Genomic DNA, 72,089 nt, shown 5'->3' on the forward strand with positions numbered 1-72,089 from the left:
AACACGCTAAATTGCTCCTTAATTGGAGAAAAAATGAATTGGGTATTCTAAAAAAAAATTTTTAAGAAAAAAAAACATTGATTTTACCGCAACTCAACTATTCTTTGTCCAATTCTGGGCACCACAGATTAGGAAGGATGTGAAAGCATTAGAAAGGATGCTGAAAAGGTTTATGAGAATGGTTCTGGGATTGGGAGACCTATTTACATGAACAGGTTGGAGCAGCTGGGTGTTGGGGCATTTGATAAGGTGCCACATCAAAGTTTACTTCACAAAGTAAGAGCTCAAGGTGTAGGCAGTAATATATCAGCATGGATAGAGGATTGGACAGTTAACAGGAAGCAGAGAGTAGGGATAAATGGGCCATTTTCAGTTTGCCAGTTGTAATGTCGAGCTCTGGGACTTGGGCCAATTTCAACTCGGACGTTTCCGTAAGGGGTGTTTAGGGGTCACCCAATTCTAAACGGCCACAGACGTGAGGGTCTTTTACCTGCTGCCCGATGCCTTGGTTTGGGGTTTGGTCTCTTCCTTCTTGCACTCTTGGCTGGCTCGACAAATTGTGGGACTCTTATTTTACTTTCCAATAAGAATCGGTAGTACGGTTGGTGGGAGGTGTCAAAAATACTTTATTTTTGTTAATTATTCACGTGAATACATTTAAATAAGAACGGAGTAAAAACTTAGAAACAAAATGTCAGTCAAGTGAACTCGCCAACATTGAGGACATTTAAAAGTTTATTGGATAAACATATGGATGATAATGGCATAGTGTAGGTTAGATGGCTTTTGTTTCGGTGCAACATCGTGGGCCGAAGGGCCTGTACTGCGCTGTATTGTTCTATGTTCTATGTTCAAGCACATGGCAAAAAGCATAAAGCACAAAAAGAAATCACTTTAAACACAAACAAACAGATAGATCAGTCAAGAATTCAGGAACAAAGACATCGACCACGAGGTCCTACTTCTAAGGCAATTCTTATCTCTGATTTAATCCCTCATTTACTTTCATTGGCTTCTAATTCTCAGCTGAAACCTCTGGTTTGTTCAAATGCATGTCTCTTACTTAGAGGATGATTTGTTAATCAAACATTGGACATTACTCAGGATTGGTTGGTGCCTATCAAAACTAGTTCAGTATCTGCATGCACAGTCTTAGGAAAATTATTGAATAAGTTTCTCACACTTTCCATGTTACACAGGTTTTTAAAAAAGTAATCTTTATTGTCACAAGTAGGCTTACATTAACACTGCAGTAAGGTTACTGTGAAAAGCCCCTAGTCGCCACATCCCTGCACCTGTTCGGGTACACAGAGGGAGAAATCAGAATGTCCTGGAGAAAACGCACGCAGACACAGGGAGAACGTGCAACTCCACACAGACAGTGACCCAAGCCGGGAATCGAACCTGGGACCCTGGCGCTACCGTGCCGCTTGACGAAGACCTTGCTAGAACTGATTAGTTGATTAGACAGAGAACAATACATTCTTAGTGTTGAAAACACTAGAATACAATGGTTGAGTAATTATATGAGACAATGACTGGATTCCCACAGTCAAGACACTTTTAATATTTTTACATATGCTTTCAACTAGCACCTCTGAATAAAACTATGAATAAAACTAGACTCTATCACTGTGAGATCTGGAAGTCCCTAGCTTCGGACAGGAATATAGGCAGTGGAATTTGATTTAGTTGCCTTGCTCTTGGAATAGGAATAGGAGAGCGTTTTGGCAGCTTTCACCATGACTGAGCAGCCCTCTTCAGGAGTGGATCCTCTCATGGGGAAAGGGCTCAAAACGATGCCCCAAGAATAGTCTGTTCCATCCCCAATCTGGCTGGAAAACTGGATCCAGCAGGCTCATCTACCTGTGACCAGAAAATCAAAGTTAATCTGAATTTCGGAGCATGGAATTTACAAACCATCAAGAATAATTAACAAAACAATCAACCAGAATGGAGAACATGCCCTTCGCCGATGTCCAACTAACTAAGGAAATGATGGATGAAATGAACAAGTATTTTGCTTCTGTATTCACAATAGAAGATACAAAAATCATTCCAGTAACAGCTGACAAAGTCAGCATGGATTTAGGAAAAGAAAATCGTGCTTGACAAATCTACTAGAATTCTTTGAAGATGTCACTAGTAGAGTTGACCAGGGAGAACCGGTGGATGTGGTTTATTTAGACTTTCCGAAGGCTTTCGATGAGGTCTCACATAGCAGATTAATATGTAAAGTTAAAGCACATGGGTAGTGGCTTGAGATGGAGAGAAAACTGGTTAGCAGAAAGGAAGCAAAAAGTTGGAATAAATGGGTCATAGGATCATAGAATCACAGAAGTTTACAGCATGGAAACAGGCCCTTCGGCCCAACCAGTCCATGCCGCCCAGTTTTTACCATTAAGCTAGTCCCAGTTGCCCGCACTTGGCCCATAACCCTCTATACCCATCTTACCCATGTAACTATCTAAATGCTTTTTAAAAGACACAATAGGTCTTTTTCTGATTGGCAGACAGTGACTGGTGGGTACCGCAGGGATCTGTGCTAGGACCCCCCAACTGTTCACATTATATATTAATGTTTGGACGAGGGAACTAAATGTATTATCTCCAAATTTGCAGATGATGCAAAGTTCGGTTGGAGGGTGAGCTATGAGGAGGATACAGAGATACTTCAGTGGGATTTGGACAGGCTGAGTGAGTGGGCAAATGATTGGCAGATGCAGTATAATGTGGATAAATATGAGGTTATCTGCTTCAGTAGCAAAAATAGGAAGGCAGATTATTATTTGAATCGGTATAAATTGAGAGCTGTGGATAATCAGTGAGACTTTAGTGTCCTCGTGATCAGTCACTGAAAGTAAGCACACAGATACAACAGGCAGTAAAGAAGGAAAATGGCATGTTTTCCTTCACAGCGAGAGGATTTGAGTATCAGGATAGAGATGTTTTACTGAAATTGTATAGGGCATTGGTGAGGCCACACCTGGAATATTGTGTGCAGATTTGATGTCCTTATCTGAGGAAACATGGGCGAAATTCTCCGGAAACAGCGCGATGTCCGCCGACTGGCGCCCAAAACGGCGCAAATCAGTCAGGTATCGCGCCGCCCCAAAGGTGCGGATTGCTCCGCATCTTTGGGGGCCGAGCCCCAACCTTAAGGGGCTAGGTCGGCGCCGGATGAATTTCCGCCCCGCCAGCTGGCGGAAAAGGCCTTTGGTGCCCCGCCAGCTGGCACGGAAATGACCTCTCCGGGCGGCGCATGCGCGGGAGCGTTAGCGGTCGCTGACGGCATTCCCACGCATGCGCATTGGAGGGAGTCTCTTCTGCCTCCGCCATGGTGGAGACCGTGGCGAAGGCGGAAGGAAAAGAGTGCCCCCATGGCACAGGCCCGCCCGCGGATCGGTGGGCCCCGATCGCGGGCCAGGCCACCGTGGGGGCACCCTCCGGGGCCAGATCGCCCCACGCCCCCCAGGACCCCGGAGCCCGCCCGCGCCGCCTTGTCCCGCCGGTAAGGTAGGTGGTTTAATCTACGCCGACGGGACAGGCATTTTAGCGGTGGGACTTCAGCCCATCCGGGCCGGAGAATCGCGCGGGGGGGCCCGCCAACCGGCGCGGCGCGATTCCCGCCCCCTGCCAAATATCCGGTGCCGGAGACTTCGGCAACCGGCGGGGGCGGGATTCACGCCAGCCCCCGGCGATTCTCCGACCCGACGGGGGGTCGGAGAATCTCGCTCCTGGTTCTTGCTACGGAGGGAGTGCAGGTTTACCAGGCTGATTCCTGGGATGGCGGGACTGTCATATGAGGAGAGACTAAGTCGGTTAGGATTACATTCATTGGAGTTTAGAAGAGTGAGAGGGGATTTCATAGAAACTTACACAATTCGAACAGGATTCGACAGGGTAGATTCAGAAAGAATGTTCCCCATGGTGGGAGAGTCCAGAACTAGGGGTCATAGTTTGAGGATGAGGGGTAAACCTTTTAGGACTGAGGTGAGGAGAAATTTCTTCACCCAGAGAGTGGTGAATCTGTGGAATTTGCGACAACAGAAAGTAGTTGAGGCCAAAACATTGTAGTTTCAAGGAGTTAGATATAGCTCTTGGGGTTCAAGGGATCAAGAGATATGGGGGGAAGGCAGGATCAGGATATTGAACTTGATGATCAGCCATGATCAAAATGAATGGCGGAACAGGCTCGAAGGTCCGAATGGCCTCCTCCTTCTATTTTTTATGTTTCTATGTAAATCAGGAGGTGGGATGGAACAGGAACTTGGTAAAATTACTTTTTAAAAATAAATTTAGAGTACCTAATTAATTTTTTCCAATTAAGAGGCAATTTAGCATGGCCAATCCACCTACCCTGCACATCTTTGGGTTGTGGGGGTGTGACACACGCAGACATGGGGAGAATATGCAAACTCCACACAGACAGTGACCTGGGACTGGAATCGAATCCGGGTCCTCAGTGCCATAGATTATCATAGATTATCATAGAATTTACAGTGCAGAAGGAGGCCATTCGGCCCATCGAGACTGCACCGGCTCTTGGAAAGAGCACCCTACCCAAGGTCAACACCTCCACCCTATCCCCATAACCCAGTAACCCCACCCAACACTAAGGGCAATTTTGGACACCAAGGGCAATTTAGCATGGCCAATCCACCTAACCTGCACATCTTTGGACTGTGGGAGGAAACCGGAGCACCCGGAGGAAACCCACGCACACACGGGGAGGATGTGCAGACTCCGCACAGACAGTGACCCAAGCCGGAATCGAACCTGGGACCCTGGAGCTGTGAAGCAATTGTGCTATCCACAATGCTACCGTGCTGCCCCGGCAGCATGAGGCAGCAGTGGTAACCATTGCGCCACCATGTCGCCTGGAACTTTGTAAAAATCACTAGGGAAGTGGTACTGGGTAAATTGATGGAACTCTGAGCCAACAAGTCTCTGGGTGCAGATGGACTCCATCCTTGGTTCTTAATAGAGATGGCTAATGAGGTAGTAGATGTGTTGCTGTTAATTTTCCAAAATTTGCTCGATTCTGGGAAAGTTCTATCAGACTAGAAAGTAGCAAATGTGACCCTTCTATTCAAGAAGGGAGGGAGGCAAAAAACAGGAAACTATAGACCAGTTAGCTTGACGTCTGTCATGAGGAAGATGTTCAGAGATATCATTAAGGAGGTTATAGCTGGGCACTTCAAAAAACTCAAGGTAATTGGGAAGTGTCAGCATGGATTTGTGAAAGGAAAATCATACTTAATTAATTTATTGGAGTTCGTTCATGGAGTAACATTAATTTATTGGAATTCTTTAATTGATAAAGGGGAGCCTGTAGATGTGCTGTACTGGGATTTCCAGAAGGTATTTGATAAGGTGGATATCATATGTTACTACAGAAAATAAAAGCTCATGGTGTAGGGGTAAAATATTAACATGGATAGAAAATTGGCTGGCTGGCAGAAAATGGAGAGTATGTATAAATGAATCTTTTTCTGATTGGCAGGGTGTGACGAATAGAAACCCGCAGGGGCCTGTGCTGGAGCCTCAACTTTTTACAATTTATATCATCAATGACTTAGGCGAGGGAAGCATCAGATCAGCCATGATCTTATTAAATGGCGGAGCAGGCTCGAGGGGTTGAATGGCCTACTCCTGCTCCTTATTTGTCCGTTTATAAGTGAAGGCATGCATCTAAATTTGCAGATGACACTTAAATAGGTCGGAAAGTATGTTATGAAAAGGACACAAGGATGTTACAGATCGATATAAATAGTTTGAGTGAATGGGTAAAAATCTGAAAGACAGGACGTAATATGCGAAAATGTGAAGTTGTTCACTTTGGCAGGAAGAATAAAAAAGCAGAGTGTTACTTAATCGGAGAACGACTACAGATTTCCAAGGCGCAGAGGGATCTAGATGTTCTCGTGCATGAGTCACATAATGTTAGTTTGAAGGGACAGCAAGTAATTAAGAAGGTTAATGGAATGCTATCCTTCATTCCGAGGGGAATTGAGCAGAAAAGTAAGAATGCTACACCTCAGTTATACAGGGCATTGGTGAGACCACATCTCGAATATTGTGTGCACCTTTGGTGGCCATATTTAAGGAAGGATGCAAATGCGGTTCAGAGGAGGTTTATTAGATTTCTACCTGGAATGAGCAGTTAACTTATGAGGAAAGGTTCAACGAACTAGGCTTGTTTCTGCTGGAGTTTAGAAGAATCTAGGGTGACTTGATTGAAGTATACAGATCCGGAATGGTATTGACAAGCTGGACGTAGAAAGGATGTTTCTTCTTGTGAATGAGTCCAGAACTGGGGGGCACTATTTTAAAATTGGGGGTGACCCTTTTCGGACAGGGATGAGGAGAATTCCTTTCTCTCTGAGGATTGTGCGCCTCTGGAACTCTCTCTCTCTCGAAGCTGGTGGAGGTGGGCTTATTGAATATTGTTAAGGCGGCAGCAGATAGATTCCTGTTAGGCAATGGAATCGAAAGTTATGAGGAGTAGTTGGGAATGTGGAATTCAAAACACAAACTATTAGCCATGATCTTATTGAATAGCAGAGCAGGTTTGTGGGCCAAATGGCCTACTTTAGTTGCTATTTCATATAGTTTGTATGTTCGTAAGGCAGTATGAGTCTTGAGTCCTTTAGAAATAGCATGTGGGCCCCTATTCCAGGATTCCCAACCCCATTCATGAGTTGTCTGATTTTCGGAAGTGCCTTTAAAGGGTGTGGACTGGTTCCTCTTAAAAGCCCAAATCCAGCACTCCAAACCTGGCTGATTCCATTGCTTGATAGGTATCTCCTACTCCTCTGCAATTTTCATGGGGTTGCGCCAGGCTTCTAAAGAATTATTGAACCCCCCTGTGGAGGATGAATCCTCAGCTGGAGGAGGGGAGAACATGACTCTATACCAGGCTCTGTCCTTCTACCTACCCCTATGGCTCCTCATGCCCCCATGCTAAGCTCTGCTCTTCCACCACCCCTGTGGCTCCTCATAGGCCCTATGCCAAACTCTGCACTTCAATCCATCTCTCCATGGCTCCCCCATGCTAAGCTTGGCTGAGAGTGCAGAAAATATTCCTCCTACTCCTTCAGGTACCATGCCCTTAAATGGTGTTGCCGACCATGCACTTCCATTGGACTGGTTCACGATTATGCTTGGCAAAGTACTGCAATGGATTGCCATTGTCTTCTGCAGTATGGCTGACTAGGAAAATCTCCTGCTGTTACCACCTGCCATCAGGCATATTGGAAGGCTTTACAATCTGATAATCAACTTGTTCAGCCATGTTATGAATGCACCTTCTTTGGCCATCAAGGCCTGGCGTGGGACCTGAACCAATAGGTTCGGACTCCAAGTTAGGAACTCCACCACTGTACCACAAGACCTCAGGTAGCTGTTACTCTTTTTAAAACATTGCTTGATTGACAAGCGTGTGCTCCGGATTCCTCCCACAGTCCAAAGATGTGCAGGTTAGCCATTGGCCATGCTAAAATTGCCCTTAGTGTCCAATAGATTGGATGGGGTTACTGGGTTATGAGGGTAGGATGGGGGTGTGGGCTTAGGTAGGGTGCTCTTTCCAAGGGCCGGTGCAGACTCGATGTGCCAAATGGCCACCTTCTGCACTGTAAATTCTATGATTCTATGAATTCAGGCACTCTGATCTCTGCTGTCAATTTCACAATGTTTGATTACATAATGTCGAGTGATTTCAAGGGTTTGTATTTTTTGTTATGACACTTTAAAATGTCTGTAGATTGACACTTTTATTAGCTTGTATTGAAATTAGTTTTTTTTTCAAGGTAGGATAAAAATATAGAAACATGGAAAATAGGAGCAGAATTAGGTCAATCAGCTGTGAATGGATTACTTTTTCAAAGTTTTTTTTTACACTTTCTAATGTCACTACAGGTTTCATTGCTTCTAGGCAGTTTATAATGGGTCAATGGCCATGGACGCGGCTTGGTTTGGGCGCATGAGAGGCGAGTGAAAAGGAAGAGATTGGTATGGGGAATAAGGGAGCATGGGGTGGATGGAATGGCAGACATTGGCATGAAGGACCATTGGGTGGGTGAATAGGCAGAGTTTGACACAGGGGGTATGAGGGGCTTTAGTGTTGGGTGGGTGCCAACATGAGTGTTTCAAGGATGAGGGGGTGTGAGAGGTGAGGGTTGGAGGATCTTTGTGTTTTTATTTTAACTGGGACAAAATCCCACAGCACTGAGGCAGATCTTTTGAACAGTCCAACTCGGTGAGCTGGCAGCCACCATGGCTATCACCGGGTAGGTGGATTGGCTCCAGCCTGCATGCTGTCCACTAAAAATGTGATGCTGCTAATATTAGGAGGTAATTCTGTACCTGTAAAGAAGAACTGCACAGGATTGCTCTGTATTCATCTGATAATTTTGAAAGTGCTGTAAGTTCAATATTCATCTGATAATTTTGAAAGTGCTGTAAGTTCAATATTCATCTGATAATTTTGAAAGTGCTGTAAGTTCAATATTCATCTGATAATTTTGAAAGTGCTGTAAGTTCAATATTCATCTGATAATTTTGAAAGTGCTGTAAGTTCAATATTCATCTGATAATTTTGAAAGTGCTGTAAGTTCAATATTCATCTGATAGTTTTGGAACGTGCTGTAAGTTCAATATTCATCAGAGTTAGGGAATGTTGCATAGGAAATACTGCCATTTGAGGGACTAAACCCATTCATGAAAACACTTTTCAGGACTGGCTTAGCATCTTGGATGAATTTCTTGTGTTGTTTGTTGTTTCATCAAACTAATTAAACTGTTTTCTTTTAAATATGCAGGTAATAGAAGTCCTTACTGCACGGTCTGTCCCCAACAAAGGCACCTGAGACTCAATCAGGCTTATAATGTTTTAGAAAGCAACAAACACGGGATCTGTGTTAGCACAGGTATAGTCCTGTAAAAGTAAAGAAATCATAGAATCATAGAATTTACAGTGCAGAAGGAGGCCATTCGGCCCATCGAGTCTGCACTGGCTCTTGGAAAGAGCACCCTACTCAAGCCCACACCCCCACCCTAGCCCCATAACCCAGTAACCCCACCCAACACTAAGGGCAATTTTGGACACTAAGGGCAATTTAGCATGGCCATCCACCTAACCTACACATCTTTGGACTGTGGGAGGAAACCAGAGCACCTGGAGGAAACCCACGCACATACGGGGAGAACGTGCTGACTCCGCACAGACAGTGACCCAAGCCGGGAATCGAACCTGGGAACCTGGAGCTGTGAAGCAATTGTGCTAACCACTATGCTACTGTGCTGCCCTATGGAGCATAGATTCACCATGAGATCACTTCTAATATTCACAACCACCTCTCCTGCTTCCAGGGTGCACAATAACTTCAAAATTTATTGCTAGAAAAATACACTGGATTCAATTGCACTAGTTTGTGTTGGCACTTGTCTGATTAGCCTTAACGAAAAGTAAAATGCCCGACTATTCCTAACTGTAGGTGAGCTGTATCGGAACGTTGCCAGTCTCAATGCTACTGTCATGGGGGCAGGGAGGATAGCAAGAAGATAAAGAAGAAATTGCATACTTCTCACGGAGGGACAAAATCCACCATTGAATTATCATGACAAACCCTTCCTTATCAAAGATGTCACATGCTTGGTACAGATAAAGAAGTAATCCAGGCTTGAAGTTACATGAGTCATGCACTTTGGCTTCAAGAATGGAAAAGCTCTGTACGCACTGTTAGCTGCCTGCTTGCCTCAGATGTTATCTCACCCTAAATTGAAAAGAACAGAAGCTTTTGTTTGAACACCTAATCCGTTAAAATAAAATTGATTTTGTTTTCAATTCTTCTCGCCGTTTCTTATCTCGAGGAAGATATACGGTGTACAGCACCGTAGCATTAACTCAGAACACTTCAAAAGTAATTAATTTGGTGTGTTTTATAAGTGTAAACATTGTGATGTGGAATATGGAATCATAGCCTGGTTACAGCACACAAGCAGACCATTTAATCCATGGTGTCCATGCCAGATCTCTGCAAGAGTAACTCACCTAGTCCCAACCCACCCCACCTCGCCCCATCCGCCCCATGGCCTGAATTTTCTTTTAGATCGTTACACAATTCTCTTTGAAGACCTTTTGTGAATCGGCATCCAACACGCTATCCAGGAGTGCATTGCACATCCTCATTACTCAAAAAAGGTTTTCCTTCATGTCATTGCTGCTTCTTTTGTCAATCAACTTAAGCCTGTGCCCTCTCGTTCTGGATCCTTCCGCCAAAGGAACTTTTTCTATCTACTCTTATCAGATGCCTCATAGTTTTGAATACCCCTTTCAAACATCCTCTGAACCTTTAATTCTCCAAGGAGGAAGATCCTCAACTCCTCCAATCTTCCTATGCAACTGAAGTTCCTCATCTCTGGAACCATTCTCGTGAATCTTTTCCACATCCTCTCTAAAGTTTCCATATCCTTCCCAAAGTATGGTGCCAGAACTGGACACATTACTCTAGTCGAGGCCAAACCATCGTTCCACACAGGTTTATCATAATGTCCTTGCTTTTGTACTCTATACCCTTATTTATAAAGGCAAGGATCCTGTATGCTTTATTAAGTGCTTTCTCAACCTGCCCTGCCACCTTCAATTATTTGTACACATATACACCAATGTTCCTCTGCTCCTACACTCCTTTGGAATTGACTCCTTTATTTTATGTTGCCTCTCCTCATTCTTCCTACCAAAATAATTCACTTCACACTTCTCTGCATTCATTTAGGCTGCCACCTGTTTGCCCATTCAACCAGCCCACCTTTGTCCTTTTGAAGTTTAACACTATCCTCATAGTTTAAAATATTTTCAAGGTGTTGCCATCTGAAAATTGTGATCTGTACACCTAAGTCGACATTATTAATATACATACATACAAAAAACAGGGATCGTAACATCAACCCCTGTCCAAAAAACAACCATTTATCACTACTCTGTTTCCTGTCACTCAACAAGTTTTATATCCATGCTATCACTGTCCCTTTTATTTCATGGGCTCTAACTTTGTTTACAAATCAGTTGTATGGCACTTTATCAACTACCTTTTGGAAGTCTAAGTACATCCCATCAACTGAGTTTTACCTCATCAAAAACTCAAACAAGTTATTTAAATATGATTTGCTCTTACAAATGCATGCTGGTTTCTTTCATTTATCCACATTTGTGACTGTTAATATTCCCCAAACTATCTTTTCTCTGTTTCCCCACACTGTGTTTAAACTGACTGCTCGGTGTCATATATTTATAATAATATAAAGGCAGCAATCGCTCATAAGGGATTAGGTAAACAGGTTGTGGCTTCATTTACTGAGACGAGGCACATAAAAACATGGATAGAAGTTTGAAGGCATCAGCAGCATAACTGTGTGTGCTGTGTTCTGCTCACAAGCCTAAGTGAAACTGAGACTGGATCACATGACACCTTTCTTTCTAGTGATGGCATGTTGCTAAAGGCATATATGAATCAAGAAACCCTAACTCTGAACGCTCTTTAAACATTTTGAATTTAAACAGTAGGTCAGCTGAACCCCAAATTAAACTGGAGAATTTTGTGGTCCTTTTGACAATATCCCTTTGACCTTCCCCCCTGTTTTATTCAATTTATTGTTCAGCAACTCCCGAAGCCATCCATTATAATCGCAACCTTCTCTGGCCTGATTTTATGATGATTTTGTTTGGGTATGGCTTTGTTGGGCAGTCCCTCTAACCTCTATCGATCCGGTCCACATTCTGGTCACTCGCCTTTCCCGACTGAGCTAACCTGGTGCTGACCCTCTCGACATGCTGTCCCACTCATGGAACTGACAGGCGACGCGCTGCAATCTCACCACAAGGGATTCCGTCTGCTTGCCATCTCTTTACTTGAGCATTATTTCAACCCTCTGTCTTCAAAGTTTTCCTGCGCAGTCACCACCCTACGATTTCAATACTGACATTGTGAGCTCGTTGAGGTCTGACCAGAACATGGAGGGTTGTCTCGTGTCATGTGGCATGATCCAGGCTATTCACCATGTCATACTTGTACTGAATCCGGCTGCCACACTCACCACCGCTCACCGTTGTGTTTTTATAATGGTATTAAAGCACCAATCACACATAAGAGAATGGGTAAACATGTTGTGGATTCATGTTCCTCCCTGAGGGAGGAAACCGGAGCACCCGGAGGAAGCCCGCGTAGACACGGGGAGAACATGCAAACACCACAGACAGTTATCCAAGGTCGGAATTGAACCCAGGTCTCTGGTGCTGCGAGGCAGCAGTATTAACCACTGTCCCACCGTGCCGCCCTTCCCCATCTTCCCCATTATTTGAGCTGGCTGAAATTCAGCTCTAGTAAGATCACTTACGCCAGAAGATTGGGGGCTCATCGAGCAAAGGTGCACGCCAATTATGTCATCAGGACTTGCACGCCATTTTTACCACACCGTCTCCAACTGGATAGTTAATGTTGTCAGCAACCAAGATCCACGTCAGATTTAGATGAGCGATATTTCTCAACTTTTAAAAACTCCTAAATGGGCCAAGTGTAGGAAGAATGCCCACCCTGGCATCACCGGCCTTCCCCTGCTTTCTCCCTCACTTGCGGACTTGCTGAATTTTCTGCACCACCCCCAACCACCCCACACCAAATTCTTATTCACCTTTCTGCAACTGTTTTTGTAGCTCACCAGTTTACAGAAGAAGGTGAAAATAATGCCGATATAATTATGTCCTACAGGTGTCACAAATAGCAAAACGCTGCTTTCATAATCAGGTGACTTTTTTGACAAAACATTACATCAGAGCACCATCTTGTATGTTTATGTGAATAAGACTTTTTCAACTATAGTCCAAGAATGTCAAGGTCCCTTTAAATGCTTGTACTATATATATTTATAGTTAAATTAAGGGTGGTGGAGAGGGAAAAGGAGGAAGGAAAACTGATTAGATGGGCAAGATCTAATTTGTGGTATATTTGAAGATGCACATTGTATAATTTTTATCCATGTTCGTTCCATTAATTCAGGAAGTCGGCGCATTTTAAATAATCATAATCATTACCAATGAGAACTTAAGAGTAAAGGATGCAAAATATATAGGATATAAAATGGTCTCTCAAAATGTTTAGCCAATACATTTAATTATCCAGCAAAAACATTTGGAAATGTAAAATGCTGTCAGCTGAGAGAGGGATTATCATTGGCTCCTTAAATATTTATGGCAAAGAGAAACAAAGTCTAAATATAACCTCAATCTTTCTGAATGTTGGAAAACAAACAAAAAACGTGGGCTGGAGTCTCTGTAGCCCGACTCCAAAATCGGGATCGGCGATCTAGTGGAGAATGGCTTCAGATGCTGGAGTCGGATAGGCGCCGGTTTGACAGCACCATCGGGACGCGCACTGCGCGCAGCCGCAACAGCGTTGGGGTGTCATCAGTTGGCCCAACTGCAATGCTCCATCCTTGATGGGCTGAGTTCCCAACGGCACGGGCCACGTGTGGTCCCAGCAGTCAGAAACCTGGCGTGTTGGCTGCGGACAGTGTCCAGCGCCGCCACACTTGTCTGGGATCCATGCCGCTGCCCGGGGACTTCTGCTAGGGGTGCGGAGAGTGGTGGGGGGTGGACAGGATGTGGGCTGGTTAGAGTTCCAGCACGGCTGGCGCGACCAGTGCAGGCTGTCAGCCCTGCATATGAATGGCCTGGGACCCGCCGATTCTCCGGCCGTTTTCCGCGCAATCCATGGCCCTTTCACGTGGCACCGGTGCGAACCCCTCACCGATTCTGCCAGCTGTGAGCGGTTTGCCCGGTCGTGAAACTCACACAGATTTTCCATTCGTGCCAGCACCAAGCCTCAGGAATGGAGAATTCCACCCATTTGGTTTAATCTGGCACAATTGCTTCACAGCTCCAGGGTCCCAGGTTCGATTCCGGCTTGGGTCACTGTCTGTGCGGAGTCTGCACATCCTTCCCGTGTGTGCGTGGGTTTCCTCCGGGTGTTCCAGTTTCCTCCCACAGTCCAAAGATGTGCAGGTTAGGTGGATTGGCCATGATAAATTGCCCTTCGTGTCCAAAATTGCCCTTAGTGTTGGGTGGGGTTACTGGGTTATGGGGATAGGGTGGAGGTGTTGACCGTGGGTAGAGTGCTCTTTCCAAGAGCTGGTGCAGACTCTATGATTTCCGATGTTGTCCTTCAAACTGTACCCAACTGGAGGTGTGCACAAAGCTCACAGAAAATCAGGATGTGCTCCTGTTGCTCTGTTTATCTGGTTATAAATCTGGTCGCCTTCCTTAATCCTAATTATGTTTACTTTAGAGTCGCCAGGTATCTCGATACCGCCACAAGGTTCAAACCCAAATACTGATCAAAGAGCCAAAACACCAGTTAGTTAGTTCAAAGTCAATACTATTTATTTACACACACAGTAAGATCTACTCATGCACAACAGTACTACAAAATAAACTATCTCTAACGCTAACGCCTATACGTAACTTCGGGTGCCCACTTAGTCAGAGGAACAATGGCCGTTGTTCGGATCTGAGGCTGTTGGGTTCGAAGATATACAGGAGAACAGCTAAGGTCATCCGTCTGGTAGCGGGCGTTGACCTTGAACTTACTTGCTTCTGGTGATGCTGATGAAAAAATGAAATGAAAGTCGCTTATTGTCACAAGTAGGCTTCAAATGAAGTTACTGTGAAAAGCCTCTAGTCTCCACATTCCGGTGCCTGTTCGGGGAGGCTGTTACGGGAATCGAACCGTGCTGCTGGCCTGCCTTGATCTGCTTTCAAAGCCAGCGATTTAGCCCTGTGCTAAACAGCCCTGGACAGGTCTCTCCGCTTTGAGAACCAAGTCCAAGAGAGCAAATCTCTCGTGGGGGTTCCTTCTTATACTTGGAGGGGCTTTGCGCACTTTTAGTCGGGCCTTAAACTTGTTCCCAATTAATTGGGTCGCTTCTTGATCACTGTTATCGATCTTGACCAATAAAGGGCTGGGCATGTCTTAGGTAGCCGTTGACCTTGCTTTGTTTGTGCTTTTCGGTTGGGGAACTGGCGCCGGGATGTCTGCAATAGTATTGGTTACCTGAGTGTCATTCCTTTGTTTTCTGGAGATGAGCCATCAATATGCTAATCAACCCATAGTTTCAATTCCGTCTGGGAGCTGTTTCCCAAATATACATTCAGGCTCTGTGACTGCTTGTTTTCTAGCATTGTCCACAGTTCCCTATATTCTTTGCAAGCGTCCATTTTGTATTCTGGAAGTGGCTATGCCATCCCAGATGGCTGTACTCCCCGTTCTCCTGTATGATATTTTTTCCTCAAAATGCTTATATGTGGGTGATTGCTGTGTGCAAATTTGCTTCCGCATTTGCCACAAAGATTGCACTTGTAAATGTATTTCATTGGCTGTAAAGGCTTTAAAATGTCCTGAGATTGCAAAAGGTGCTATATAAATGTAAGTCTTTCCTTTTCAGACAGAGTGGCAGCTAGGAAAGAAGATGGCGGCATCAGCCTAAAACAACCAACGTGCATTTCTTTCCTGTTTTTAAGTTATTGTTAATATAGAGGCAGGCTGCCTTTAAATTCAAATTTCCATCTATTTGATTCCAGAAAACATTCCATTACTAATAGTCCATTGGTCTAATTTCATTCCGATTCTCTTCCCGCACCAAGTGCTGCACTAAGGCAGACTTTTGTCCCTTTCCATAGCTAGTAATTCCCGGAACAGGTCATCAGAGGCTGATATCTTGAGGGGCGCCACTCCACATCAAGCATGTCTAACCAGGAGTCTCTCCCGCTCTTAATGTCAGGCATTGGTGTGATTTGCAGGTTGACACACTCAACCTGTTTGGGTGTGTTATGAATGCATCTTCCTTGGCCATCAAGTCCTGGGGTGGGACTCAGAGGCAGCCACTTGCCATAAGACCTCCCCATTGGTCTAATATTCAATAATTTCATTCTCAATATGTCACTGCACTGATATAATTACCTATACTACACTGCTTTCATACCATTGCCTGTGTTCCATTGACCTTATACCATTGTCCATATTTCAATTGTCTGCTACCATTGCCTATATTTCACTAGTTTGGTGCCATTGCATATAATTTACTGGTCGCTTATCATTATCCGTAGACCACTTGCTCTGATCCAATTTTCAATACTCTTCGGGCCTAATTCTGGTACCAATATTTTAATGGTGTATTAATGTTACCAATATTCCACTCTATTGCCACTATTCTTTTACATCAGTCCGATTCCATGAAAATGTCCTGCTGGTCTGTTGACATGGCCAATATCCCACTAGGCCAATATCGTTTTCTACAGAACACAATTATTCATGTTCTATTTCTCATCAATATTACACTTTCTCCAGACTCATAATTTACAGAATAAAACCAAAAACATTTCTCTATTGTGCTACAGTAAAACAAAGGATGCTTAAGAGGCCAAAATCGAAGGGGCTTAGATTCTTTGGAGGGTTGTAGGGGAGCTGACAAATGGCAGAGAATGGGAGAGGGTGAAGCCATGGAGCGATCGAACATGAGAATTTTAAGCATTGTTTAATCAGGTGGTCAGCATGAAATGATCGGTGAGCACAGAGGTGATGAGTGAATGGGACATGATGCAGGCTAGGTCACAGGCGGCAGAGTTTTAGATGACCTCAAATGTAAGCAAGGTAGGAGGCAACATGTCATGTATGTTAGAATGATAAATACACCAATCGCTCAGAAGGGATTGTATAACCACATTGTGGGTTCATTTATTAAAACTGGGCACTTGAGAACATTTATACAGAGGCATGCTTGAGGGCATCAGATCCTTGTACGTGTGTGCCCTGCTGAAAGCAAAACTAAAACTAGTTGCATGAGAGACTTCTAGTGATGTCATGCTGCAATCCCTTAATAGGCATATCATAACACCACAGACTTGCAGTAGAAGTTATTTTTCTAGATATTTGATTTTTCAGGATGCCTCCTGTCAATAGACTTGCCTTAGGTTGTGATATGTGGGGTGGTGATCAGACGCCTGTTATAGTTACACATAAAATATCTCCATGGAAACATTCTGTGATAAAGCTATCCTTATGTATAGATTTAGATATATTATCACGTGTGTAGTGATTTCTGTATGTGCATGTACATAAGTAATCAATAGCACCACATGATCACGAGAGGGCCGGACCAACAGGGGTATAAAAGAAACCACATTAGGTCTCCCTTTCTTTTGGGTGTACTGTAACCAGGGCAGTATCAGATCATTTCAGATGGTTAGTGGAGTTATCTATAGTTACTGTAGTTAGATCTTGTTAACCTGTTCACTGGTATCAATGTTAAAGTAAAGAACTCATGCAATTATTGTTATAGTTACTCAATAAACCTTTTGTTACTACTGGACGAGTTTGCATCTTCTTCATCGAGATTCAGAAGACCTTATCAGTAACCAAGGTTTGAGTAACACATATTACATTCCGTAGTATATCAAGATAATACAGGAGTGTAATAAAAGAACATGTACAGAGTACAATGAAAAGTATTGTTCAGAGTACACTCCAGCCAGATCGTTCCAAACATGAAAAACATAGGACATACAATAAATACACAATGTAAATACACAGCAAAGACACCGGGTGAAGCATACGGAGTAGAGTGATACAGAGTAGACAAGATGCGTGGAGATCAGTTCAGTCCATAAGAGGGAATATGAGTGAGTCAAAGAAAACCACACTAAAGATTTAACATAATGTACTGGATTTTTGCAGAGTTGGAAAACTCCAAGGGGCAACAAGGAGGCACAGTGGTTAGCACTGCTGCCTCATGTCACCGAGGACCCGAGTTCGATTAAAGCTCCGGGTCACTGTCCGTGTGAAGTTTGCACATTCTCCCTGTCTGTGTGTGGGTCTTACCCCCACAACCCAAACGATGTGCAGGATAGGTGGGTTGGCCACGTTAAATTGCCCCTTAATAAAATGGTGGCGGGATTATTGCATCTGGGTCCCACCTGCCATGCTTAAACTTCCTTGAAGTCTTCCTAACTCTGCAAAAATCCAGTATATTATGTTAAATATTTAGTGTGGTGTTCTTTGACTCACTAGCACAGTGGGTAGCACTGTACAGCGCCAGGGTTCCAGGTTCGATTCCCGGCTTGGGTTACTATCTGTGCAGAGTCTGCACGTTCTCCCTTTGTCTGTGTGGGTTTCCGCCGGATGCTCCGGTTTCCTCCCACAAAGTTGTGCTGTTCGGTGAATTGGACATTCTGAATTCTCCATCTGTGTACCCAAACAGGCACCAGATTTTGGCGACTAGGGGCTCTTCACAGTAACTTTGTTGCAGTGTTAGAGTAAGCCTATTGTGACAATAAAGATTATTATTATATATAAAAGGAAAGCTTTATCAGAAAGTTTCCCTTAAGATGTTTGTATGCGTCACTATCACAGGGGTCTGGTCACCACCCCACATATCACAACCTACAGGCAACCTGAAACATCACCATCTAGAAAAATAACTTCTGCTGCCAAGTCTGTGGTCGTGATATGCCTTGTAAGGGATTGCAGCATGACATCATTCAAAGTCTCTCATGCGATCTAGTTTTAGTTCTGCTTTCGGCAGGGCACACATGCTCATGGCTCTGATGCCCTCAAGCAATTTGCCTCTGTATAAATGTTCAATAAATGAATCCATAATGTGGTTATATAATCCCTTGAGTGATTAGTGTATTTATCACTATAACATACATGACATGCTGTGCAAGAGTGGCTCCTTTTAAACGGCATGATGCTCAGCCTAGCAGCAAGATTCAGTAAAGGTATGGTATGGTGAACAGTCTTCGATCATGCTGCATGGCATGAGACCAACCTTCAATGTTTTGGTCAGCCCGCAACAAAGCCACAGCATCGAAGAATGTTAAAACTGCAACGTGCTGACTGCACAACGCTTTGAAGACCGTGCTTGAGATAGCCTTCAAATAAAGAGCTGGTAGCAGACAGATCCCTCATGGCAAGATTGAATGAACCTGCTGTTGTGTTCTATGGCTCCCCTGATCATGAAGACATGCATAGAACATGAGTGCATGGTTGTAACAAGTATTTATTCTTAACACGTAGGGAGGTAACCAACAAATCCATGTAGACAATTATATCCAAGTTGCTGTAGAGCTCAGAGAGATGTGACTGTCTCGTCATCTTTCCTGCTACTAAGTGCCTGTATCTCGTCTGTCCCCGATATATATGTGGCTCCATGTGTCTGGTTCCACCTAATAGTAGGTCATAACTGTCACTATGTATATTGATCATCAGCTATATACATTGGTACTGTTATATACAGTTGATACACATTAGTGCAACTACTATATACAGATGTGCCTATCACCACACCTGCCAGTTCAGTGAGTGGTACAGAGCATCGAGAAGACCAGCACCATATTATCTCATTCAGGAAAGGCACATGACCAGGGTGTGGGCTGGATTAATAGGAAAGGGAAAGTCAAACAAAAAAAGTCAGAAAAATTAGGCCAGAGAAGGTTGCAGTTCGAAGAGGCGAACTCCAGAAAAGCACACAGAAGTGTCGAGACACTCATCCCAGGTTCTATAGGGAGTGATATTGCCAAAATGTTCCAGTCGGAATTGGGATGTAGCTGACCAACCATCCGATATTCAAAATATCTGAACAGTGCAGTTATGATTTCTTGTTTGAGGGTGTCTGAACCAGAAAGGCATGCCATATAAAAAAAAAATCACCGAGCAATTGAGAATGAAGGTCGACACCTCAGGATTAACAAGGATCCCCAAATGATATGGACTACATGGATCGGTTAAGTTTCAGGTTTCTCGGGAGCGCCATGTGGCACAGTGGTTAGCATAGCTGCCTACGATACAGAGGACCAGGGTTTGAATCCCCACCCTGGTCACTGTCCGTGTGGAGTTTGCATTGCCCCCCATGTCTGCGTGGGTTTCACCCCCACAACCCAAAGATGTGCAGGTTAGGTGGATTGGCCATACTAAATTGTCCCTTAATTGGAAATATTCTAAATTTTAAAAAACTCTTAAATTAAAGAGAAAGAAAATCATGCTTCTCTTCCGTTGAGTAGAGTTCATAATCATTGACAGTAGCCCGCTGAATCCATAGACCACTTCACCAGAATTTACAGTGCAGAAGGAGGCCATTTGACATAACAGTCTGCACCGGCCCTTGGAAAGAGCACCCTACTTAAGCCACGCTTTCACCCTATAACCCCATCGGCTTTCACCCTATAACCCCACCTAACCTTTTGGACATTAAGGGGCAATTTCTCACAGTCCAAAGATCTGCAGGTTAGGTGGATTGGCTGTGGGAGGAAATCCACACAGAAAACCGAGGCTGGAATTGAACCTGGGACCCTGAAGTTGTGATGCGGCAGTGCTAACCACTGGCTAACATACCGCATTGGGAAAGGTACATACTGCGATTTTTCCAAACGCAGAGCTTGTGATCAGTTGAGTTGGGCATCCAGTCCCATGGAGGCATTACAGAAAGATCGCAAACACCTGCTAAAGGATGGACATAAGGTTGAAGAAGCTTAAAAGTACTAAATATAACCCCAATTGTTGATGCATTTGCTGGGACAACAAAACGTAGCAAGACAGGTCGAGGGTGGGGCCTCATGCACAGGCCAAGGAAATGCCCACCCATTCTGCAATGGCATGTGGCACTGCACTAGAGCATGTAGCTACAAAGAGCCAGGCACTAGGCCAAAAAGGCCATACAATATGGGTGCCTTCCAGAAATAAGGATAGCCATCATGTCAGAAATATGAGGTAATTGACAAATCAAAGCATGACTGATGTATATGGCAGGAGGAAGAGTGGGGAAAACAGGGCAGCACAGTGGCTAGCACTGCTGCCTCAGCACCAGGACCCAGGTTCAATTCCAGCCTTGGGTGACTGCAAGGATTTCCTCTGGGTGCTGTTTTCTCCCACAGTCCAAAGATGTGCAGATTAGATGGATTGGCTATGCTAAAATTGCCCCTCAAGTGTCCAGAATTATGCAGGTTAGGTGGGATTACGGGGATGGGTGGGTCTAGGTAGGGTGTCCTTTCAGACTTGAGCTGAATGGCCTCCTTTTTAAAAAATATATATATTTTATTCGAGTTTTGGCCAAACATAACAATACGTAGTGTTTCTTTTACACAATAAAGCAATATAAATAGCCGTGGCCAGTTTTAAACAAATAAATAAATAATATATAAACAAAAGCAAAAGAAAAACAAAACTAAATGGCAACTGCCTTGTCCAAAATAAATACTCTCCAAAATTACAGTCCAACATACAATTACATATACCAAATACCTATACATGTACAATAACATCCCTGAGAGTCCGTCCGATTCCTCCCCCCCACCCTCCCCCCTGGGTTGCTGCTGTTATCTACTTCTTTTCCGTTCCCTCTATCTTTCTGTGAGGTAGTCGACGAACGGTTGCCACCGCCTGATGAACCCCTGAGCCGAACCCCTTAACACAAACTTAATCCGTTCTAACTTTATGAACCCTGCCATATCGTTTATCCAGGTCTCCACCCCCAGGGGCTTAGCTTCCTTCCACATTAACAATATCCTGCGCCGGGCTACAAGGGACGCAAAGGCCAACACGTCAGCCTCTCCCTCCTGCACTCCCAGCTCTTCTGCAACCCCAAATATAGCCAACCCCCAGCTTGGTTCGGCCCGGACCCCCACCACCTTCGAAAGCACCTTTGCCACCCCCACCCAGAACCCCTGTAGTACCGGGCATGACCAGAACATGTGGGTGTGATTCGCTGGGCCTCTCGAGCATCTCGCACACCTATCCTCTACCCCAAAAAATTTACTTAGCCGTGCTCCAGTCATATGCGCCCTGTGTAGCACCTTAAATTGTATCAGGCTTAGCCTGGCACACAAGGACAATGAGTTTACCCTACGTAGGGCATCCGCCCACAGCCCCTCCTCAATCTCCTCCCCCAGTTCTTCTTCCCATTTCCCTTTCAGCTCATCTACCATGATCTCCCCCTCGTCCCTCATCTCCCTGTATATGTCCGCTACCTTACCGTCCCCCACCCATGTCTCTGAGATCACTCTATCCTGCACTTCCTGCGTCGGGAGCTGCGGGAATTCCCTCACCTGTTGCCTCACAAAAGCCCTCAATTGCATATACCGAAATGCATTCCCTTGGGGCAACCCATATTTCTCCGTCAGCGCTCCCAAACGTCCCATCTACAAATAGATCTCTTAATTGTACTACCCCAGCTCTTTGCCATGCTCCAAATCCCCCATCCATTCTCCCCGGAACGAACCTATGATTGTTTCTTATCGGGAACCGCACCGAAGCTCCCGTCCCTCCCCTATGCCGTCTCCACTGCCCCCAAATTCTCAACGTAGCCACCACCACCGGGCTTGTGGTGTATTTCTTTGGTGAGAACGGCAACAGCGCCGTCACCATTGCTTGCAGGCTAGTCCCCTTGCAGGACGCCCTCTCCATTCTCTTCCACACCGCTCCCTCCCCTTCTCCCATCCACTTACATACCATTGAAACATTGGCGGCCCAGTAGTACTCACTTAGGCTCGGTATTGCCAGCCCCCCCCGTCCCTGCTACGCTGCAAGAATCCCCGCCTCACTCTCGGGGTCTTCCCAGCCCACACAACTCATAATGCTCTTCTCAATTCTTTTGAAAAAAGCCTTCGTGATCACCACCGGGAGGCACTGGAACACAAAAACGAATCTCGGGAGGACCACCATTTTAACCGCCTGCACCCTACCTGCCAATGACAAGGACACCATGTCCCATCTCTTGAAATCTTCCTCCATCTGTTCCACCAACCGTGTTAAATTAAACCTGTGTAATGTACCCCAATTCTTGGCTATCTGGATCCCCAGGTACCGGAAGTCCCTTGTTACCTTCCTCAACGGTAAATCCTCTATCTCTCTGCTCTGCTCCCCCGGGTGCACCACAAATAACGCACTTTTCCCCATGTTCAGTTTATACCCTGAAAAATCCCCAAACGCCCCAAGTATCCGCATTATCTCTGGCATCCCCTCCGCCGGGTCCGCCACATATAGCAACAAATCATCCACATAGAGATACCCGGTGTTCTTCTCTTCTCTTCTCTCTTCCCCCCCCCCCCCCCCCCCAGTACTCCCCTCCACTTCCTGGAACCCCTCAGTGCCATGGCCAGGGGTTCAATCGCCACCCCCCCCCAAGTACTCCCCTCCACTTCCTGGAACCCCTCAGTGCCATGGCCAGGGGTTCAATCGCCACCCCCCCCCCCCAAGTACTCCCCTCCACTTCCTGGAACCCCTCAGTGCCATGGCCAGGGGTTCAATCGCCAGTGCAAACAATAACGGGGACAGAGGACATCCCTGCCTCGTCCCTCTATGGAGCCGAAAATAGTCAGACCCCCGTCCATTCGTGACCACGCTCACCATCAGGGCCCTATACAGCAACTGTACCCACCTGATATACCCGTCCCCAAAGCCAAATCTCCTCAACACCTCCCACAAATAATCCCACTCCACTCTATCAAATGCTTTCTCGGCATCCATCGCCACCACTATCTCCGCTTCCCCCTCTGGTGGGGGCATCATCATTACCCCTAGCAGCCTCCGTATATTTGTATTTAGCTGTCTCCCCTTCACAAACCCAGTTTGGTCCTCATGGACCACCCCCAGGACACAATCCTCTATCCTCATTGACATTACCTTGGCCAGGATCTTAGCATCCACATTCAGGAGGGAAATGGGCCTGTATGACCCGCATTGCAGCGGGTCTTTTTCCTTCTTTAGGAGGAGCGATATCGTTGCCTCTGACATAGTCGGGGGCAGCTGCCCCCTTTCCCTCGCCTCATTAAAAGGTTCTCATCAGTAGCGGGGCCAGCAAGTCCAAATATTTCTTATAGAATTCAACTGGGAATCCGTCTGGTCCCGGGGCCTTCCCCGCCTGCATGCTTCCAATCCCTTTCACTACTTCCTCCGTCTAAATCTGTGCTCCCAGCCCCACTCTCTCCTGTTCCTCCACCTTTGGAAATTCCAGCTGATCCAGAAAGCACATTATTCTCTCCTTCCTGTCCGGGGGCTGCGCTTCATATAATCTTTCATAAAATGCCTTGAACACTCCATTCACTCTCTCCGCTCCCCGCTCCATCTCCCCCTCCCCCTATCTCCCTCGCTGCTCCCCTTTTCCTCAGTTGGTGGGCCAACAACCTACTCGCCTTCTCCCCATATTCGTACTGTACACCCTGTGCCTTCCTCCATTGTGCCTCTGCCTTACCCGTAGTCAACAAGTCAAACTCTATGTATCCTTTGCCTTTCCCTGTATAGTCCCTCCTCTGGTGCCTCCGCGTATTGTCTGTCCACCCTCAGCAGTTCTTTCAACAACCGCTCCCTTTCCCTACCCTCCTGCTTTCCTTTGTGCCCCAATAGATATCAGCTCCCCTCTAACCACTGCCTTCAGTGCCTCCCAGACCACTCCCACCTGTACCTCCCCATTATCATTAATTTCCAAGTACCTTTCAATACACCCCCTCATCTGCCAATAATCCCATGTCCATTCTCCAGAGTGGAAGCTGTTGTTTTTCTTCCCCTATCTCCAGGTCCACCCAGTGTGGAGCATGATCCGAGATGGCTATAGCCGTGTACTCCGTCCCCGTCACCTTTGGGATCAGTGCCCTTCCCAAAACAAAAAAAATCTATTCGTGAAAATACTTTATGTACATAGGACAAAAACGAAAACTCCTTACTCCTAGGTCTACTAAATCTCCAGGGATCTACTCCTCCCATCTGCACCATAAAATCCTTAAGCACCCTAGCTGCAGCCGACCGCCTTCCGGCCCTGGACCTCTATCTGTCCAGCCCTGGGTCCAGCACCATATTAAAGTCTCCACCCATTACCAACTTTCCCGCCTCTAGGTCCGGGATGCATCCTAACATACGCCTCATAAAATTGGCATCATCCCAGTTCGGGGCATACACGTTCACCAATACCATCGCCTCCTCTTGCAATTTGCCACTTACCGTCACGTATCTGCCCCCACTATCTGCCACTATAGTCTTTGCCTCAAACATTACCCGCTTCCCCACTAGTATGGCCACCCCCTTGTTTTTTTGCATCCAGCCCCGAATGAAACACCTGCCCCACCCATCCTTTGCGAAGTCTAACCTGGTCTGTCAGCTTCAGATGCGTCTCCTGAAGCATAACCACATCTGCCTTAAGTTTCTTTAGGTGTGCGAGTACCCATGCCCTCTTAATCGGCCCGTTCAGCCCTCACATTCCACGTGATCAACCGGGTTGGGGGGCTCTTTTACCCCCCCCCCCACTTGACGACTAGCCATTTCCTTTTTCAATCCAGCTCCTCACCCGGTTCCCACGTAGCTGCATCTCCCCAAGGCGGCGCCCCCCTGCCCCGACCCCCTCCTCCCATACCAGCTCCCCCTTCTCCCCAGCAGCAGCAACCCAGTTAACCACCCCCCCCCCCCCCCCCCCCCGCTAGATCCCAAGCTAGCGTAATTGCTGAATGGCCTCCTTCTGCAGTGTAGGGATTCTATGATTCACACTGTCAATCTAGTGGAAAACAGATGCCATAACTCAGACATGGGCATGGATTGAATGGGAATACTCACAAGAAACATTTTATTGGCTGCATCTGAACGATGACATTGAAGAAGTGAGAGTCAGGTCAAGAGCATATGCCAGTCAGCACAAAGTTCCAACTCACTCTTGGCCCAAAATTGTGTACCTCATGTCCATGGCACTGACTTCACCATCATGTTTGACTACTCTACAAAATACCCCATTTGACAATTGCACAATACATTAAGCAAACTGTCACTCACACTAGTGCTATTTTCAGTTTATTTGATGTACCTGGAGATTGTTGCAGATAACAACCTGCTTATTGGCAAACCCATTTTCAGCTCGAGAGAAATAGGATATATTGCTTTCCACTAGCTTATTTTGGAAAACTTGGCTGAAATAATGATTCACATGGTGAAATCACCAATTCTCAAACTTACAGACCAAGAGCTACACTTGCAATGTTACATCTATTCATCATCAGCAAAGCTCATATTTGACAGACCAGTATACCAATTCAGCCACTGTTACCTATTTTACTAAAAACTAGGGGGCAACTTTTAAAATTGCCAAAATGAGCAACACGCACAAAAAAGCACAGGGGACAAGAATTGACAAATTTACAGTTGGGACAAGTTCACATCTATGATTCCACAGAGTACGTGTGACAAGGATTTATTTGGAACCAACAGCATCTGAAATCATGATACACAGACAACAGTGATGCATTGCCAAGGGCAAATCCAATCTATTCCAGCTCGATTACCTGTGCATTGAAAACAGGATCCCAAATGCAACATCCAAAAACGACAAGCCCATACATCCCCAAGCAAGATTTCTATTACAGAATATGGGCTAACTAGCAGATTACCCAATGAATCTTCAATGCTAACCAAACATGAACCATTTGTGAATATTTACAATTTTTTTTTTGGGGGGGGAGGGGGGGGGGGGGAGAAGAGAGAAAGAGATTTAAAAAAAAAAAAACAGGAAGAGTTTCTTTAAAAGAGGAATGTTGTAATATGTCTATATGCAATTTCAGCTGGAAGTGTCATGTGATCCAGTTTTCATTACAAGCACACCGCTCTATAGCCTGAAAGCTTTATGCCCTATAAAATGTGCCCATGTGCCTAGTTTCAATAAATGAACCCACAAGGTGTTCACACAATCTCCAAAAGCAATGGGTGCTTTGTATATTGTAAAAAACACCAAAAGACAAAAACGTAACCAAAAGACAGCTTGGTAAATGCAAGAATTGGTTCAAATGGCTTGCTTGCAGATCTTCAATGAAGCACAAGTTTTACTGATGAGATTTCCAACTGGATTTCATATTGCTGGTAATTCTCAAGTTTAGTATATTTCTAGAAGTTTATTTTGAGACAAGTCTAATTGATCATGTAGATGCAGATAGTTCAACACGGGAAAATTCTCAGCTGCTTGTTGCAGCGGAGGAATGGATAAATGTCCTGTGACTGTTGGGAAAACAGCCAGAGTTATAAATCAGAGCACCTGTTCATTCTCATCATCAAAAAGAGGCAACTTTGACAAAGCAGGTAACTAATGAGTTGCTTGCTTTGACTGCCAATTGTGCATTGCTGACTGAAAGATCTTGGATCTCTAGGAGACACCAGATACTAAAAAGTTGCCGGTAGTCATCACTTGCACAGCCATTGTAACTAACATCTGGATTGGGAGGGTACAAGTCCCCAAGGATTGGGCAAAACAATCACCAAATGAAGAGGGCATGACACAGACAGCCCTATGCTTGAGATTCAAGGAAAACCAAGTGGTAACATGCAAACTCACTTGCTCCAAGAGCAATGGAAACAACTATGAGCGCCCTCAACAGGAAATCGAATGAGTATTTGGAAGGAAATTAACTTGTAAGGCTACAGGGAGGGGAAAAAGGGCCTGACTATATGTTCAACAGGAGATCCAGCATGGACTCAAGGGCTGAATAACTAGGACTCCAATCTGCTGATACTGACAAAATTTAGAAATACTCCTCTGCTCTGCTGTCTGTTTCAGGAATAAATGTATCACTATGCAGGACTCACATGGAAAGGAGGATCCCATACACCAGCTTAGAAAAGGCGAGTAGGCAGCAAGAGTGATGAGTCAGAGCACAGTTGAATGGAAGCAGAAACAAATACAAAGGGTCTTGTGCCAGAGGATAAAATCATTCCCCACATCTGGGTAGGGGCTAAAGAAGGTGATGTACCTTTATGGCACCAGCAACCATAAAAGCTGCAACTCTAAAACTGTCCCAGCCACTTTGGCAAACCAGGCAGAAGGGAGTAGGATGGGTCAGCAAGATCAGAGTTTAATCCTTTCAACTACCCTGCCAAGAGTCAGAACTGTCCAATGTCTAATATACACTATCTAATATAAACTAGAGTGTAAAAGATAAATGAAAAACACCCACCTGGAAACTTTTGCTCTGCAAGAAAGAAGGGAAACAGTCTACAACACATTTCATAATTCTTACAAATTTTTTATTAACACATTTTAAAAGGAATATAAAAAGTCAAGTTAACTTTAGCTTAGACAATGTTTGCTTCAAATGGAAATAAACCTCATTTATACAAAGTGAAAAAATAGATGCCCCTTTGAGCAAGAGGCTATGTGCTAACATGACAGTCAACAATATATATGTTTTTAAAAGTCTGACACATCTGTGCAAAGAACCTGATCTGTACATAAACAGATGGAGTCTTATCATTGCTGCTACATTTAAGGCAACCCTATGAACAATACATTTTGGAAATTCCTCAATAAAGTGACACTGTAGTTTATTCCTAGCCTCAAAAGCAGCCAGAATTGCACAAAAATTGGTCTTCTAGCAAGTCTTTGCATTTGAAAGATTCTACTGACCATACATTTCAGAGTGGATAAAACTCATTAACCAAACCTGGTTTTCATCAATACCTTGCATTCACTCACTGTCATGTCTATAAGGGAGCTGTAGGACTACTGAATTTGCATATTGCAGAATTAAATGTTTCTTCTGCTGTGGATAAAGAGATCGGAATTTCAAAAACCAGGTTTAAATTTATATTTTCCACCCTGCAAATTGGGTTCAGAAAGGATGAATAAAGCTATTACACACCAAATAATTCTGCACCATTGTTGTTAATTCTGGTGTCAATTACTCATTACAAAAACCAAAAATTTTAAAAGCTTATTTTTCTTTTATAAAAACACATCAATACAATAGAATTAAAAGTTCTAACACTATGGGTGAATAATTCAAGAAATAAAGACAATACCCAGGGATTGTTCACATTTCCATTGCAAGCGTCTGGTAAAAAAAAACACTACAGTACAATTGTGTGATCAACTGACAAGACCTCAGCAATTGGTCTTGAATTTGGCCAGTCTTTTAATACTATCCATGAGAATGAATTTTGTAACGTTCTGCTAAAAACATCCATAATCTGTTGGGATGAGAACAGAAAGGAGGTCTGGAATAAGCAGCTCTGTTTGCATTAGGACAAACATGGGAGTGCTTTCTGGTTCCTTCTGTAGCATGGGTCAACTCTGGAAATCATCCGTCAGAAGTGCTGACTCTCGATTGTTCAAATTACAGCGAGTAGGCTGGCACATGTGGGCAGGAATACATGTTGAATGTGATCAATTGCAGAGCGACAAACTGGACAGGCCTGGTAAAAAAAAAAAAAAAAATTAAACAACTATTCAACACAAAAGATAATTACAAAATCTACTTTTATTGGAGTAAAATAATAAAGTACAAAATCTTGCAGGAGATCAAAAAATCTCTAGTTAGTTAGGTCAGGCTGTTAAGAATGGTTCAAAATAATCTTACCTCTAGCTGATTAGCACAAGAATTGCAGCAAACCATGTGGCCACAGGGGCAGAAGGCTGTATTAATCTCCTCACCACAGCAGACCATGCACAATAATGCTTCTTTAAGTTTTCGGAGCTTTTCTTGGAGCACCTGGCTTTGCTGGCAGCTCAGCCCTTCACAACTGTTACAGTTCAATTCATGCTCTGAAGATTTAAGTGGAGAGTTCTGGCCGTCTTGATTGTGCGGGACAAAGTCTACTATGCCAGCATTATACAAAGCTCTTCTTGTATGGTCGTAAACCTCCTTGGATGTGCGTTTGATGTCAAAAACATATTTTTTTCCCAGATTGATGTTTTCATTAAGAAACAAAGAAGCAAGGTGGCCCTTGAAGTCTCTACTGTATTGCATCATGACAGCATTGGTGACAGTATCACACCTGAAGGAGGATATTAATTCAGTTAAATGCCAAATAAAACCCTCAATGACAAAAAAAAAAAAATCATACTTAAAATGTGACCTGCTGAAAAAGCTGTACTCCATTTTACAGGAGTATGCAAGAGTAGGCTTGCAAAGCTATTTGAGCAGTTAAGAGGTCAACCTCATTTCTCTGGGTCTAGTCACATTTAGGCCAGACCAGGTAAAGACAGCAGATTTATTTCCCTAAAAGGAAATGAGTAAACTGCTTCTATAAAACAGTTTGTCTAAAGATGAAAGAAAAAAATGAAAGACTATCTGAACTTCAGCAAACCAAACAAATGATGATGAACTTTAGCAAACCAAACAAATTGTTTCAGCTTCCCCAAAGAGTCCCATGACAGAATCAACTCAAAGTGCCTTGATAAAAAAAGTAGTTTATGCAAGGCATCATAATTGAAGAGTATTAAAGATTAAATTGCAGTTAACAGCAAATGTAGTACCTGTAAAAGGCATGGGTTTCCGTTATCGCACGGTAAAGGGCACTTGCTGCTCTGGTACTAATCAGCTTCAACATTAGCACTATGCTGCTACCAGATTCCTTGGTGATGGTAAGGTAAACGTTTTTGGCAGATTGTGTAGCCATCTGGATTATAGGGTATGAAATCCTTAAAGGTAAATCAAACATATGGTTGAACATTAATTTCTTCCTATACAAATAGATTTCTAGATCCATTATAATTTCTTCCAATACAAATATAGTTTTCTAGATCCATTATACAGAGACATCAAGTACCGCAAGAGTAGCTGGCAGTAAGGGAAAAAAAGAATGGATCATAGCCATTATAGGCTTCGATAAAGAAATGTTGGGGAACATCGGGTTTAGAGAGGGAGGAACTGAAAGAGATAATATTAGCAGAGAAATGGTATTGGGGAAATTGGCGGCTGATAATGCAAAGAGGATTAGAGTACAAGAGCAAGGATGTTTTGCTGCAATTGTAATACAAATCTTTATTAGTGTCACATCAACTCTGCAATTACGTTATTGTGAAAATCCCCTAGTCGTTACACTCCGGCGCCTGTTTGGCTACACCAGAGGGAGAATTCGGAATGTCCAATTCACCTAACAAGCACATCTTTCAGGACAAAACCAGAGCATCTGGAGGAAACCCATGCAGACATGGGGAGAATGTGCATACTTAGTCAAACCCAGGTCCCTGGTGCTGTGAAGCAACTGTGCTAACCACTATGCTGCCGTGTCACCCTCACAGGGCCTTGGTGAGGCCACACTTGGAATATTGTGCACAGTTGGTCTCCTTATCGGAGGAAGGATGTTGCTCTAGAGGGAGTGCAGCAAAGGTTTATGACGGATGTATGAGGAGAGATTGAATTGGTTAGGATTGTATTTGCTGGAGTTAAGAATAGGCTGGGGATAAAACTCTAATAGGACTAGACAAGAGTAGATGCAGGAAGGTTGTTCCCATTGTGGGTGTGTCCAGAACCTGGGATCAGTCTGAGGATATGGGTATTTTAGGACAGAGGGGAGAAATTTCTTCACAGAAAGTGGCAAGCCTGTGGAATTATTACCACAGAAAATTGTGGAGGTCAGAACATTTTCAAGCAGTTAGGTGTAGCACTTAGGGCAAAGGAGATAAGGATCAAAGGATATGGGGGAAAGCAGGATTAAGCTACTGAGTTGGATGATCAGCCATGATCATAGTAAATGGCAGTGTAGGCTCAAAGGGCTAAATGGCCTCTTCCTGCTCCTATATTCTATCTTTCCAAAGCTGGTATGACATTATCATAGTAGCCAAGTTAAAAAATAAAGGAACCATTTGAAGTGTACAATAAAACAAATCCTTAGACAGTGGAATGGACAAATATGAACAGTTAGTGCCACTTACCTGTTAACTAGACTAAAGTTCTCTTTGCACACAGATATTCCATCAGGCCCGACGCCAATCATCATCTTCTGTCCATCACCATCTTTCACTGAATGCCATTCCACACCGTAGTGCGGCAGTGTGCATGCAATCTGGAGAACACGATACTCAGCTGTACATTGGTTTATTCCTTCCAATCCCTTGTGTTTTGCAACAATACTGTTGAAACAGAACAAGCAGTGTTTGTATTAACTGGTCAAGTTTATGTGGAGAAGGGATGGGATGGGGGGGGGGGGGGGGGCAAACAAGGGAAGTCATTTTTCACTGTTCCCATGAAACATAGTTAAGTCTACTTATTATTGTGGCCATGCTCCAAGAGACACACCTGAAGGTGGCGGACCAGGTCAGGCTAAGAAAGGGATGGGTAGGACAATTTAAGGTGGTCCACAGAGCGCACTTGACGGGGGCGAGGTGGAGTAGGTTCTTTGGGGTAGAGATGTGGACAGATGTGGAAGGTGCTCAGGGAGCCCGGCGAACCATGTCCATATGTTTTGGTCATGCCCGGCACTGGAGGGGTTCTGGAGAGGAGTGGCAGGAGCAATATCTCAGGTGGTGAAAGTCCGGGTCAAGCCAAGCTGGGGGCTAGCAATATTTGGAGTAGTGGACGAACTGGGAGTGCAGGAGGCGAAAGAGGCTGGCATTCTGGCCTTTGCGTCCCTAGTAGCCCGGCGAAGGATCTTACTAATGTGGAAGGAGGCAAAGCCCCCCAGCCTGGATAAATGATATGGCTGGGTTCATAAAGTTGGAGGATTAAGTTCGCCTTGAGGGTCTGCGCAGGGGTTTTACAGGCGGTGGCAACCGTTCCTAGACCATCTCGCGGAGCGTTAGAGGAAGGTCGGTCAGAAGCAACCTTGGGGGAACGTCCCGGGGGGGGGGGGGGGAAGAAAGAGAGGGGGAACTGCCTGGAAGGATGGATGAGCAAGAGATAACATGAAGGGTTGGGGAAACTGGCACGTACGGGTGAGGGCCAGTGTACAAAGCTGTGTAAATATATCATTTTGCCATGTATATATCTTGCTCTGCGCGATTTCTCGTTTTTTTTTGTTACCGGGGGGGGGGTTATTGTTTGTAAGGGAGAAAAATTGTTTCAAAACTTTAATAAATATATATATTTTTTAAAAAGTCTACTTATTATTTCCACAAGATTGTGTTAAGTCAACAAATGGATTGTGATTCAAGAACAGAACATCAGTAGAACTTAAATTACAAGCTCAGGAACAACAAGCTAGGTGGTTTGAGAATTCCCACATTGGGCTTTTGAGGATGTTGCCATAACCAGAAGGAAGGCAGTTTGTAGCTTCATGCAAGTCATTTACCTGTTCAAAATGGTAGTGTTTAACTCATTTGTACAGAGGTCTTCATAAGAATACTTGGCAGTGTTTTGATTGTAGTCTCCAAACTCCACTTGTGCTAGAAGTACACTCAAGTCCACAGCCTGCTCCGGTGAACAATGCAGACGCCCACTTAGCAAGTCATCCCTGACATGCAGAAAAAACTGGTGCCTAAGGTTTAAGGGGGAATATTTGAACAAGCTCATTCTACAAGTATAACATTTTTACAGTTGCCACTTAGTGCAGTGGTAAAGATAATGACATATGTAGATGGCGTTGGTTCAGAGTTAGAGAACCACTGCACTGTATGAGCACCTTGGACGTTCACAGTGGGGCTGAACTGCCAGTGTTCAGCCATTTACATTGAAACTTTCAACCAAAATTGTATATCGAATCGAGATTTGGGATTGAAATAATCAGGTTGAGCAAGATAATGGAATTAAATTAACTATTTGCAAACTAGATATCAGTAAACAATTGGTTGTCCAAGTGCAGTGCAGCAATTCCCCACATTTAAGGGAAATAACAGTAATTCTTGATTCTTCAATTAAGTCTACTTGTGGGAAATGCAGCCAGAGACACAGCTACTATAAATTAGAGCTGATCTGCCAAGGTCTGTTCAGACAGATAAGCAGGTTCTGCTGTTGCATGATAAATCTGCCAGAAAATTGATTGACCCGTTTTGAAACCCAAGCAATTACATGCGAAATGCCATATAACTGATGTACCCATTACCCATCGAAAGTAGGCAATTCAGCCTACTCTGCCCATCAGATCATGGCTGATCTCAAATCCACCCCCTACCTGTTCTAGGTCACCTCTCATTCTAGCTGGTCTAGGTTTATTTGCTTTACCAATCCCTTTTTGAATTTTCTATACCTCGATCAGATCGCTTTCCATCCTTCCAAACTCCAGCAAGTATAAGCACAAATGGTTTAATCTCTTCTCATATCATCCCTGGAATCAATCTGGTAAACCTCCTCTTAACTGCCTCCAATGCCACCACATCCTTCCTCAAATAAAAAGGAGACCAAAACTGGACAGTCCTATACAATTGTAACAACACTTTGCTACAACACTAATATTCCACATCTGCCTTTTAAATTACTCCACCTGCATACCAACTTTCTGCGATTCATGAACAAAGACACACCAGATTCCTCTGCCCAGATTAATTTTTAATCTGCTTTCCATTTAGATAATAATTTGCCTTTCTATTTTTTCAGCCAAAGTGGATAATCGCACTTATCTACATTAAACTCCATCTGCCAAATAATTTTGGCTATATCTCCTAGCCTATCTATCTCCATCTGCAAAATCTTGCATCTCTTCACTGCCTGCTTTTCCACCTATTTTAGTATCTATAAATTGTGCTATTTTACACTGTCCCCGCTTGACGATCATTTATATAGATGTTAAACAGTTGAGGTCCAAGGATCGACCCTGCAAGTTACAGAAGAACCCATTTATCCTGACCATCTGCCTTTTGTCAGTCAATCTTCAATCCAATACGCTACCTCCAATCCCACCTTCTGGATCAGTCTTTTATGCAGCACCACAAGTTGAAAAACTATGCGCTACTTTAGAATTTTTTTTGTGGGTGGTGGAGTTTGGCAGTTTAGCTTCCATTTCCTCATGGAATTTCCCTTGTTAAGCAAGAACTGAAACAAAAGTGCTTTTCATTTGAGTAGCTGTCATTCCAATTTCGAGAGAGAGAGAGAGGGAGAGAGAGAGAGAGAGAGAGAGAGAGAGGGAGAGAGATCAAGGGTAAGAATACTAGCAAAATGAAACAAGAGGATTGAGATAAGTCAGCATAACCTTTGGGCACAGGCGCAAAAGGGAATAATTCTGAGAAAAGATAGAACTTAGCCTCTGGCAACAATTTTAGATATTCTTATACATTTATGACCAACTAATGGTTAACAAAATGCTCAGAAGAATCAAAAAGAAAGTCAAATTTTGTTGAAGGTGATGAAGTGCAACATGTGCGGAGGTTGGTTATTTCCTCATTTAGCCAGAGGCACCAGCACTTTCAGAACACCATATTTTGCAAAAGGTAACTCTCGGTCAAATGCTAAGAGTGTAAACATGAGGTTACTAGAGGGCAAGCATGCATCAAGTGGGAACAATAAAATGAAACAGTTTCAACATCACACAATTGCCTTGCTGTCTCAACTATACAAAATAACTATATGTTTATACTATTGATAAGTGACATAACTAGCCAGGAAATACAATACAGCATACACAAAGGACGAATAATCTCCTTTGATCTAGCTAATTTCTTGCTTTCTCAATAAGATTTAAAACAATTCTACATATAGATGCCCAAATATGACTGTTACACTAACTAATTTAACAGCCAGGACAGGGTGGTGCCCGCTCTACAGAATTATTGTACTTTCAGCATAGATTCTGGAACAAAGACAACCATGGTCATTGTTGGCCCTTCAACAGCTGCCAAACAGCTGGAAGCCAAGGCATAACTACAGCATATGTGGAGTGACCCCCCCCCCCCCCATCCCTTCATGGCCCTGTGCCAGAAAAGACAGGGTTTGTCTGCAGTTGCTTGTACATGATGTGAATCAGTCTCCACGCACAAGTCTGCTTCAGTTCCAGGAATCCTTTAGGCTCAGTCAAACACAACGTATGCAAAATGTTTCCATATGTATATTTTCTTAACAAATATTCTTGGTGGTCCTTATAGCCATTTTTATTGGAGCAAAAAATTGTAACATGAGACACCGATCAGTGTTCTTGTCTGGTTAAAAAGTGAACAGTGGTAGTTGGCTAGAAAAACAAGCACCACATCTATCCAAAGTTTTTTCAATCAATTGTTCTTGCAGTAAGTCAGACATTGGAGCAATTCCCAAGATAAATATCTAACTCACTTACATGCTCGGTTGACACTGATCAAGTGAGCAGGGACATAAATGGTGCATTAAGTGTCGACTTAAAACAAACCAAAGCTAGTGGTGATAACCAGCAGAACAATGTCAATGTCCAGGCCATCAGACAGAAAAACTAATCAGCTGTGGCTCAATGGTTAGTATTCAGACCAAGAGTCAAGTGATGGGTTTGAATCCTACTTCAGATTAAATTTAATCAGATGCATCATACAGTATTTGAGGTACTGTCGTTCCTCAGCCTTCTCCCCTTTCAGGTGGATATAAAAGATTAAGCACTTTAGAAGAGAGTTCTCCCTAATGCGTGGCACAGTAACAGTGCTTCACAGTGTCAGGGACCCAGGTTAGATTCCCGGCTTGGGTCACTGTCTATGCGGAGTCTGCATGTTCTCCCTGTGTCTGCGTGGGTTTCCTCCAGGTTCTCCAGTTTCCTCCCACAAGACGTGCTGTTAGGTGAACTGGACATTCCGAATTCTCCTCCTGAACAGGCGCCAGAGTGTGGTGACGAGGGGATTTTCACAGTAACTCCATGGAGCAGTGTTAATGTAAGCCTGCTTGTAACACTAATAAAGATTACAATTACAGTGTCCTAACCACTATATCAACCATCATAGAAAATCACCAGGCTGCCATATTGCCATTTGCAAGACCATGCCTGTCCACACATTGACTTAATCCCTGGACATCCCACAGCAAATGGAATAATAACAACAACTTTGTCACAAGTAGGCTTCAATGAAGTTAGTGAAAAGCCTTTAGTCACCCCATTTTGGCACCTGTTTGGAGAGGCTGGTACAGGAATTGAACCCATGCTGCTGGTCTCGTTCTGCATTACAAGCCAGCTGTCTTAGCCCACTGTGCTAAACCAGTTGTGAAAGGAACAATCTATAAAAACAAGTCTCTAGTTCTCCCTCCCCACCCCCCTTCCTAGCAATGCAAGACATGACTCACCCAAAGTTATCTCCCTGATTTGGAGACAGCACAAACAAGGCAAGTTGCTTCAGCAAATAAAGAGGGAACATTTTTAGATAACCTGGCAATTCCTCCCACAACTACCACCAGCCAATTCATCAACACCACGACTGAGGCCGGTGAGCAGATTTCCTGCTGGACTACTATTGATGGATGAAAATGATATTTGGGGATGTGGGAAGGTAAAGAAGCAACATTGCCTGCAGCTTAGGAAGAATGCATTTTAAAGTCTAGGACTGACTTGATATTCCTGAAATTAGCAATTAAAAATGTGGAAACTAAAGCGGCTACCAATCACTAGTTTTTGACTACACTGTAGCCTGGTGCCAAGCACTGGGTGACTTCAGCCCAGAGAAAAAAAAATGGTAGTCAGGAGGAGGTTACTAGTAGTCAACAAACTCAGAACACCAACAAAACTATCACATCCGAAGTGAACTTGCTTTCTTACTTTAAGCCAGCAAATGGGGAGCTTAATCATGTCAGAACTGCCTGAACGTTTTCCAATTCAACAGTGGAAAAGTTAAATGTAGATTTGGATCGCCATACAAACATCTTGAGATAGCCATACAAACATCTTGAGATATTAAGGCATATAGCAATAGAACCACAATTGCATGCAAAAAGTTAGAGAACCTAGTTACCTAAAGAATTAGTGAGCAGGGGAAAGTACAGTATTAATTATCCATGAAACAAGTAGGTTGCAAAAATTTGTTTCCCTGATTTTTTTTTTTAAAACCAACATTAATTTAAATAGTTAAGTGTCAGTGGATCATGGTTGACAAAAGAATCTGTGCCAGCACCAAATGAGGGAGGGAATGAGTCTATTTTCACCACTCCTTCTCAATTGCAGACTACATAGACACCATTCACATTAGAAAGTCACTTTTGCTCCATAAACTAGCTACCCAATCAGAGGTGTAAACCCTTGCTACCTATAGCTAGATCTTGCACATGTACCCTTGCTGCAGTGCGTGTGTCAGGACCACAAATCAAGAATTTGGGTGGGAAGCCCAGGTGGGTTCACTATCCATTAAAAATAGGAGGATTGTTTGCAGCTCCAATGATCTCTTGCTAAAATTCTGACGCACATGAAACTTCTGACGCACATAAAACTATGGCAGGAACCCAGATTCAAACTATTGTTGCTGTACTCACCAAAGCCATTTCAGCATGGTCATCGAGAACCACAGCTACTGGCAATGCTTGAAAAAGTAAAACACAACGACATGGACTAAAGATCGCTCTTTCCCGTTTGATGTGTAAAACTTTAAAGCCAGTCAGTTGAATGCAAATTACTAGACGTTTCAAAATGAATGAAACTAGACAGGCCACTCCTTACTGACATCTGGGGGCAAATTGTGCACTGGCTGGTCAAATCATGCTATACACATCATACCTAACAAGCACCACACCACCTTCACTATCTCTGGTTATGTCCTGTCCCACTGGTAGGATGCAGCAAATAATAGCAGTGGTATGCAGTCCAGAGGTAGTTGCCCTGGGAGTACTCAGTGTAGATTCTGTACCCCATGGAATCTCATGCCATCAGATCAAACATGGAAACCTCCTGCTGATTACCACCCCTGCCACCAACCCCCTTCAGCTGACAAATCAATCCTCCATGTTGAACACCAGGAGGAATCAGGGATCAGTGGGCAGAATGTACATTGACTAACCACCTTGACTAACCACCTAGACAGGGAATTAACGTGGCTCCACCATTACCACCCACAAGTAATAGACAGCCAAGCTATTTCACAACAGATTAGATCAAAGTTCTGCAGTCCTGCCACATCCAATTAAACTCACTGGAAGCAGCTCCACAAATACCCCCATCCGCAATGATTGAGGAAGCCCAAGACATCAGTGCAAAAAGGCTGAAGCATTTACTATCTTTAGCCACAGATGCTGAGAGGATGATCCAACTAGGCCTCCTTGGGACAGTCCCTAGCTGGTCTGGATTTTTGATTCACAGCAGTACACAAAAAGACATCTCAACTGCCTCTGAACAGAATGGCTTGTTAGCCATTGCAATGACAAATCAAGATGAACAACAAATGGCCTTGTCAATGACATGGATAGGCGGAAACACAACTAAGGCCTAGTTTGCTTTTCCTTCCTCAGCATAGAGCAAATTATAGCACTGCTGCTAAAATGAGCCAACTCCACATTCATTCAACTGATGTCAGAATTCTAATGCATCCAAAAGGAGGTGATTATGCAGAGACAAAACAGTATGCTCAGCAAACAAGTGATTAAAGATGAGCTAGGTGGATGAGTCTTCAGTTAGTGAAAGCATTACCAGAGATTTTAGACACAAACCCCTGAAATCTAAGTACTCTCAGGAGATCATGTGGACTGCAACGTACATGCAAAAACGCTGTGTAAATGAAAGTTAACAGCAAGATAAAAGTTCTCCTGCAACATTACATTTCTCATTACATGGAGGTGCTTGAAATTGCAAGAGCAAAATGAACTTGGATCTGGACATGTAGGAGGTATGATCAACGAGTTTGCAGATTACACACAAATTGGTAAGAAGTCTTACAACACCAGGTTAAAGTCCAACAGGGTTGTTTCAAATCACTAGCTTTCGGAGCGCAGCTCCTTCCTCAGGTGAGTGACCTGATGAAGGAGCTGAGCTCCAAAAGCTAATGATTCAAAACAAACCTGTTGGACTTTAACCTGGTGTTGTAAGACTTCTTACTGTGCCCACCCCAGTCCAACGCCGGCATCTCCACATCACAAATTGGTGGTACGGTAAATAGTGAAGAGGAAAGCCTTAGATTACAGGACAATATAGACAGATTGGTTAAATGGACAGAACAGTGGAATTTAATGCTAAAGTGTGCAAGGTAATGCATTTTTGGAGGACTAACAAGGGAAGGGGATATATAATGAATGGTAGGACCCCAGGTCCAGAGAAACCTTGGTGTGCCTGCCCAAGGATCTCTGAAGGCAGGACAGGTAGATAATGCTGCTTCAAAGGCATTTATTAACCGAGGCTTAGAATATAAGCAGGGAGGTTATGATGGAACTGTATAAAACGCTCATTAGGTCATTGCTGGAGGACTGTGTACATCTGGTCACCACACTATAGGAAAGTGATTGCACTAAGAGGGTGCAGAGGAGATTCACTAGCATGTTGCCTGGGCTGGGGCATTTTTGCTAGAGACTGGATAGATTGGAGGTTGTTTTCCTTGGAGCAGAGAAAGGTGGATTTGATTGAATGTGTAAAATTATGAGGGACATAGGTAGCAAGGAACTTTTCTCCTGAGCAGAGGGGTCAATAACCAGGGAGCATAGATTTTTAAGGTAAATGGCCAGGAGAATTAATGGCAGAGATGAGGAAAAACTTACCTTGAGGGTGGTGGGAATCTGGAATGTTGAGAGACAGGGTGGTAGAAGCAGGAACGCAACATTTTATTTAGATGAGCACTTGAAATGCCATAGTATACAAGGCTACAGGCCAAGTGCTAGAAAATGGAATTGGGATAGATAGGTGCTTGAAAGCTGGCACAGGCACAATGAATCAAAGGGCCTCTGCTGTAAAAACTGCAGATTTCTCCCAAGGAGGAACAAGATGGGCAACAGAAAGGTCAGGCATCAGGGAGCAGAAAGGCCAGACATAATTGGGTGACAGACATCAGGATGGCACAAGACAAAGAGACAGACCATGACAGCAGACCTTCTGGTACAAGTTGCTCCAAGCAGCAATGCAGGCAATTTGTAAAAATAATTAATAGTGCTAATTGCAGCACAGATCAAGCAACAACACGTACAGATGTTACATTTGTAGTCGCATACACCTTTAAGCTGCAGCCCAGATTTGTTTTTTGTGTCACACTGGCCCATAGTCTTGTACAGCACAAGGCTATCTTGGGCCATTGCTACTTATTCATAGAACGCACAAGATTAATAAAATGTTTTTAAGGTGGAGATATTTTTCATCCAACTTTTAAAAACTGTGCTGCAGTCATTGCTCACCTCAAGTGTACAATAAGAGGCACCATTTGAGGTTTTGTATTTTGTTTACAGAGGGTGTGGTGAAAGAGGGTAGGACCCTGGTTACACCAAAACTCGAGTTTGGAAAGGAAACATCATTCTCCCCAAGGAAAACAACAAGAGTTGTGTCTCATCAATCATCAATGCAATCAAGCCAAATTTGACAATTTAAAAGCTCTCTAGGTTAAAGGTAATCCAAACAGGCTAGGGAACCCGCTTCTATCTGGTTGCGATTCCTGAATTACAAAACTACACTCTTGGGAACCATTAAGCTGTCACTACTATTTATTGTGATTCTTTTTAAAGCAAATCAAACAGCCCCCCCAAAAAACATAGTTTCAGAAGTGCACAGGTACAATCTATTCTCCAAGAATAGAATTCTGTTCAAAGCATTTTTCTTGGAACAACGGAGGTAGATAGAGCCACTTCAATTAGTTGTGTCAACAAACAGGGACAAATCTTCGAATACGGACTAGGACTGAAGCAGAATCAGAACTGCCGAAATACATTTACACCCACTCACATTTTGGGTTTAATTTAAACAAGAGAAGTGTCAACTTCAAAATAACAGAACTGGGGCACTAGGACCCAGGCTGTCTGGTTGCAGTGAAAGCATTGGTTTCTGCCACAATGACCTGTAATAACACTCCAATGTCGAGGTTACTATCGGTCATCTGTAAATAAAACGACATGCTAGGGCAAGGAAGCACTGAGTTCCTGCAACTTTAGACTATGCACCCCAGGCAAAATGCAAAGTAAAACAAAAAGTTCAAAGTATGAATTGCATTTACTTTTGCGAAACATTGCATTTTTAATTACATACCTAGTCTGTTCCTGCAGTAAGAGATGAGGCTCCACGAAAAATTTGACTCGGAGCTTGAATCTATAGGGAGGCATCCCTTCGATCTGTTGAGAGATTCGGTTCCTCAAGTTTAGCCAAAGAGTCTCCCCTTTGTTCGCGGAGTACTGCAGACCCAAGTAGTCATCCTCTATAATCCCGAGCCTGTGACAGACCTGAGGAAGGAGACTCTTATAATAATTAAATCAGTCTCATACCCAACCTCCCCAACCCCCCCCCCCCCCCAAAACACCACCCCCAACAAACATCACATGCCCTCAGAACAGCCCAAGTAACACACATTAGAGCCCCTCCCAAAGAAATACATGCCTCCAAGCACTCCAAAAACAACACGATCAGAATTCCACCAGAAAAGCTGGGAGAAGAGAACAAGGCGCTTCAAATCGTTAGTTCAAAAGTTAGCTTCATATTGAAACAATACAAACTCCCATGCTGCAAAACAGATCAACCGACGCAGGCGACTCAGACTGAGCAAAAACAAACTCAACCTGGGTCAATCTCCAACAGGCAGGTGAGAGACAGCTGTGATGGACAAAAAAGTGATGGTCATGGGGGAAACCAAAAGGAAAGTAGGGTTCGTGCCGCGATCACAGATTCCCTACTGTGTAAAAGGAGGCCCTTCAGCCCATCAAGTCTGCACTGACCCTCTGAAAGAGCACCCAAATCTAGGTCCACTCCCCATCCCTATCCCTGTAAACCCACCTAACCTTTTGGACAATAAGGGGCAATTTACCATGGTCGAGCCACCTAACCTGCACATCTTTGGACTGTGGGAGGAAACCCACGCAGACGCGGGGAGAAAGTGCAAACTCCACACGGGACAGTAATTCTCAATCTCAGCCTTGATCGTATTGAAGTGACAGGACCGACTCCCCCCCAAAACCCCCCAACTCCCCCAGCCCCTCTCACCTGGTTCAGACAGTCCTCGCCGTTTGCTTTTGGATCCACCTCCACCTCCATCACCACCGAGTTGGGCCTGGTCACGTAGCACAGCATCGCGGCGCCTCAGCTGCCGGGCAACCGGCACACTGGCTGCCCTCCGCCGCCGCTCTCCCTCTACCCGGAGCCGGCGCTGCTGATACGCCCGCGCCTCGGCCCGGCTCAGCTGCCGATACCCGCTCCCCGGCCAGTCCCCCTCGCTCGATGTCGGTACCAGCTTCCCGGCCCCCCCTCTCACACACACTCAATCCCCCAGCTCGGGTCTGTTCCTAGCCGTACTCCCCCGGCACCGTCTCCTGGCCTTGCTCCCGGTTCCCTGCACCGTCTCCTGGCCTTGCTCCCGGTTCCCTGCACCGTCTCCTGGCCTTGCTCCCGGTTCCCTGCACCGTCTCCTGGCCTTGCTCCCGGTTCCCTGCACCACCTTCTATCCTGTCCGCGTTCTCCCGGTTCTGTCCACTCGCTCTCGGCTCTTTCCACAAGTACCCAGCCTGACGTCACCCACACAGCAGCCAGCCGATCTGGGAGGCGCGTGGCTTCGCCCAAACCAATAGCAAATCGCGTAAACTGCCAGGGGGTTGGTAACCTGAAGGAGAAATCGAGCATTGGCGAAATCACCAGTGGGATCTCTGTCAGTGAGATAATTCCCTCTCTCAATGGGATCTCTGTCAGTGAGATCATTCCCTCCCTCAATGGGATCCCTGTCAGTGAGATCATTCCCTCCCTCAGTGGGATCTCTGTCAGTGAGATCATTCCCTCTCTCAATGGGATCTCTGTCAGTGAGATCATTCCCTCCCTCAATGGGATCTCTGTCAGTGAGATCATTCCCTCCCTCAGTGGGATCTCTGTCAGTGAGATAATTCCCTCCCTCAATGGGATCTCTGTCAGTGAGATCATTCCCTCCCTCAGTGGGATCTCTGTCAGTGAGATCATTCCCTCCCTCAGTGGGATCTTCTACCCCGCTGTTACTAGACTCCTAAACAAGCCTCTTATGGACTGATCTGACCTCTTCACACATCTTCTCTACTGAGTAGTACTACACTCCTGTATGCTTCACCCAATGCCTGTGTCTATGTATTTACATTGTGTATCTGAACTGTACGCAGAACATTACTTTTCACTGTACCTCAGTACACGTGACAATAAACAAATCCAATCCACCAGCTCTCAAAGGGATCTAGAGTTTAGAAGAACGAGGAGAGATCAAATTGAGGTATATAGGATTATGAAAAGTATGGATAAAGTAGATGTGGAACAGATGCTTCCTCTCGTAGGGCACTCCAGAACGAGAGGTCATAGTCTCAGGATAGGGGGTAGCAAATTTAAAACAGAGATGAGGAGAAACTACTTTTCCCAAAGGGTATTGAATCTGTGGAATTCGGTACCCTGAGTGTATGGTGGATGCTGGGACAGTAAACAAATTGAAGGAGGACATGGACAGATTTTTAATTAGTAATGGATTGAAGGATTGCGCACAATGGGCAGGAGGGTGGAGTTGAGTCATTGTTGAGATCAGCCATGATTATATTGAACTGTAGAGCAGGCTCACGAGGCTAGATTACCTACTCCTGCTCCTAGTTCTTATGTTCTTTCGTTCTAAGAAAGAACTGTAGCCACCTGGGTTGGCCACTTCCCGACTTTAAAATGGTGACCCGCAAAGACTACAGGGAAATTCAGTCAACACAGGCAAAACTAGCAGGTGCAAAGTTTCCTGTGTATTAAAACTTGCAGAAACCCAGACAGCACTGAAACTACCGACCATCTGCATACTAATGAGCGATCCCCTGGAACAATTGAAACATTTAGTAAAACAAGGTCAAGCCAAGCAGGAGCCAAGACAAAGGAAGGCCAACGTCACCTAGGGACCGCCCAGCGATCAGGGAACAGCTCCAGTATTGGAGAAATCGATCCAAGTGATCGGAACGTATTCCAATCACTTGGAACCAGGTATGGGGTCCGCCCAAAGAGGTGGGAAGCCCCTGGGGACTATAAAATAGAGTCCCCAAGTTCAAATCGCCCTTCTTGGCAGGGTCACTCAGCAGCTCGAACCCACCCTTGACAGTGAACTGAATAAGTTGCTGCACCAACCAAGTAAGTCGCCAGTCAACGCACGCTATGAGATAGGTGCTCCTAGCTACCAGTCCGTACCAGCTTTGAAGCCTGCAGATTCAGAACCCGAACGAAAGGGCATTTGTTCCCCTGACCTGGTGGGCCAGTTCCGAAGCTAAGTAAAGGCCTATAGTATAGAGATAGTCTAGAAAGTAGAGTTTTATGCATGAGTAGTGATTGACTGTGTATAATAAATGTGTTTTGATTTGAAACTTACTAACTGGTGTATTGAGTTATTGATCAGTACTTGAACCTGAACCTCGTGACGGTATCATAAAGATACCTGGCGACTCTAGAGCAAAGGTTATAAAAACAGAGCAATTTAAGTAAAGATACTACGGGCAACATTTAAGAGGCAACCAAAAGTTAGCAACATTTAGCGGCGAACTCTGACGGGACCCAACTTAGAAGTGGCCTAACCACTCCGGGAGAACCCAAAATTTGAATTGAGAATCCAATTGGTAACAGAAACATTCACAAGTGTTCAAGCAGTTCTGATCAATCCTCATAATTCGGAAGCGTGTTAATGCATGCGTAACTAACAGGGCTATAAGGTAAAACCGATAGATTTTTGTTGCGAAAAAACTGTCGGGTGTTTGTATTCCGGAAAGTAGCGAACGCCGTACCCGTGTTTACAGCACCGCCTTAGTACCCCTCGTTCCAAATTTAAAAGAGCATTCAGATAGGAAAAATGGCAATGGAACGCCTCATGAACCCTCAAGAATTTGTGGTCGCAGCGACCAGCAGCAGAGTAGGACAGTGTCCCGTCTGGGAAGAAGAGATCAGGAAATATCTCAAAGGGAAAGGATGGCCCCTTTGGAGTGAATTCTGTGATAATGAGGAAACAGATCCTGGAAGTACATACTTGGTAGGAGAACCTGTCAGAGATCCATAAGAAAAGCTTAAGGAAAGCTCGCATGCCGATGGCAATCGTGTCCTATCTGGCACAATTGCGAGGCACAGAGGAGGTCGTTCGGACGCTCCACAAAGAGATAGAACAGAGACATCGAATGAGCAAGGTTGATGTTAGTGACATCGAGAGAGAGAACGTAGAGTTAAGAAGGAAGTTGGCAGCAAAGGACGGAGAGGTGGATGATGCCAAGTGGGCACACCAGTCTTGTCTAGCGCATCTGAGCAGCTTCCAAACCCAATACGATAAGGCCTATCAGGACACACAACGTGCAGTCCTGGTAAGAGAAGAGACAGAGAAACAGGTAGAGGCATTGCAAAGGTAGTGCAGAGGTTTAAAAGCAGCGTTAAGAGCACTCCATGCTGCCACCACGGAGCACAGACAAAGCTCAGTGGATCATTCGAAATGCAGGAAGCAGATTGCGGAACTGCAGTCTTTGCTTTCAGTACAACATGGGTTTCAGAGCACCTTTGGATCCCAATTAGATGAGGAAGACGGCCCTGATTGGCAAGAACTAAACAAAACCGCACATAGGTATGTTCAGGGAATATGTGCGCAAGGAAAGCCCCAAAAGAGAAAAGCACCCCAACCCCCCACAGAGCAGATAGATCAGGCACCCATGAATCCAGTAACCACCCACCGCACAGTCGCATCGGAAGGGAGACGCGGAATTCCTTTACACCACCCCCTTAACCGTGACCCAATTACGGGACGCGTGCGAAAGGATCACACCGTTCCTCCCCACCTCAGACCCCCACCACTTCTTTGCTAGAGTGAAGCAGCAAGCGACCATGTACGGCCTGGATGAGTGTGAGCAAGTGAAGCTCACAGTTTTAAGCCTAGACCCTTCAGTTGTAGCAGCCCTTCTCGACCCACAGAATGTAGGAGGAGGCATCCTTGCAGAGATGCACACGGCGATCCTAGACGCGATCGGCTATAACAGAGGTGACCCAGTAGAAGGCCTGAATAAGTGCCGGCAGAAGAAAACAGAACACCCCACAGCGTTTGCTGGACGCCTGTGGATCCATTTTACAGCCGTTTTCGGCAACTTAGACCGCGCCCATTTGTCCCCAGGCGATATTGCCAAATGGACCCGCACCCTTATGTCCCATGCCACAGAGGCAGGACAAAAAGCTTGCACCAACTATGACCCCTCGGAAGAAGCGCACAACGAAAAATAGGTTTTAAAAAGATTGCCCCACACCTGGGAGCAATCTGTCCACAACAAACCCGTAATTAGGAAACCCAAAGAACAGCAGGCAGAGGCAGATATCCATGCAGTTAAAACACACCAGAACCACGCATGGGTGAACGACGGCAGGAACAGCCCCACACAGAAACCACAGGAGTGTTAAAACTGTGGACAATTAGCTCACTTTGCACGAGAGTGCAATGCCCCACGAAAGCCACGGAAAGCCCAGCAGTCAGGCGCTCTGAATAATAATAGGACAAAGCCCATACACAGTGTGAGTGCCCGTTCAGACCAGACAAACATGAACGGAACAGACTGATGGTGTTCGGGCTTCCCCACCTGGGTCTGTGACACTCTTTGGGATAGGTCCGGCCGACCATTAGTAACAGCGAAAATACGGGGACAGTCCATCGCATTTCTCTGGGACACAGGAGGGTCCCGCACCACAATTAATCCCTCCACCATGTTCCAAAAAGACACGTGGCCCACTACAGCCACAATCACCCTCAGCAGCTTCACAGGCCACTCACAACAGGGACACATCACAGCCCCTATACCCATTCAAATTGGCAATATTACAACAAGACACCCCATAGTTTTGGTCGATCTGCCCCACACAGCAGAACACATTTTGGGCATTGATTTCATGAACTCAGCAAGAGCCCCCGCAACGCTCACAGTAGGTGAGTATGCAAACAAGATTAGCGCAGTCGGCGAATTTTGGTTTGACCCGACCACGATTAGCACAGACAAACAGGTTAGGGCAGTTCTCCAAAAGAACAGGACCGCATTTGCAAGTCATAAACATGACTGTGGCAGGATGGCTGGTTCAGTTCAAATAACAGGACCTGACCCTAGACCCCAGAAGCAGTACGGATTTCCCCAAGAGGCAGAGGGAGAAATCTCAAAGGTTATTGACAGCTTATTAGAACAAGGCGTACTTAGATCGGTAGCCTCGACTAATAATGCCCCGATTTGGCCAGTGAGAAAGCCCAATGGATCATGGCGACTGACCATCGATTACCAGGAACTCAACAAAGTCACCCCCACAGCAGCCCCCACGGTAGCCACAAGTCCCGAGACCATGCTCAAACAGGGACTCAACTCACAATATTTTACGGTTTTGGACGTCAGTAATGGATTCTGGTCCATTCCATTGGCAAAAGCGTGCCAATTCAAATTTGCCTTTATTTTTAAAAATCAGCAGTACACGTGGACATGCCTTCCACAAGGATTCCGCAACTCCCCCTCCATTTTCCACCGACAGCTGGCAAATGGTTTATCGAAATTTTCTCGCCCCGAATGTCTGGTCCAGTATGTAGACGACCTATTAATGCAGACAGACACCAAAGCAGAGCACACCGAGCTTCTGTCAGAACTCCTGGAACTCCTACAGCAAATTGGATGCAAAGTAAACCCCCAAAAAGCCCAAATTTTGGAAAACAAAGTGGTATATTTGGGAACGATTATCACGCATGGTAAACGCGAGATCAAGCATAAAAGAATTGACTCGATTGTCAAATTGCCCCTTCCCCAGAATGTTTCAGCCCTCTGGTCGTTTTTAGGACTGGTTGGCTACTGCCGAAACCATATTGACGGTTTCGCCACCAAAGCCGCACCCGTCTCGGAAGTCCTAAAGAAAGGAGCCCCTTGGGAATGGCTTCCGCAGCACACGGATGCTGTCGATGTTTTAAAGTGCGCACTCATTGCAGCCCCCGCACTACAGGTTCTAGACCTGCTTTCCCCCTATGATAGCTAGCACAGATCGCACCCTTTCGGCCGTGCTCCTCCAGGAACGGCATGAACAGTTAAGACCTGTGGCTTATGTTTCCAGAGTTTTAGATCTTGTGGAGCATGGATTTTCAGCCTGTGAAAGGCACCTGCTCGCAGTATTCTGGGCAGTTCAGTACTTTTCATACATCACCGGACTAAACCCCATCACAATCCTCACGGAACACCGACACGTGCGCACCCTTGAGAATATATATGGATGGTTTTTCCACCATATTAAACGGGAAGCGCATTACAGGATGCGGCATCTATGTTGAGGACGCGCAGGGACGCGCCCTAGAAGAAATCTCATTAAAACTACCAGGACACTTAGGCGCGCAGGCAGCAGAACTAGCAGCCATTGCATACATCATAGATCACCCAGATTCCTTCCCCAGCCCTGCGGACATATATTCGGACAGCTTCTATGTCTGTAACAGCCTCACAGAATTCCTAGCAAGAGGATTTGTTTCCGCAGACGGAAAACCCTCCCTTCAGCCCCATTGCTCCAGCACATTTTAGACAAAGCACAGGACAGGATATTCGGCATTGTTAAAGTTCGAAGTCACCACCGTTCCTCCCCCTCTGGAACTGTGAAAGCCGACGCACTGGCTAAAGCAGGTTCCAGACATGGATATTTTTGGAACCCCGCCGAAAGCGCCCCAGTGAATGCAGTTCAGGTCTCACAGACCAATATCGAAGATTTAGTGCAGGCCCAGAAGCAAGACAGTAATCTCAGGGAGATTCTAAAAGGAACATTTCCAGCCCCATACGATAGGTTTAAAAAAATCACTGACCACACATGACGGTGTGATCCTAAAAGACACCCTTTATGTGGTTCCTGAACAGGACAGGAATCAGTTTATTTGTTTGTTCCATGATAGTCATGGGCATCAGGGAATTGACCCCACTACAGCCCACCGAGGGCAGCTCTGTTGGTGGCCGAATTTAAAAGATGACGTCACGCACTATGTGGAAAATTGCCTTATCTGTGCCCAAAACAATCCGGACAGATACGCAAAGAATGCTCAGCTTAGCCACACCCGCCCCGTTAATGGCCCCTGGACTAACCTCCAAATTGATTTTATAGGAATGGTCCAGGAATGGTTACAAGTATGTCTTTGTCGTGATAGACACATTCACAAAATGGGTAGATGCATTCCCATCTAGAATGAACACGGCAAAGACTACCGCAAAGATTTTAACCCACCACATCTTTACGAGATGGGGACTCCCCCGCAGCATTGAATCCGACCAAGGTTCCCATTTTATGGGACGTGTCATGAAGGACGTCCTCACGATATTTGGCATTAACCAAAAATTACTCATCGCATACCACCCCCAGTCAAGTGGTATCGTGGAGCGAATGAATCGGACCCTAAAAGCTACCCTCAGGAAAATGGTCCAACAAAACAGCACCACTTGGGATTCAGTCCTCCCTTTTGCACTAATGTTTTTACGTACCACTGATTCGACATCCACAGGATACATCCCACACACTCTCATGACCGGACGCCCCATGAAAGGCACAGAATTTTTATTAGGACTTGACTTGACCAGCCCCGAAGTGACGGCCCTCACACACGAGAACACAGTCAAGCAATTGGTTGAAAATGTAAAAACGGCTCAGCTAGCAGCCGTAGTAAAATTAGGCACCAGGAAGAAACAAAGCAAGGCCTGTTTCCACAAGACAGTGCATGCGACTGAGTTTGAGGTAGGACAGCAGGTCATGCTCTCCATTTACAACCCCAGCACATTCCTGTCACCGAAGCATTCGGGTCCGTACTCCATTGCGGACAAAGTAAGCCTCTCCGTTTATAAAATCAAATACCCCAACGGGAAGACCGCGTGGTTCCATATTAACCAGCTCAAGGCATATGGCTCGCAGTCTAACCACGCACACCACGTCATGCTCGACGCAGCAGACCACGCCCCTCCCACAGCCAACGTATCCCTACCCTCCCCCAACACGTCCACCCCACCCACGGACTCACCCTCGACTCCACCCCCGAACTCTAGACTCCACTCCGGAACGCCCACAGACAGCAGCAGAGACAGCGACTGTGACACAGACGATAGCCACAGCACGCCTCCCTACTATCCCCATGCAACAGGCCCCACACCCAGTGAATCTGAACATGATTCAAGTGATCCCTTCCTGATCAAATTCCTCAACAAACCTCACCAAAGACCACCACCCTACGAGGACGACCCCGACTCTGTCCCCACAGAATAAGACACCACCTTTTGGCACCGTGACAATTCGTACAGGCTCAACCGAAATGACGAGATGGACCCTAAGTTACAACATGCAGCTTTAGCAACCCTCATCCATTCACGAGTATGGCATTCGGGAGAAGATGATGACGTTGAGTCTGGCTCCCAAAACGAGAACCCCTTTGCGACCCTGTTCGCAACTGATAACTGAGGTGTCCAGATGATGTTTTAAAAGGAACCGCTTGGGAGAAACGGTGTCCTTTCTTATGGAACCTGCACGATATTCGCTGCATGTTTGTTTGTTTATGTTTGCCTAATGTTCTTTGTTTCAGTTTAAACCGCTTCCACGGCCACACGCCATATTTGTCGGCAGAAACCCTTGAAAACTTGCCAGCACGCTTATTGACAGAAACCACTGAGAGCTTGCCAGACCCCCGTTCATAACTGCTCTTCTGGTTCGACGGTAGAACCTTTACAGCAACCCCCCACGATGACCACATTCTTACCCGTTCTTGCCGGTTGCCCAGGCAGGTCCGCCCTGCCTGAGGACCCCCCTCTGGTCAGCTACGTTCAGGTAGAGCACATAGGGCATTGATCACTGTCCTACCCGGGGATTCCATCCATATCTTACCTGCCGCGGCCCATACGCACCCCATTTTGGCTCAATTACTTTCAAAATTCTCTGTTTGGTTTTGGCAACCCTTAGGATTACTTCCCTATGCTATTTACATCCTCAACACTGGGATGGTAAATCACACAGGCTGCGAGACGGCTCGCAGTACGGCAGTATTTTCTTAGATGTCTAGTCCAAATATTCGGTTTTTAAAAAAAAATCAGGGAGTCACACATGGTGACAAATTATAAAGGGAAATTGGCACTGAAAGACAGACATGCTAACGTACAAGATATTAAGCAAGATGGCAACAGAAATTATGCTTGATCCCCAGAATTCCAGAAGCTCCAGGAAAAGAGAAGAGACAAAAAGGAAGAGAAGAAAGGAAAAGAAGAGAACAATGAAGACGGCTTACGTTTTTTCGTTATAATGTATATTCGGTTACGCGCGGACACGAACCCCATGACCCCAACCCCCCCCCCGGCCGTCAATGATTCACTTCCCCATAGCACCCAGAGCCCAGTGACAAGTAACAATGCACCATCATGTTGTGATAGGTTTATAACATGGTACTCCCTTTCATACGTAATTGAATCCCTTTTAGAATTGGCGATATTCTGCAGCATCGTGCATGAGAAAATGGCGAAGGAGAGCCTACCGCTCCCGCACCCCGGTATACAGGATGAGATCCCCTATTTTTGGTTTTCACCAGGCCCCCGAACCCCTGGATCTACAATAAAGAACATTCTTTTACGTGATTTGTAAATAAAGAAAGATTGTACAACTCTGTGTTTAACCTCCAAGCCAGAGGAAAATGTGAATGCTGCTATTATTTTTTGTATTGTTAGGAAGTTAGTATGATTGGATGTTTAAGTGAGTGTAGTTTATGGAAGATAGTTGGAGGTACAGTTTTTTGTTGCTGTAATGCATGCCCCTGTTGTGACATAGCGCCACTTAGAATTGTTAGTTAAAATTTTCTTACATAGATATGGTCAGTGTAGAGGCCATGGAAGAGTGCTCACTGGGTCAGGGAATAAAGACGACGCAGTTATGTGATCCTTCACGCTTCGCGTTAGGGATTACAAGGAGGGAGTGTAGCCGCCTGGGTTGGCCACTTCCCGACTTTAAAATGATGACCCGCAAAGACTACAAGGAAATTCAGTCAACACAGGCAAAACTAGCAGGTGCAAAGTTTCCTGTGTATTAAAACTTGCAGAAACCCAGACAGCACTGAAACTACCGACCATCTGCATACTAATGAGCGATCCCCGGAACAATTGGAAACATTTAGTAAAACAAGGTCAAGCCAGACTCCTCGGTGCCAGCAGGAGCCAAGACAAAGGAAGGCCAACGGACACCTAGGGACCACCCAGCGATCAGGGAACAGCTCCAGTATTGGAGAAATCGATCCAAGTGATAGGAACGCAGTCCAATCACTTGGAACCAGGTACGGTGTCCGCCCAAAGGTGCGGGAAGCCCCTGGGGACTATAAAATAGAGTCCCCAAGTTCAAATCGTCCTTTTTGGCAGGGTCACTCAGCAGCTCGAACCCACCTTTGACAGTGAACTGCCTAAGTTGCTGCACCAACCAAGTAAGTCTCCAGTTAATGCACAATACGAGATAGGCACTCCTAGCTACTAGTCCGTACCAGCTTTGAAGTCTGCAGATTCAAAACCCGAACGAAAGGTCATTTGTTCCCCTGACCTGGTGGGCCAGTTCCGAAGCTAAGTATAGGCCTATAGTATAGAGATAGTCTAGAAAGTAGAGTTTTAGGCATGAGTAGTGATTGACTGTGTGTAATAAATGTGTTTTGATTTGAAACTTACTAACTGGTGTGTTGAGTTAGTGATCAGTACTTGAACTTGAACCTCGTGGCGGTATCATAAAGATACCTGGCGACTCGAGAGCAAAGGTTATAGAAACAGAGCAAATTAAGTAAAGATACAATGGGCAACATTTAAGAGCCAACCAAAAGTTAGCAACAGAACCATTCTGTCTAATTCCACCTTCCAGCTCTTGGCCTGTAGCCCTGTAGGTATAAGCACCTCTAACACAAATCTGGTGTTCTTGATTAATAAGGGTACTTCTTGATTAATAAGGGGATTAGGGGTTATGGGGAGAAGGCAGGAGAATGGGGTGAGGAACATATCAGGCATGATCAAATGGCGGAGCAGACTCAAAGGGCCAAATGGCCTAATTCTGCCCCTATATCTTATGGTCTTATGATCTTATGTATCTCTATCAATGAGATCACCGTCTCTCAGTGGGATCTCTATCAGTGCGATCATTGACTCTCAATGAGATCTCTATCACTGAGATCACTGATTCTCAATGGGATCTCTATCAGTGAGAATCACTGTCTCTCAGTGGGATCTCTGTCTATGAGATCACCATCTCTCAATGGGATCTCTATCAGTGAGATCACCGTCTCACAATGGGACCTCTATCAGTGAGAATCACTGTCTCTCAGTGGGATCTCTGTCTATGAGATCACCATCTCTCAATGGGATCTCTATCAGTGAGATCACCGTCTCTCAATGGGACCTCTATCAGTGAGATCACTGACTCTCAATGGGATCTCTATCAGTGAGATCACTGTCTCTCAATGGGATCTCTATCAGTGAGATCACTGACTCTCAATGGGATCTCTATCAGTGAGACCACTGACTCTCAATGGGATCTCTATCAGTGGGATCACTACTTCCCTCAGTAGGATCTCTGTCTATGAGATCACCAGGTCTCTCAATGAGATCACTCTCTCTCGATGAGATCACTTTCTCAGTGTGATCAGAGAAGGGTTACAGCGCAGAAAATGGCCATTCTGCCTGTCGTGTCTGTGCTGGCTCCCTGAGGGAGATATTTGCTGACAGACTGTTATAACCTGCCTACTGACGATTGGCTGGGGACTAATGATTATCCCACAATCCTATGGGAGTATGAACTTCCCCAATGAGGGAGGCGGAGAAACTCCTACTATAAATAAGCTGGCCAGTCCAGGAACCAAGAGGAAGGAGAAGGTAGCAAGGGAAGTTACTGCTACTGCTGTGTATAGAACATAGAACATAGAACAATACAGCGCAGTACAGGCCCTTCGGCCCACGATGTTGCACCGAAACAAAAGCCATCTAACCTACACTATGCCATTATCATCCATATGTTTATCCAATAAACTTTTAAATGCCCTCAATGTTGGCGAGTTCTACTATATATTGGTATAGTAAATAAACTTTATTATTTTGTATCCTTAAAACTCGTGCTGGATTCTTCGGGGCCCTTACAAAACTGGCGACGAGGATGGGATGTTATAACCTGCCTACTGACGATTGGCTGGGGACTAATGATTATCCCACAATCCTATGGGAGTATGAACTTCCCCAATGAGGGGGGCGGAGAAACTCCTACTATAAATAAGCTGGCCAGTCCAGGAACCAAGAGGAAGGAGAAGGTAGCAAGGGAAGTTACTGCTACTGTTATGTATATATTGGTATAGTAAATAAACTTTATTATTTTGTATCCTTAAAACTCGTGCTGGATTCTTCGGGGCCCTTACAAAACAGACCTTATCCCCATAACCATGCACAATATTGCTTTTCAGATAATAATTTAATGCCCCCTTGAATACCTCGATTGACTTGTCGCAGTGCGTTCCAGATCCTAACCGCTTGTTTCATAATAAAAATGATCGTGTGTCCATTGCTTCTTTTGCAATTATTTTAAATCTGTGCCCTCTGTTTCATGATCTTTCCACCAATGGGAACAGTTTCTCCCAACCTCCTCTATTCAGACTTCTAAGATTTTGAATTCCTCTATCAAATTTCCTCTCAGCATTCTCTTGTACAAGGATGAGAGTCCCACCTTCTCCAGTTCTCATGATAATGAAGAGGAAAATACCGAATTACATCCAGAAATATTGGACTTTATATAAAATCTGAGTTTAAATGGACTCACAAACCACAGGCTGAATTGCAGCAGGGTGATTCTGTAAGAGACAATGGAACCCCACCCTGTTACCAGACAAGGTACGTCTAAAAGCCCATCACAGTCCACCAGAAGCAGCGGAAGATGAAGAAACAGCTCAGACGAAAGATCAACGTTGAGCAGCTTCCAGAGACAAGCATGCTGGCAAATCTCCAACAATGGCCAGGATTCTCCCTTCCGGGGACTAAGTCCCCAGGCCGGTGGGATTGGCGCCGCTCCAGCCGGCGCTGAAGGGATTGCGCGAGTTTGCACATGCGCCAAATGGCCAGCATGATCTCGCGCATGCACGGAACCGCCGGCGTGTTTTGGCGCATGCGCGGGGGTGTTCTTCATGGCGGAGCCCTACAGGGGCCGGCGCGGAAGGAAGGAGTGCCCCCACGGCACACGCCAACCCGCAGATCGGTGGGCCCCGACCGTGGGCCAGTCCACCATGGGGGCCCCCCGAGGTCGGATCCCCTCGCACCCCCCCACCCCCCCCCGAGGACCGCCCCAGCCGACTTACCTGCCAGATCCCACCAGTACGTGAGCTGAGTGATTGACGCCGGCGGGACTGGCCAAAAACGGACGGCCGCTCGGTCCATCGGGGCCTACAGAATTGCCTGGGGGGCCGCAGCCAATGGGCCCTGACCGGCGTGCGTCAACCCTGCCCCCGCCCGAAAAACAACACCGGAGAATACCGCAGCCAGCATCGGGGCGGCGGGGCAGGATTCACTCCGCCCTCTGGGGATTCTCTGACCCGGCGGGGGATTGGAGAATCCCGCTGAATGTCTTCACCAAAATCCCCAAAGTGTCAATTCTACAGGGGTGGAGGAAAACTGGAAAGAATTGAAGACAGCCACCATCTCAAGCTGCGAAGAAACCATCGGCTGCAAGACCAGGAAACACGATGACTGGTTCGACGCGAAAGACCTCACATTCCAACACCTAATAATAGGAATAATCTTTATTGTCACAAGTAGACTTACATTAACATTGCAATTAAGTTTCTGTGAAAGCCCCAAGTCGCCACATTCCAGAGCCTGTTCAGGTACACAGGGGGAGAATTCAGAATGTCCAATTCACCTAACAGCACGTCTTTTGGGACTTGTGGGAGGAAACCGGAGCACCCAGAGGAAACCCAAGCAGACACAGGAAGAACGTGCAGACTGCGCACAGACAGTGACCTAAGCCGGGAATCGAACCTAGGATCCTGGATCTGTGAAGCTACAGTGCTAACCACTTTGCTCCCGTTCCGCCCATTCGACAAGAAGAGGAAAGCTCTCCACACCTGGCAAAATGACACAACCAGCAAGGCAAAGGGGAGAGCTCATCAATTAGCGAAGGTGGAGGTACAAAGAAGAACTAGGGAAATGGTGGACTGAGAAAGCTAAGGAGTTACAATTCCTCACCGACTAGCACAACACTTGGGGGCTTCTTCAGTGCCACCAAGGCAATATATGGACCCATTACCCTGGGCCGGCGCAGAGTAAGGACAGAACCCTTTTGAAAGACAGAGAAAACATTAGCCTTTGATGGAGAGAACACTTCGAAGAATTCCTAAACCATGATGCAAATAGAGATGAGAATGTGTTTGGGGAAATCAAACACCTCATCAACGATGACCTTGGACTCCCACTAAGTGGCGATGAAGTCAAAGCCGCCATTAAATACATGAAGAATGGAATTGCTGCAGGAATGGACAGAATTCTAGTGGAGATTTTCAAACTTGGAGGAGAAGAGACTACCTGTCATCTCCAAAAGCTGTTCCTGAAAACCTGGAACAGAATTGAAATCCCTGCCGACCTCAGGGATGCCGTCATTGCCATCACCTTTAAGAAAGGAGAAAAACAAGACTATTGGATTACTGAGGAATCTCCCTACTCTCCATTGCTGGGTAGATCATCACCCGAATCCTCGGGAGTAGTCTTCTCCCCGTCTCCGAAAAAATCCTTGTGGAAAACTGTGTGGCTTCTGACCAAACTGTGGAACAATGGACATGATTTTCACCACTCAACAATTTTAAGAAAAATACCAGGAGTAACATCAACCAATCTACATGCCTTCATCAATCTGACCAAGGTGTTTGACTCAGTCAATAGTGAAGTGTTCAGAAGACCCTGTCAAAGGCCGGCTGTCCAGAGAAATTCATCACATCCTCCGAGTCCTCCGGTACAAGATATCGGCAACAGCCCTCACCAAAGGAAATAAGACAGAAACATTTGGAATCAAGACTGAAGTCAAACAGTATTGCCCTCACCCTTTTCTCTATCTTCATCACCACCATCTGTCACCTTGTCAAGAACAAACTTCCCAGTAGAATGGACATCATCTATAGGATAGACGGAATTTTTTTCAAGGACATCGCCATCTCCGCTCTCTGAGAAGAGAATCTGCAAGACATGCTTGACGCCTTCGCAGTGACATAGCGAAGAATCGGCCTCAGCTGTAACCTCAAGAAGACTCAAGTTCTTTACTAACCTGCCCCAGGGCAAGTTCCAGTCTCTCCCTCCATCAAGATCAATGGAGGACCCCTTCCAAATGTGGAACATTTCCCCTACCTGGAGAGCTACCTATCATCTGAGGCTGACATTGATGTGGAGATCCAACATTGTATCCTATCCGCGAGTGCTGCTTTTGAACGTGTAAGGATGAAAGTTTTTGATAACTGCGGTGTGGAGGGCAAAGTGTCAGGGGGAATGGCCGGGGGGTGGGTGTGGGGATGGGAGAGGAGGGGCCAAGTGATTCGCAAACACTAACATATTAATCAGTGTGTATCTATGTATATGGGGGTTCTCAATTTTTTCATTTGTAAGAACATGGTTTTATCTGCTCAAGAGTTACACATACTGCAAGAAGTCTAATGGTTCTTTCTAAATGTATCTACATCTTGCATAGAATCCATAGAATCCCCACAGTGTAGGAGGAGGCCATTTGGCCCATCGAGTCTGCACTGACCCTCTAAAAGGGCACACTATCTCGGCCCACTCGCCCACCCTATCCCTGTAACACCATAACCGCACTTAACCCGCACATCCTTGGACACTATGGGGCAATTTAGCATGGCCAATCCACTTAACCTGCACATCTTTGGACTGTGGAAGGAAAATGGAGCACCCGGAGGAAACACACGCAAACACGGGGAGAATGTCCCTTATTACATCTACCCAAAAAAACTATATACAGAAATTACAAACAATATAATAATAATAATTGCTTATTGTCACAAGTAGGCTTCAATGAAGTTACTGTGAAAAGCCCCTAGTCGCCACATTCCGGTGCTTGTTCGGGGAGGCTGGTACGGGAATTGAACCCCCGCTGCTGGCTTTGCTCTGCATTACAAGCCAGCTGTTTAGCCCACTGTGCTAAACCAGCCCCTAGAGACAACAAGGGAAAGAGAGTCCATCAAAGGGTCAATCGGTCAGGAGGCCTCCGGGTGCTCCCGGACCTCTGTTGCCCTGCCACAGGTTCAGCACCCATCTGACAAATCAAATTGTCAACAGCCGTTGTCACGTTGGGAAGCATCACCTCAAAGAAAGGTGAACTGGCCTCACCAGCCTCGACGGGGAATAGTTGGTTGAGTAAATTCAGGAGTCCCTGGCGCTTCATGACCAGAAGGAGTTACAGGAGTGTTCATGATACTAATGGGACTTGTTGCCTGCAAGCTGGGTTCCGCCAAACCCCGACTCTTCATGTGGCCGATGTGCTTTCTGACAGTCTTCCTGTTGACATTGACCAGATATGACTGTGGTATTATAGGTATTATGGTACCTGACAGGCTAAAGCACCATTGGTGGAAACTGTATGCTTTCTATTGGTAGAATGTATGATAGCTCCGCCCTGATAGGCGGGGTACTACGCGTACAAGGCCCGTCCCCGGATCCAATCCACAGCTTTTCCCCTGTCGATAGAGGCCTGCCAGGACTTCAGCCACATCAAAGCAGACATTGCAAAGGCCACGATGCATGCCATCGACAAATCCCTCCCCTTCCAAGTGGAGAACGACGCGTCCGACATAGCTCTGGCGGCCACCCTCAAACAAGCAGGCAGACCTGTGGCCTTCTTCTCTCGTGGCCTCCATACTTCCGAAATCCGCCACTCCTCATTAAAAGGAGGCCCAGGCCATAGTAGAAGCTGTGCGACATTGGAGGCATTACCTGGCCAGCAGGAGATTCACTCTCCTCATGGACCAACGGTCGGTTGCTTTCATGTTTGATAATGCACAGCGGGGCAAGATAGAAAACAACAAGATCTTGCGGTGGAGGATCGAACTCTCCAACAACAACTACGAGATCTTGTATCGTCCCGGGAAGCTAAACGAGCCTCCTGACGCCCTGTCTCGCAGCACATATGCCACCGCACAAGTGGATCGCCTCCGAGCCCTCCACGAGGACCACATTTTGTCAAGACCCGCAACCTGCCCTACTCCATCGAGGAGGTCAGGACAGCCACCAGGGACTGCCAAATTTGCGCAGAGTGCAAATCGCACTTTTACCGACCAGAGAAAGCGCACCTGATAAAGGCTTCCCGTCCCTTTGAACGCCTCAGCATGGACTTTAAAGGTCCCCCCTCCACCGACCGCAACACGCACTTCCTGAACGTGATTGACGAGTACTCCCGGTTCCCATTCACCATCCCCTGCCCCGACATGACCGCAACCACCATCATCAAGGCCCTCCATAGCATCTTTCTACTGTTCGGGTTCCCCGTTTACATACACAGTGATAGGGGGTCCACCTTTATGAGCGATGAACTGCATCAATTCCTGCTTAGCAAGGGCATCGCCTCGAGCAGGATGACCAGTTACAACCCCCGGGGTAACGGACAGGTAGAGAGGGAGAACGGAACGGTCTGGAAGACCGTCCTACTGGCCCTACGGTCCAGGAACCTCCCAGTCTCCCGCTGGCAAGAAGTCCTCCCGGATGCCCTCCACTCCATCCGGTCACTGCTTTGTACGACCACCAATCAGACACCTCACGAACGTCTCCTTGTCTTCCCCAGTAAGTCTTCCTCTGGGACCTCGCTCCCGACCTGGCTGGTAGCTCCCGGACCCATCCTGCTCCGAAAACACGTGCGGGCACACAAGTCGGACCCATTGGTCGATAGGGTCCATCTGCTCCATGCTAACCCTCAGTATGCCTACGTGGCGTATCCCGATGGCCGACAAGATACGGTCTCCCTATGGGACCTGGCGTCCGCTGGAACCTCACGCACATTCCAGCTGCCAGTCCCACCCTCCCCTCCACCGCCGCACCTTACAGGAGGATCGGTCCTTCCGCCGGCCCGTCTAGGCCCCCCCACCCACCGATGCCCCCCCCGCAGGCACTCCCTTCCCAGGTCAACTGTTTTCCCCACCAGCGCCGTTAAGGGGTGCCGAAGCTGCCATGGAGATCAAAGCCACGCTCCTGGAGTCACAGACGCCCGAGCCTCCACCGGAGTCACCACCAAAGCTCCGACGATCGCAGAGGACGACCAGGGCCCCCAATCGACTGATTGCTTCATTTTAATTGTAATCTGTAAATACAAACCATCAAATGTACATAGCTACCAGACTTGTAAATAGTTACTAAACACTGTACTGAGGTATTACGGTACCTCCATAACTAATTATACCATGTTGCTATGTTTTATAGTTTCAGGCCACAACCCCCGCCGGACTCTTTTTTTAACAGGGGGTGAATGTGGTATTGTAGGTATTACGGTACCTGACAGGTTAAAGCACCATTGGTGGAAACTGTATGCTTTTTATTGGTAGAATGTATGATAGCTCCACCCTGATAGGTGGGGTATAAGAACCCGTGCCGCCCCAGCAGCCTTCATTCTGTACCTGAGCTGCTGGGGGAAACATCTAGCTTATTAAAGCCTTCAGTTGGACTACAACCTCGCTTTAGTGGTCATTGATCGTGCATCAATGACACCGGTCCCGACTAGACCACAACCTGTCTCGCTAACCAAGGTACCCTGAAGTGAAATCCCGGACCAAAACTCTCCCACCTGTAGCAACCTGTCACAACTCTAGTCTGACCTTTGACTGTTCTCAGAGGCCTGACGTGCCTCCAATTTCCTCGCCAACTTGGAACACAAGATCCAACTGGGTTCTCAACCAACGGCCCGTGAATAGCTCAGCAGTTTGACCCATGTAGTGGAGTGAGGGGGTGGGGTGGTTGAGTTGTACAACAATAAAAAAAATTATCGAACCACTAGTGAAGTGGTTTATCAGATTGCTTTCTCATCATGTTCTTGAAGTCTGGACGGCTCTCTCAGTCCATCCGTTAAACGCTGGGTGATACGGGGCTGTCCTCATGTGTTGTACACCATTTGCTTGTACAAAAACCTGGAAATCATCGCCAGTAAAAGGGGTGCCATTGTCTGACACAATGGATTCAGGAAATCCATGAATGGCAAACACTCGGTTCAAGGCGTCCACCATGGCTGCCGAGGTAGTGGTTCCCATCTCTTGAACCGATAACCCCTTAGAGTAGGCATCCAGCTGGACTAAAAACATCTTTCCCATAAAAGGGCCTGGATAGTCGACATGGACCCGGGTAGTCAACTTGGACTCGGGTCCACGGGAGACCTGGCCATTTCCACGGGTCAAGAGTGGCAGACGGTGGCAAAGGTTGCTCCATTTGGCAAGGGTGGCACTGTTATACCAATTCTTCAATGTCTTTATCCATGCCTGGCCACCAGACAAGGCTGCGTTTCAGGATCTTCGTCTTTGTCTGCCCTGGGTGGGCACTATGTAGCTCTTATAGGAGGGTCCGGTTTCAAATGTGTCTGGCAGACACTGGCAGTGTGTCTAGGAATTTCAAAGCCAGTATAATCTCCTGGGCTACTGGTGGTGGCATGATGCTGTTATGGGCCAGGGTTTAGAGAACCCCAAAGTGTATCATGTAGTGCACCTGACCCACAACTTTTAATAGATTGTGGTATGGGGAGCACACGGCCCACTCTACAGGTGTGGTACAGCAGAAATGGAAAAGTATTTTTTAAAGCAAAACAATGTTTATTCTATGAACTCAAGTTAACCTTTTTAAAATATACATTGAACATCTTAGCAACCATCAATTCCAATACAAACCACACTAAGTAATCCTTAATAACTTCCCAAACAACATCCAGAAGACACATTTTAACAGAAGCACATTAGGTTTACATTCACTACGGAGAACATTTATAATTCTGAATTCACCAAATGATCAAGAGATAGTCTTTTCATGGCAGAGAGAACAGCAGTACACCTGCTTTGTCTGGCTTCAGCTCCAACACTGAAAATGAAACTAAAACACACCCTGCAGCCTGCTTACAAACGAAAGTAAAAAGCTGACAGACAGTCCAGCTCCACCCACACTCTGACATAACTGATAAACACTAATTTCTTAAAGGTACTCTCGCATGACACCTCCCCCCACCTCCCCACAAACTCTTTTTGAACAATCTGTTTTTGAGAATGTGGGCTATTGGTACCGCCCACTCTGAAAATTGAACTGGCTTGATTATACCCAGCTCTTCCGCTCTGCTTCAACCTTCTGATGCAGGGCATATGGCACTGGTCAAGCTCTGAAGAACTTGGGCGTCAAATCCATATTGATATAGATTTTGGCTTTGACGCCTTGAATCCAGCCTAGTTCCTTGTGAAAAGTGTTTTCATACCTCCTTAAGATATCTTAGAGGATGCCATTGGATGTTTTGAAGATTTCCAGTCAATTGAACCTAATCTTATGTAACCGGTCTCTTCCAATCAGGCTGGGTCTATGCCCTTCCACGACAACCAAGGGCTGATTAGCCTCCTATCCTTTGTGCGCCACTGGCATGTTGGTGGTTCCAAGGATCTTCACCGTTTCCCTGATGCATGTGGGAAGCTTGTCTGTAGTACTCTTCAACCTTAAAGGCTGAGGTGCTGCATGAAGATATTGCAAGTTTGTTCTCCCACTACGGTCACAGAAACCCTGGTGTTAACATCCATTCTGAGGGGTTTGCCATTTGCCCTTAAGACAATTTCAATCAGGGCTGTCTTGTTGCTCTATTAATACTGTTGGTGAACCACAAGCCTTCCCTTATATCGATCAAATGACCACACAACCAGTTAGTTAGTTCAAAAGATGGTTTATTTACATATACAAGAGATATCTCGACATGCAAACACAATATCTACTATGAGTTAAACTACACCTATCAGCTACAATAACCTACACTTAACTTCAGGGCGACCGGCACTGTGCAAATGGATAAAGCCTTTATCTGGATTTCACTTGGCTGGTTCGAAGAAAGTGGCTCTGTCTCTGCTGGGCTCATCCGTCAGGTACCGATTGGTGGTCTTGAACTTGGCTGGCTGTTCCTGCTGCAATTGGGTTGGTACAGGCCGGATCCAAAAGAGACAGAACAAATGACTGTGTCCTCTTTTATCCCTCTGGGATTTCGCGCTCTTTGGGGCGGTCCTTAACCTTGGACACAATAGTTCGACAGGGCTCTGATCACTGTCTTCGATTTCGGCCAATAAAGGGGCGGGTGCCTTGGTAGTTGGGCGGGTTCCTAGGGGTCATTGACCTTGACTGCATGGGGCTGCCCCACAATGGGAAACCCCATTGACCAGCCGGCGTAACGGAGCATCCCGCCGGCGTGCTGAAACAGAAATGTGGCGCAGCGGGGTGGAGAATCCAGCTCATGCTGTCGGGAAACCCCTGGGCTGTCTGCAAAATGGAGCATCCCGCCAGCGGAGAATCCAGCCCATGAACGCCCGAACATGACAGGTCACCTGGGGATGGTCTGCCACGCAACGATAGCAGTCCACCTCTGACCTAAATCCTTTGACTCTGGTCCGGTCCCGATGACCATGTCTGGCTCGCCGCTGTGTCTGATGATCCTGCTGCGCACCTTGCGGCCATACTGTCCCATACTTGATTAACCTCCCCTTCAGTCACACTTTGGAGCTCAATGGCGCCTTTTTCAGTGCACTCCGACACCTGAGCTATCTATATCACTTTTTCCAACGTTATACTGATTCCAGCCAGGCGCTTCTTCTGGATAATAAGATTATGGAATCTACAAATCAGCTGGTCATGCAGCATGTCACTAAGCACTGTCCCAAACTTAGCAAGCTGGCGAAGCCTGGCTATGAAAGCTGAGACAGACTCTTCATGGTTGGTCATCACAGAGTTAAACTTTTAACGTTGGAGGATAATCGAGGACCTTGGATTGAAATGTTTTGATCAATTTCATTATCTGGTCAAAGGTTGTCGAGTCGGGTGCCTCCAGGGAGGTGAGGTTCCTAATCAAATTGTATGTTTGGGGCCCGCAAACTGCTTGCCCTCGCCTGTGATCCCATTCATGTTAAAAAAAAAATAGCAGAGCCGTTCAATGTACTGACTCCAATCTTCGGCCCTTGGTCAAATAGTTCTAGTTTACCAATGATAGACATTTTCACTCACGGTTAAATTACTTCTGTCTCTTGCTGGAGTCCCTCTACTTACTCAACTGATCCTTCCTTCCCTCCTTAATTCACGACCTATGTTGGCTGTTTTCAAAACATTTATGTCATCGCCAATGTGGTGGTTTGAGACAAGCACTGGAGGCTTCCAGTAGTAAACAAAGGGGTTTATTGATGAAAAGCAAAGGCAATTAACAGGCACAGAACTCCAGAAAACAATGCTTAACTCTTCGGCTCCAGTGTCCACACTGCCCGGGGTCCTGCTTCCAAGTCCCCATGCAAACTATCTATTGGGCGGGATTGCATGTTCCCGCACGATTGGCCCCAAGCTGGTCATGTGATCCTTGGAGCCTGCCCCTTAAAGAGGCCACACTCCCACAGCACCAGTGACTAAACTCCTGGTGAGAGGAGCGTGTATTGATTGTGCGGTCTCATTACTGTACTAGCTGGTAGCTGGGAATTGGGGGAAAATAGCAAAAACCGAGTTGGGGTGTCAGACACCTGCTTATGCATTTTAATCTTGTACTTGGTGCTATATCACAAGTTTTTTAAGTGTTGTGTTTTCCCAGTGTATGTTTACCCGTGCATCTGTGTGCAATTGTGAATAAATGACTGAATGGGTATGAGATGTGACCATGTGCCAGCTTTGCTGGCAAAGGAAGGAATCAATGCCATATTATATTATTATTATATTATATTATTAGCATTGTGCAGGTCAAGGTTCGGAGGTGGAGGAGCAGTCTCTGTCAGGAAGAGAACCTGAGAACATCTAAGACACTCAGAAGGTAAGAAGGTAAGTAAGTGATTTTTACTCATTTTTACTTTTATACCTTTTTCAAATTGTGTGTGTCGGGGAAACTGAAGTGACATCACAGAAAAGCTGTGACCTGAGTGGCTGGTTGGGAATCTACACTAAATTAAAAAAATTAAGCATTGGTAACTAATTAAACATAATTACTTAATTATAATTTAGAGGGGTATCTAAGCCAGAGATCAGAGAGTACTATATTTAGCTTTTGGATTTCTATTAGAAATCTAGTGCTAGGAAACAGAGAGATAGCAGTAACTTCGAATTTTAAAAAAATATATATTTTTAAAAGAACATTTAAAAATTTTTTTTAATTTTAATTAATTGACGCAATGTCAGTTAGAGGGGTGCAGTGCTCTGACTGTGAGATGTGGCAGGTCCGGGAGGCTTCCAGAGTCCCGGATGGCTTCATCTGCAGAAAGTGCACCCAACTGGAGCTCCTCACAGACCGCATGGTTCGGTTGGAGCAGCAATTGGATGCACTTAGGAGCATGCAGGTGGCGGAAAGCGTCATAGATCGCAGTTATGTAAATGTGGTCACACCCAAGGTGCAGGCAGAGAAATAGGTGACCACCAGGAAGGGCAGGCAGTCAGTGCAGGAATCCCCTGTGGTTGTCCCTCTCTCGAACAGGTATACCCCTTTGGATACTGTCGGGGGGGATAGCCTATCAGGGGAAAACAGCAGCAGCCAGAGCAGTGGCACCACGGCTGGCTCTGATGTTCAGAAGGGAGGGTCAAAGCGCAGAAGAGCAATAGTAATAGGGGACTCTATAGTCAGGGGCACAGATAGGCGCTTCTGTGGACGTGAAAGAGACTCCAGGATGGTATGTTGCCTCCCTGGTGCCAGGGTCCAGGATGTCTCCGAACGGGTAAAGGGCATCCTGAAGGGGGAGGGCAAACAGGCAGAGGTTGTTGTACATATTGGTACGAACGACATAGGCAGGAAGGGACATGAGGTCCTGCAGCAGGAGTTCAGGGAGCTAGGCAGATAGTTAAAAGACAGGACCTCTAGGGTTGTAATCTCGGGATTACTCCCTGTGCCACGTGCCAGTGAGGCTAGAAATAGGAAGATAGAGCAGCTAAACACGTGGCTAAACAGCTGGTGTAGGAGGGAGGGTTTCCGTTATCAGGACCACTGGGAGCTCTTCCGGGGCAGGTGTGACCTATATAAGAAGGACGGGTTGCATCTAAACCGGAGAGGCATAAATATCCTGGCCGCGAGGTTTGCTAGTGCCACATGGGAGGGTTTAAACTAGTATGGCAGGGGGGTGGGCACGGGAGCAATAGGTCAGAAGGTGAGAGCATTGAGGGAGAACTAGGGAATAGGGACAGTGGGGCTCTGAGGCAGAGCAGACAGGGAGAAGTTGCTGAACATAGCGGGTCTGGTGGCCTGAAGTGCATATGTTTTAATGCAAGAAGTATTACGGGTAAGGCAGATGAACTTAGAGCTTGGATTAGTACTTGGAACTATGATGTTGTTGCCATTACAGAGACCTGGTTGAGGGAAGGGCAGGATTGGCAGCTAAACGTTCCAGGATTTAGATGTTTCAGGCGGGATAGAGGGGGATGTAAAAGGGAGGCGGAGTTGCGCTACTGGTTCGGGAGAATATCACAGCTGTACTGCGGGAGGACACCTCAGAGGGCAGTGAGGCTATATGGGTAGAGATCAGGAATAAGAAGGGTGCAGTCACAATGTTGGGGGTTTACTACAGGCCTCCCAACAGCCAGCGGGAGATAGAGGAGCAGATAGGTAGACAGATTTTGGAAAAGAGTAAAAACAACAGGGTTGTGGTGATGGGAGACTTCAACTTCCCCAATATTGACTGGGACTCACTTAGTGCCAGGGGCTTAGACGGGGCGGAGTTTGTAAGGAGCATCCAGGAGGGCTTCTTAAAACAATATGTAGACAGTCCAACTAGGGAAGGGGCGGTACTGGACCTGGTATTGGGGAATGAGCCCGGCCAGGTGGTAGATGTTTCAGTAGGGGAGCATTTCGGTAACAGTGACCACAATTCAGTAAGTTTTAAAGTACTGGTGGACAAGGATAAGAGTGGTCCTAGGATGAATGTGCTAAATTGGGGGAAGGCTAATTATAACAATATTAGGCGGGAACTGAAGAACATAGATTGGGGGTGGATGTTTGAGGGCAAATCAACATCTGACATGTGGGAGGCTTTCAAGTGTCAGTTGAAAGGAATTCAGGACCGGCATGTTCCTGTGAGGAAGAAGGATAAATACGGCAATTTTCGGGAACCTTGGATAACGAGAGATATTGTAGGCCTCGTCAAAAAGAAAAAGGAGGCATTTGTCAGGGCTAAAAGGCTGGAAACAGACGAAGCCTGCGTGGAATATAAGGAAAGTAGGAAGGAACTTAAGCAAGGAGTCAGGAGGGCTAGAAGGGGTCACGAAAAGTCATTGGCAAATAGGGTTAAGGAAAATCCCAAGGCTTTTTACACGTACATAAAAAGCAAGAGGGTAGCCAGGGAAAGGGTTGGCTCACTGAAGGATAGGCACGGGAATCTATGTGTGGAGCCAGAGGAAATGGGCGAGGTACTAAATGAATACTTTGCATCAGTATTCACCAAAGAGAAGAAATTGGTAGATGTTGAGTCTGGAGAAGGGTGTGTAGATAGCCTGGGTCACATTGAGATCCAAAAAGACGAGGTGTTGGGTGTCTTAAAAAATATTAAGGTAGATAAGTCCCCAGGGCCTGATGGGATCTACCCCAGAATACTGAAGGAGGCTGGAGAGGAAATTGCTGAGGCCTTGACAGAAATCTTTGGATCCTCACTGTCTTCAGGGGATGTCCCAGAGGTCTGGAGAATAGCCAATGTTGTTCCTCTGTTTAAGAAGGGTAGCAAGGATAATCCAGGGAACTACAGGCTGGTGAGCCTTACTTCAGTGGTAGGGAAATTACTGGAGAGAATTCTTCGAGACAGGATCTACTCCCATTTGGAAGCAAATGGACGTATTAGTGAGAGGCAGCATGGTTTTGTGAAGGGGAGGTCGTGTCTCACTAACTTGATAGAGTTTTTCGAGGAGGTCACAAAGATGATTGATGCAGGTAGGGCAGTGGATGTTGTCTATATGGACTTCAGTAAGGCCTTTGACAAGGTCCCTCATGGTAGACTAGTACAAAAGGTGAAGTCACACGGGATCAGGGGTGAGCTGGCAAGGTGGATACAGAACTGGCTAGGTCATAGAAGGCAGAGAGTAGCAATGGAAGGATGCTTTTCTAATTGGAGGGCTGTGACCAGTGGTGTTCCACAGGGATCAGTGCTGGGACCTTTGCTCTTTGTAGTATATATAAATGATTTGGAGGAAAATGTAACTGGTTTGCAGACGACACAAAGGTTGGTGGAATTGCGGATAGCGATGAGGACTGTCAGAGGATACAGCAGGATTTAGATTGTTTGGAGACTTGGGCGGAGAGATGGCAGATGGAGTTTAATCCGGACAAATGTGAGGTAATGCATTTTGGAAGGTCTAATGCAGGTAGGGAATATACAGTGAATGGTAGAACCCTCAAGAGTATTGAAAGTCAAAGAGATCTAGGAGTACAGGTCCACAGGTCATTGAAAGGGGCAACACAGGTGGAGAAGGTAGTCAAGAAGACATACGGCACGCTTGCCTTCATTGGCCGGGGCATTGAGTATAAGAATTGGCAAGTCATGTTGCAGCTGTATAGAACCTTAGTTAGGCCACACTTGGAGTATAGTGTTCAATTCTGGTCGCCACACTACCAGAAGGATGTGGAGGCTTTAGCGAGGGTGCAGAAGAGATTTACCAGAATGTTGCCTGGTATGGAGGGCATTAGCTATGAGGAGCGGTTGAATAAACTCGGTTTGTTTCACTGGAACGAAGGAGGTTGAGGGGAGACCTGATAGAGGTCTACAAAGTTATGAGGGGCATAGACAGAGTGGATAGTCAGAGGCTTTTCCCCAGGGTAGAGGGGTCAATTACTAGGGGGCATAGGTTTAAGGTGAGAGGGGCAAGGTTTAGAGTAGATGCACGAGGCAAGTTTTTTACGCAGAGGGTAGTGGGTGCCTGGAACTCGCTACCGGAGGAGGTGGTGGAAGCAGGGACGATAGTGACATTTAAGAGGCATCTTGACAAATACATGAATAGGATGGGAATAGAGGGATACGGACCCAGGAAGTGTAGAAGATTGTAGTTTAGTCGGGCAGCATGGTCGGCACGGGCTTGGAGGGCTGAAGGGCCTGTTCCTGTGCTGTACATTTCTTTGTCTGTTCTTTGTTCAATGCTATAATGAGAAATAACATAGGCACTCGAGATGAAGATGTGGAATCAGTCTGGGTAGAAATAAGAAATAGCAAAGGAAAGAAGTACCTGGTGGGAGTTTTCTATAGATCCTCAAACAGTAGTTACACAGTGGTGCACAGTATAAGCCAGGACATATTGGGAGGCTTGTAAGAAAGGTATCACAATAATCATGGTGATTTTAATATGTGTATAGACTGGATTAATCAAATTGGCATGGGTAACCTCGAGGGAGAGTTCATTGAATGTGTCAGAGATTGTTTCTTGGAGCAATATGTTGTGGAACCATCCAGGGAGCAAGCTCTCTGGATTTGGTATTATGCAACGAGGAGGGATTAATTAATGACCTCACATTAAGGATCATCTAGGGAAGATTGATCATAACATGATAGAATTTAAAATTCAGTTTGAGGGCAAAAAACTGGAGTCCCACACTTGAATTCTGAAGGTTATCATCATATTATCATAAAGACAGATTTGGCACTAGTGGATCTGGCAGGAAGACTAAAAGGTAGGACAGTTGATGAGTAATGGCAGTTGATTTAGCCCAACTAAAGTATATTCCAGAGAGGAAGAAGGATGGTAAGAGAGAGAAAAATCATCCATGGCTGAGTAAGGAAGGAAAATATAACGTAAAGACAAAAGGTATGGAGGGCATTAGTTATGAGGAGAGATTAGATAAACGCAGTCTGTTCTCACTGGAACGATGAGGTTGAGAGGTGACATGATAGAGGTATACAAGATTATGAGTGGCATGGACAGAGTGGATAGTCAGATGCTCTTTCCTAGGGTAGGAGAGTCAAGTACTAGGGGACATAGGTTTAAAGTGCGTGGGGAAAAGTTTAGAACTGATGTGCGAGTCAAGTTTTTTACACAGAGGGTGGTAAATATATGGGATGCGCTGCCTGGGGAGCTGGTGCGAGCAGATAAGATAGCAGCATTTAAGGGGCATCTAGACAAATATATGAATAGGGTGGGAATGGAAGGATACGGACTCCGTAAGTGCATTCGGTTTTAGTTTAGGCAGGTACCATGGTCGGTGCAGGCTTGGAGGGCCGAAGGGCCTGTTCCTGTGCTTTATTATTCTTTGTTCTTTGTTCTTTGTAACACATACCATATTGCAATAGCCAGTAGAAGGCTGGAAGATGGGAAACTTTTAAAGATAAATGAAGGGTTACTAAAAATTAATAAAAAGAGCAAAGGTAAATTATGAAAGAAAACTAGCACAAAATATTAAAAAGTATAGCAAAAGCTTTTATAAGTATATAAAAGTGAAGAGAGTAGCTAAAGTGAATGTTGGTCTCTTGGCGGATGAGACCGGGGAGTTAATAGTGGGAAACACAGAAATGGCAGAGACGCTAGATTAATATTTTACCTCAGTTTTCACGGTGGAAGACACGACTACCATCCCAATAGTAACAGGTATGAAGAGGTAATAGAAAGGGAGGAAGTTAGAAAAATCATCATCGACAGGGAAAAAGTATGAAACAAACTATTGAGATTGAAAGCAGACAGATCCCCAGGCCTGATGGCCTACATCCTAGGATCTTAAAGAAAGTGGCAGCAGAGATATTGGATCCACTGGTATAAATATTCCAAAATTTCCTGGATGCAGGAAAGATTCTAGTGGAAAGGAAAAATGCTAATGTATCACCCTTATCCAAAAAGGGAGGGGGGCAGAAAGTAGGAAACTATAGATCAGTTTTAGTTTAACATTAGTCGTTGGGAAATTGTTAGAATCCATTATTAAGGAAGTAATAACAGGACATTGAGAAAATCAAAGCACAATCCATCAGAGTCAGCACATGGCTCCATGAAGGGTAAATCATGTTTGACTCATTTGATTCTTCTTCAAAGATGTAACAAGCCAAGTGAATAATGGACATCCTGTAGATGCAGTATATCTGGACTTTCAGAAGGAATTTGATAAGGTACCACACAAAAGGTTTATACACAAGGTAAGATCGCATGGGATTCGGGAGAATTTATTATCTTGGATCGTAGCTTGGCTGACCGACAGAAGGCAGAGAGTCGTGAT

The 72,089-nt window shown here is 45.6% G+C and overlaps 1 protein-coding gene and 1 long non-coding RNA gene across 2 annotated transcripts; one reads left to right on the plus strand and one right to left on the minus strand.

Annotated features, from left to right (window-relative positions):
* Nucleotides 1-28,069: 28,069 nt before the first annotated feature.
* Nucleotides 28,070-43,261, minus strand: mylipa (myosin regulatory light chain interacting protein a). Its single transcript, XM_072509614.1, has 7 exons — nt 42,744-43,261; nt 41,799-41,989; nt 33,078-33,263; nt 31,723-31,920; nt 30,322-30,486; nt 29,423-29,840; nt 28,070-29,258 (listed from the first exon to the last, which is right to left on the minus strand). The coding sequence occupies exons 1-7, from the start codon at nt 42,828-42,830 to the stop codon at nt 29,175-29,177; spliced, it is 1,329 nt and encodes a 442-aa protein (XP_072365715.1). The 5' UTR covers nt 42,831-43,261; the 3' UTR covers nt 28,070-29,174.
* LOC140425395 (uncharacterized) lies at nt 42,095-53,406 on the plus strand. The gene is made up of 2 exons (XR_011947848.1): nt 42,095-42,341; nt 51,301-53,406. It is a non-coding gene; the product is annotated as an uncharacterized lncRNA (long non-coding RNA).
* Nucleotides 53,407-72,089: the final 18,683 nt, after the last annotated feature.

This window comes from Scyliorhinus torazame, chromosome 6 (genome assembly GCF_047496885.1).
Source record: "Scyliorhinus torazame isolate Kashiwa2021f chromosome 6, sScyTor2.1, whole genome shotgun sequence".
NCBI classification, from domain to species: domain Eukaryota; kingdom Metazoa; phylum Chordata; class Chondrichthyes; order Carcharhiniformes; family Scyliorhinidae; genus Scyliorhinus; species Scyliorhinus torazame.

Bases quoted from the DNA above. Each gene is read 5' to 3' on its own strand.
- mylipa (XM_072509614.1), bottom strand. From the start codon at position 42,830: ATGCTGTGCTACGTGACCAGGCCCAACTCGGTGGTGATGGAGGTGGAG. The intron at 31,921-33,077 runs GTAAATGACTTG...CTGTTTCAACAG, and splicing joins AACACTACCATTTTGAACAG to TATTGTTGCAAAACACAAGG. The intron at 30,487-31,722 runs GTAAGTGGCACT...TTTACCTTTAAG, and splicing joins AACTTTAGTCTAGTTAACAG to GATTTCATACCCTATAATCC.